The 72089-nt window shown below is 40.1% G+C and overlaps 4 protein-coding genes across 4 annotated transcripts; all 4 read right to left on the reverse strand.

Annotated features, from left to right (window-relative positions):
* Nucleotides 1-8567: 8567 nt before the first annotated feature.
* On the reverse strand, nt 8568-13634 carry LOC117495495 (fetuin-B-like). Its single transcript, XM_034146775.1, has 7 exons — nt 13397-13634; nt 12212-12325; nt 11241-11328; nt 10900-11066; nt 10421-10528; nt 10071-10157; nt 8568-9380 (listed from the first exon to the last, which is right to left on the reverse strand). The coding sequence occupies exons 1-7, from the start codon at nt 13604-13606 to the stop codon at nt 8673-8675; spliced, it is 1482 nt and encodes a 493-aa protein (XP_034002666.1). The 5' UTR covers nt 13607-13634; the 3' UTR covers nt 8568-8672.
* A 6737-nt stretch (nt 13635-20371) lies between these two features.
* LOC117495116 lies at nt 20372-34377 on the reverse strand. Its single transcript, XM_034146200.1, is given in 19 exon segments — nt 20372-21002; nt 21004-21114; nt 21116-22883; nt 22886-23878; nt 23881-24508; nt 24510-24681; nt 24772-26133; nt 26135-26522; nt 26712-27883; nt 27885-28300; nt 29764-29841; nt 29961-30023; nt 30164-30298; nt 30411-30479; nt 30595-30737; nt 31085-31267; nt 31488-31515; nt 33782-33889; nt 34264-34377. Coding segments are annotated over 19 exon segments (8562 nt in total).
* Nucleotides 34378-34396: 19 nt separating this feature from the next.
* LOC117495119 (fetuin-B-like) lies at nt 34397-38515 on the reverse strand. Its single transcript, XM_034146206.1, has 3 exons — nt 38288-38515; nt 35207-35424; nt 34397-34430 (listed from the first exon to the last, which is right to left on the reverse strand). The coding sequence occupies exons 1-3, from the start codon at nt 38495-38497 to the stop codon at nt 34397-34399; spliced, it is 462 nt and encodes a 153-aa protein (XP_034002097.1). The 5' UTR covers nt 38498-38515.
* A 7319-nt stretch (nt 38516-45834) lies between these two features.
* LOC117495485 (antihemorrhagic factor cHLP-B-like) lies at nt 45835-51046 on the reverse strand. Its single transcript, XM_034146765.1, has 7 exons — nt 50807-51046; nt 49620-49733; nt 48649-48736; nt 48308-48474; nt 47826-47933; nt 47476-47562; nt 45835-46785 (listed from the first exon to the last, which is right to left on the reverse strand). The coding sequence occupies exons 1-7, from the start codon at nt 51014-51016 to the stop codon at nt 45943-45945; spliced, it is 1617 nt and encodes a 538-aa protein (XP_034002656.1). The 5' UTR covers nt 51017-51046; the 3' UTR covers nt 45835-45942.
* Between the last annotated feature and the right edge of the window lie 21043 nt (nt 51047-72089).

Consider the following 72089-nt stretch of genomic DNA (forward strand, 5'->3'; position numbering starts at 1 on the left):
ATCATCGACCCGACGCAGTCCCCCATTGTTGTTGTAGTGAAGGCCGTTGGGGAGAAAATCAGCGACGTAAACGGTGACGTCATGACGCAGCAGCGGCAGCACCAGTCGGGCTCTGGGCGGTGGGAACAAAACGGTGGCTGAAAAGAAAAACCGGTTCCGAACCAGAAAAGCTCTAGCACGGAGCTAGAACGGGAACAGCGTTGGTGTGAAATGGGCATGATAGGGATTGAATGAGTTTAAGGACATCCAGCATAAAGCCATCTTATCTCCCATGCTGAGATGAACATGCTGCGTACTATAAAGGCCCCTACAAATTAAATGTATTATCATTATCTTGCAAACAGCTAATCTGGTTAAAAGGAGACAAAACCTATGCAATGAATTAAAGGGATTAATTACTCATTAATCTGTTTTTGCTGGGTTAACTGAGTGATGGAACATGGAGCAGCATGGGACGAGAAGATTAGAAGTGTCGGGAGGAGACTGAAAGAGTAGAGGTGATGTGGTGTGGAAATTGGGGGGAATAGACAGAACTACAATTGCTTTGTCCGTCCTGACAAAGTATGGACCAGGTTACACCTAGCCGCCACAAGCATCTTTTTAACACCAAAACGTCTTGAGTTCACTTATAGTTATATGGCAGTATTGTGGTCTTTTTATGCAATCAGACGAGCGAGACTGGCACTTGCTCTATACTGCAATGATAAAGTAGGCTGTATATGCAATATTATTAGAATTATAATGTAATATATCATGACAGAATTCTATACATTCTAATTTATAAGTCTATAAAATGTCAAGACTAATGAATTTTGAATTAATGCTTGTGATCATTATATGACCAACTTTTCACCGATAGTTAATGTACATTAGGCGTATTGAAATATTTGTTTTGAATGAATCTGCTCATTTTATTGCTGTAACAATCAAATATTTGCTGTTTTTACTAGATTAAAAAGCACACATTATTCTCACCAGCACCTCATGTATTGTTCATTGATCATTAAACAGAGTAATTGTTTCAGCAGTGTGACAAGATACTTTTGCAGTATTTTTCATTAAAGGGCCCATGTCATGGCCATTTCCACTGATCATAATTACATTGTTGAGGTATACTAACATAGATTTATACTGTGCAATTTTCCAAACTCACATTGGTTTCGCATACAGCATCTCTGTAAAGTATGTGTATTCAGCAGTATTCACTCTCTCCACTAAACGACTCGTTGGAGCTCTTGCCCCCCCCTCCCTGTGAGCCTAGTGTGCTCCGATTGGTCAGCTCGGCCACTCTGTTCTGATTAGTCAACCACCAGAGAGGCTCCGCCCATGTCTAACAAAATGAACATAAATATACATATATGTACGGTATATCATCAATTCCTCCCCGTTGTCGGCATCTTGCCTTTCGCAGCCGGGGCTTTTTAGGACGATGCATCAGTGTGGTAGTCCCGTCATGTATTGTCCGGCAGGATCTGGCTGGACGAAATCAAATGCAAATCACAAAATATTAGAGTAACTTAGTTGTTTTAGATTCGTTAGTAGTAGTTGTGGTAGGAGTGTGGATCTATCTAATCCATCTAATGAACACAGTAAGCTTGCCAGCTAATATGCTAACCTAGCTTTGTTTACTTTGGTAGCTAACACGATATGAACGCTAGCTCGGAGGAACGGCAACTATAATGTAGAGTAATAAAACTACTATGAACAAAAGCTAGTGGTTCATATTAGGCTAGCAATAACGTGTTTATAATTGCAATCTCATACGGGTAGTCTGCTACGTTCGGTCATTCATTGTAACTGGCATGAATATACATTGTTTTGGGCTAGCATGTATAGCTAGCCTCGTTAGCTATACATGCAGTATGTACATGTACTGTCACAATGTACGGTAAATCACCCGGAGTATACTGTATGAGTATTCCGTGTTGTGACTGCAGACATTCTCCTGCCATGACAAACATGTAAGGCCATCTGCTGACATTGTAGTTGATATATTTAAATGCTAGCAACGTCGTTAGCCCAGTAAGCTGGGCTTGTTTAGTGTAATAAAACCACTATGAACAAAAGCTAGTGATTCATATTAGGCTAGCAAGAACGTGTTTACAATTGCAATCTTATACGGGTAGTCTGCTACATTCATTGTAGCTGGCATAACACAAAAAAAATTCCCGAGCAAACCCATGTCTAGCTCCGTTGGTTAGCTTGGTAGCATACACGCTACGCCAGCTATAATGTAATTACGTTTCGCGACTGACCGTACGGCAAATCACCCGGAGTATACTGTCAATAGGTATTTCGTGTGTGAATGCAGACATTCTCCTGCTATGAGATGCATGTACTGTATGCAAGGCCATCTGCTGATATTAGAGTTGATATATGGAAATGCTAGCAACTTAGTTAGCACAGTTAGCACTGTGTCAATAGCTTAGCAGTCCGACACAGTTTATACATTTAAACAGTCTTGTTTGATAAATACACAAATAACAATGCAAATTTACAGGTTGTGTACCCGAATCTTCCCCTGCTCCAAACGGTCCAAACAAACTAGGAATAGCATCGTCCTTCAGTTTCAAATGCTGTGCATATCCGGCCTCAAACTGGGCAATGTTTTGGAAGCTTTCGTCTGTGAAATGCCACGCACACAGTAACGTTCTTCGAACCTCTGAAGGAACAGTGTTAAAAAGAAATTTCAACCACTGACTTCGTCGTGGTTCTTCCGTCGGTAGGACAAACAGCTCAGATTTCTCCTCACATTTCAGGAAACGGGTCCTTGGCATTGGCATGACTGGATCGATTGTGAACTGAACCAGAGCTTCCAACAGTAAATGTTAGGCTGGCAGAGGGTGCGGCCAGCGCCGCTGGGTGTGACCATAGCTCTTCCGGATTGGTCCATTTTTTTCCGGGTACCGCATGATGTCATGCGGTACCCGGAACTAAATGGAAGACTCAAATGGGCAGTGACGTATCTCTGAGGTATTTTCTGTGTTAGAGTTTTACTCGCTACAGGGTGTACTTTGAGGGCACACCGTTTACATGCATAAAAACCTTCATAACACACAAGGGGACGGGTAATAACCGGAAAAGCATGACATGGGAGCTTTAAATCATGAATTTAACGGTTTGGCCAAAACACTGACGAAATTCAAAAGAAAATCTACAAACTAGGACTTCATTAATCCATCATGGTAAGTTATCCCTGCTGGGATCCATCAAGTGAGACACCAATATATCCTGTGACAGCTACATTTGATTGCGATAAACGATAATATTGTCGGCACCGTTGTAAGACCATTTTAGACCACTGACATAATGATAATATATAATAATAATTCAAGTACATCCTTTCAAACAGAACTTTTTTATTGAACATTCAACATTGCAAATGAAATTTGAAATAATATTCAAATATATAAATTATATATAATAAATAAACAAATTAATTAAATTATACACAACTATAAACAATAAACATCAATACATTAAATAGACTCAGGCTGGAAAACAGAGCTCTCTCTCTCTCTATATATATATATATTTATTTATATATAAATAAATAAATAAATATATTTATTTATATATTATATATATATATATATATATATATATATATATATATATATATATATATATATATTATATATATATATATATATATATATATATATATATATATATATATATATATATATATATATATATATATATAATATATAATATATATATATATATATATTAGGGCTGTCAAGTTAACGCGTTAACGCAAAAAATAAATAACGCCACTAATTATTTTAACGCGATTAACGCATGTGTATTTTTTGTCCTCGGCCGCCCCGCCCCGTAGTTTCAGAGCGCATCGAGTTTAAAATACCATCTACAAGCTGATGCTGACAGCCCCGCTGATGCTGACAGCCCCGCTCCTGCCGCCCGCTTGTGGCAGACCACACTTACACGCTCACCGGAAGGCCCGGACTGGCCATCGGGAGGACCGGGAGGGTGTGTGTATGTGCAATTAATTTGCGATTAATCGCCATTAACTATGGACAATCATGCGATTAAATAATTTAATCGACTGACAGCCCTAATAATATATATATATATATATATATATTAGGGATGCCAGCGATTATTCGATTATTCGAATATTCGTTACAGTCTCCATAATCGAAGATTATTTTTAAAATTCGATTTTATTTATATATTTTTTTATTAATATTTATGTTTTTCTTTTTTTTCCTGGTTTGGTTTCAACCAAAATATAGACTAATGCTAATAATAGTAATAGTATTAATAATTGTAAATGACCATTGATCACACCACCAGTTTGTTTTACTGTAAACTTGGAGGAAGCCAGCAGCGCAGAGTGCAGACTGCTGCTGCTTGGTTTAAATCCAAAATATTCCCACACCGGAGATGGAGTTAGGTTTTGCAACCAATTGCATTTGACTTCAAATTCCCCTCGAGTAAGTCACACGTTGTCTCCTGTTTGTCTCTATATTATTCATTTGGCTGCTATGCTGTTGCACGCGGAGTGTCCTGACCTGGCTGTGTGTGAGCCCCGCCCCTCACAGCGCGCCTGGCCGGCAGCCACAGCACGCCGGGCTAAAATGCTGGTCACATCCTTATGTAAACAAACACGCACGTAAACGGCAATTTATCGAGGTCAGAAAAGTTATCGAGTTCATTTTTATTTATCGTACGATAAGTCAATTAATTGCTTATCGCGACAGGCCTACACACAGTGCTATATCGACTGTTGCACACGGAGATAGTCACAATATTTATGCTCAAATGTAGCCATGGTTATATTTGATTTAGAACTGTATCATGTCCCAACACCCCCTTGTCATGACTTTCTCTGGAATTTAGGATAGCATCCTTTGTCAATTAACAAGTATGTTTTTATCATATAACCAGTGGTTAATGATGAAAATGAAAGTTAATCGAACAAAGGAGGAAAAAAACAGAAATAAAGAGGAAAAGGAAATAGAAAGATGCTTAATTGATGAAGTGATAATTACATTTGCAGTGTTTTTATTTTGGCAGTTGTCTCACATAAATCAATTTTTTTAATCATCAGTGCTGGGTAAAATGCCTCAGTTTGATTGACGTTAACAAGATCTAGAATCTGTCTAATTAATCCACCTGGATTAAAACAGGTGCGTCTCAGCGGAGATGTCTTGCATTGGGAAAATATAATTAATATTCTGGTTATTTATATTTATACTACTTAGAATACTGTGCTGTCTTTCCTCAGTGATAAATAAGCACAACTCCTTATGATAATTCATTACAGGAAGGATTTAAGGGAGAACTCTGTATGTTTTTTAATGGACAACATTTCTTTATGATGTAATCGTGTGTTGCACAGTATTAACCGAAAGAGACAAATCTCCCTTCAAGAACCAACATTTACTGTGAAAAATACAACTAGTGTGGCCGTAAACCAAATGGGAACACAGCCAATCCCGGTTTTTAAGAGTTTAGCAAATGTGGCTGCCCTTCTCCATACATGCCTGTGCCTTGGCTCACTAAGGCAACAGCGGAGTACCCGCTCTGTCCCGTAAACACCTCTGAGGAACAGACGCATCCAAAAAGATCCTGCAGAATCACCGCTGTCATGTAAAGTCAGAGCAAACGTGCTGCTTCGGTCTGTCACCTGACACACACACACACACACACACACACACACACACACACACACACACACACACACACACACACACACACACACACACACACACACACACACACACACACACAGGAGACATTAGCCTGTGTGTGATATAAATATAAGACTCAGTGTGGGTAAAACATAGAAATAGCACGTAATTAGGAATAACTGGGGAAAGGAGATGTTTCATTAAAGATTAAAAACACATTCGTAAAAATATAAAATTGTTAAAATAATTGTTAATGCTACTAATAACATGAAACATTACGAAACAATGTATAAACAGCAAAATAATGAGATGACTGTAAAATACACACACACACACACACACACACACACACACACACACACACACACACACACACACACACACTAGGGCTGAACGATTAATCGATTTTAAATCGAAATCGCGATTTTAAATGATGTGATATTCAAATCGCAAAGCCTGCGATTTTTTTTAAAGGGCCCATGTCATGCTTTTCCGGTTATTACCCGTCCCCTTGGTTTTTTCCAGACAGGGTTTGGACAGACACTTGGGAGGCGCAGAATGGACTTTCCCCTCTTACCTAATAGATGAGCAAACAGCTGCTATCTGCTGCTCCATAGGCCAATGGCTGGCTCAGACTGACGGAAGGGTCATAGTGCACTGGGGAACAGGCTAAATGAAACCAATGAATGAAAAGCTCCTACACCTAGTTTAATTTCTTTATTGTGATGCTATCATTGTAGACAATTCCAGAGAGCCTAATGAACACCACTGAAAATGTACAGTATGTTTTGGTTTTCAAGTACACAATGAAAGGTTTGTAGCTAGCTTTTTAGTATGGCAGATGCTGTAATCTTGGACTCAGCAAAATAACTTCTAGAAATGGTGAAAAGAAGGATAAAATGTAGACAAAATTTAACTAAGAAACCCCAGTAAATCCTTTTGGTTTCTAGCGCAGTTGGCTCTTTACAGTTGTCGGAATTAGCTCTCACAATAAGGCTAAACCATTGTTCACTTTTACGGGTTATTTTTTTTTTTTTCTCCCTGTGTTTAATTTAGTCAGAAAACATCCACTTAGCATTTAGCTTACAAGCAGCAAAATACTGGAAAATAATAGGGTATAAACTGTACACAATTGGTTTCTTCCATATGTTTTTTTTGTAAGAAGATCATCTTGTTGGCTGTGTCTTTTGACAACGTTTGGCAAAATATAGAATTTGGGATGAGCATATCAGAACAACAATGTACCATACAGTAGGAGGTTTCCAGGGATGTATTGAGACTTCCAGTCTTTGGGGAAATTGTCAAAAAATACAAAACACAAGCTTTTGCTGCTATCTTCTCCGCATAACCTTTAAGTAGTAATGTTTAGTAGACTTGAGAACAGCACACACTCTATAAAATAAATGATGACCACTTATTGGTAGTGAAGTTCAACTTTATTTTCTAAATTGGAAAATTAGGTTTGCATCAATTGTAAGAACAAAGCATAAAATCGCAGAAAACACAAGATTACATTACTTGTTACTTGTTAGACGCTTTTATTCAAAGCGACTTACATACTCAATACTGTGGACAATCCCCACAGGAGCAATTTGGGGTGAAGTGTCTTGCCCAGGGACACGACGACATGCTGACTGCAGTGGGGTTTGAACCTGTGACCCCCTGATCCGAACACCTACGGACAACCCACTACGCCACACGCGTTTGACACCAGTTTTATTGTGAAGTTCAGAAGCAATCATTAATAACGTGCAAAAGCAACATATGAAAAAGTATGAAAAAGTTCAATTGTTTTAAATTATATTTGGAGTTTTTGTCTTTAGCCTATACAATCCTTAACTGGGAATTACAAAATGTGTTATTTGTTAAGCGTGGGTTGTGTTTAAGGTCTAGAGAATACTGATAAGAGCTGTTTGCAGATTGTGTAAAGCTGATTTAGGCAGTACGTACATGTCTGCAGATAACTGAGTGACCTAGTTTAGTTCACCGTTTTACTTAATGTGTTTTGTGAAAGCTACAAAAAGTTAACAAATATTTCTGTCTCTGATGTTGTGTTTTTCTACTAGCAGGATCTCATAGGACTTTAGCATCCAGTCTGCACCCAATATGTATGATCTTTTTGGAATTCCTTAATATTTTAGACAATTTTCATAGAATGGTTTATCAACATCCTCCAAATAGCCTATTCCATGTATACAGCCCTCATTTTCATTTTTTATCTGCAACCAATGACATACAAAATGCAGTATAACAGTATTTAGACATTTAAAAAAAGAGCTGTGAAGGTCTGCACTTTATCACTGCTTATCTAATGTTGCTTGTTCGTATAGATATTGTGCTTCAGCTCAACTTAGTTCAGACTGACAATTCAAACTTTATCTCATACGTTAAACAAAATATCACTGTTAACAGTTCTAAATAGGTGGCATACATGATTTAAGTCACACATATACTTGGTTATTATCAGAATGCCTCCTAAAAAATATATTTTAAATTCATTTTTTTCTTCAGGCCACCAGTGCCTTTATTGAAGAGAAAGAGTTGAAAGGGCGAGACATAGGGGATGAGATGCAGAAAATTGTCCCAGGCCGGATTCAAACCTCAGTCCTCTGCACGGGGAGCAAACTCCAGTAAATAGGCCGCCAGCACGTGAACTATACGGCAGCCCTATTTTCACTTATTTTGATGTACTTCAGTAAATGTGAACAAATTAACAAAATAGCCACCATGGGCAGCTAGTCACATAGCCAAAAACATTTTAGGATTATTTCATGCTGTTTCGTTTGACGCCATTGACAGTGAGAGATCAGTGACAGGAAACACAGCAATGCTGGGGGTTGGTGCACTGAGTCATCACAACATGGATTAACTTGGTCTTAAACAATACAAAAAACAAACACTGGATGGTTATTTGTGGAAGCATTTATTATGTTGTGCAGCCAAACACTGATATCAGTCAAATGTTATGTTTACCGGTTTGGTTAAACAGCGACTAATTATGAATGGGCCGACTTATGCGGATCTCTTGAACTGGGGGTCCTCAGCGAAGAGTTTCTCCGCCAGGGTTGTTCCAGCTGCTGCAGGGACGCACTGAGCCGAGAATGCGGTGGGGTGGGCCTCGATGGTGGGCTCTGATTGTCCGGGGATCTGGGGGTCGGGCTTGAGGTTCAGGGTGACTCCCACCTCACCAGGGGGGACTTCGGGGAAAATAGGCAGGATCATAGGCTGGTCCACTGCGGGAATCATCTTCACCATGCCCTCTGGGTGGTCGTGGGATGCATTCTCGTGCTCGTGTTCGTGGTGATGGTGGTGGTGCTCGTGCTCGTGCAGGTGGGGGTGCTTGTGGTCGTGATCCAGAGCCACCTCGTGGTCGTGCTCGTGGGTGTGCTCGCTGTCGGCGTGCTTGTAGTTGTGGTGCTGGTTGGGCACATCGTCGCTATGGTTGTGAGCCTTGCTGTGGTGAGTGTGCACGTGATCGTGCCCGTGGTCGTGGGAGTGGGCGTGAGCGTGAGCGTGCCTGTGGCCGCCGTGGTCGTGCGTGTGGTGGTGGTCGCTGTTGTCTGCGTGCTGCTTGGTTTTGTTGTGATTGTCGTGGCTCTTGGTGTGGTCGTGAGCGTGGTCGTGTGTGTGTGCGTCGTCGACGGCGTGTGCGTGTTTGTCTGTGTGGCTGTGGTCGGTCTCTCCGCCGAGATGGTGGTGTTTCTTCTCTCTGTCAGCAGCCTTGAGAACACGTAAAAGATAACATTAGTAATATTGGGGACATAGAAAAAGTGGTAAGTAAATTGGTGCAATTTAAGCTATATTCATATATTGTACAGTACATACTGTTTTTTTGCTGTATTTTTCACATTTTATCGGAATTTTCTTCAACTTTGTCTTCTAAAGACCAAACATTAAGTTGATAACGGGAATTCAGAGCTGTATTTTGATTCAAATTGTGAAGCAGAATTTGCATTTCAGTACAACTTACATCTTATTTGTGTAGGTTAAGTCATTGTGTCCATATGATATAATTGTTATCACTAGATAATTGCTATAGTCATAATTTTAAATAATATTATGTTATTATATGATTGAATGCCAAAACTATGAAAATCAGTTGTAATAAATCTCATGCTACTGCTGACTAGTGCTCCAACACATCGGACATGATAGGCTAACAGGTAAGCAGTTGACCCATCATCACAGCGCTGGTCAGTGTACCAATCAGAGCAGACTGGGCTCTGGTTTCAGACAGATATAGAAATAAAGACCCTTTTAAACATTAAATAAGAATATAAACCTGAAAATGAGCATAATAGGTCCCCTTTAAATCAAATAATCCATGCGTGCATTTTCCTTTTGCTACAGAAAGACTTTATAAAATGAAATCAATGTGACACTTTGTATTTGGTCCTGGCTTAATCTTACCTCTGGCTCATAGATCTCACAATCTGCACTTGGCAAAGCTTCCCCAGTGGGAGAATAAAAGAGGCTGGCCTTACAGTGTCCTTTGTGCTGAGGGGAGAAGACCAAGATAAATAAGTTAGAGAATTGTTATACTCTAAAAGATAAGTTGTTACACAAAAGGTACTGATCCAGAGATTTACATGAAAAAAGCAGAATTCATGCTGGAGCGTTTAAAATCTTTCAAATTAATCCTGATTTATTACAGGAATTCCAAAATGAAAACTTTATTTTAATTTAAAACAAAACAAATGAAATAAACAATCCATATGACTAAGATATAGTGTTGAAAAATAAATGTTTTCATGACTCACAGCCAACTCGCAATCCATGAGGGGGCAGTCATCAGATGCTGCAGAGCTCCTGGGGCAGGTGGTCTCCTGGATGGTGTAGTCTGCATTGTAATACATCGACATGGCCATCTGGTGAACACACCCATAACAAAAGAAGTTGGTCAAGTCGCAAGCAAATGCATTACAATAAGATGATTGTTCAAAGCGGCGGTCGGTCATGGGGATAGAGAGGGAATTAGTGTATATAGTCAGATTCTGGAAACCTTGATACTCTGGATGATTAGAGGATAATTTAATAATGGACATTTGAATCAATTGGTGACATAAATCCAAGGTGTCAACAGGATTATGCTTTTAGCCTCCCCCAAGGAGATAATGTCTGTTTCTCAGCAGGATTCATAAACCAAGAAGAAAGGACCCATTACATTTTGGATCATGCATGCATTATTCAACTTTTTGAACATTACAACATAGGACGTTTGGCCTCGTCTTAAACGTACCCCGGCTTTAGCACGGTTGATTTTGAGCAGAGCGAAGCGATTGGACAGCCCGCTCATGTTGTTGAACATCTCCAGCGAAAGAGACACAGTCTTCTTAATCTCAGCATCTTCCATGTCCGTAGGAGTAGGACAGTCAGGACATAGCTCTGTCACGCGAGCTGAAGGAACTGAGCAGAGAGAAAAATCACAAAATGTCAAAAGACTGTTTTGCACTGAACAAAATATCAGGCTCATTTTACCACATTTTGAGGCTTATAGGTTCACTTCTGCTTAGAAATCTGGCAAACTTATTAAGATTCAACTAAATAAAGTAGAACTTAACGGTTGTAAAAAATATTTACCTGGTCTGACGACACACTGGTATTTGTAGAGGCGCATCACCCTGTGCACCTTGCTGATGAAGATGGCAACCTTGCAATGTCCATACACCTGCAGAGACCAATACAACAATAATTGATTATACTGCAAACATTAAATAGACTTGACTCATATTGAGATTTTTTTTGTATTATAGTAATTTAAAGGTTCATAATATAATAACTACTTTTTATGGAGCAACAGGAAAGTATAATGTGAGTCTTGACGTAATAAAAAACTGATAAAACAAGGCTGAACAGTACACACAACTTGCACAAATGTGGAATCTTGTGTTATCCCTTTTCAGTGGTGGAAAGTAAATAAGTACATGTGCTCAAGTATTGTACTTAAGTACTTTTTTTACATATTTGCAATTTACCGAAGTATTTCCATTTATTTATACTTTATACTTTTACTCCACCTAATTTTAGAGGTGAATATCATACTTTTTACTCCATTACATGTATTTTAACACTCACAGTTACTAGTTACTGTGGACATATTAACACTTACTGTATAAGCTGATGCGGTATAATAAATAAATACTGTACTTCTAATGTACACAGTATCTAATTTGGTCCACATGAACCAACAGCAACACTAAAATGCTTTTACATGTAAAATACAAATAATATAATACAGTGAAAAGATACATTCTGCCTAATGAGTGCTTTACTTTTATACTTTAACTACATTTAGCTGATACTTGTTCTGTATTTTATATTATTCTGAAATGGGCCATTGTGCAGACTGAGTACTTTTACTTTTTGTACTTTGAATACATTTTTGTACCTTTACTAAAGTTACATTTTGTAATCACGACATTTGCTTGTATTTGAGAATTTGAAGACCAAAGTATTTGTACGTAAAGGATCAGATTACTTCTTTCAACACTGTCACTGTTTAGGGAGGGGTGTGCATGTAAAAGTGTGTGCGTCAACGAGTGTTTTCTGACCGGTGTGTCCTCGTCGGGGCGAGCCTCACAGGACTTCCAGTCGCTCCTGCTCAGAACACTGCAGTTGGTCTCCACAACATCCAGAGTCAGGTAGAAAACCACGCCGGTCTCTCCCTGTAACACACACACAGACACACACAGAACTCATTATCAGAACGTCATTATGCAAATGATCTTCCAGTGGTTAGAAGGTTGGGTTATTGTGTGATAGTACACGTGGCTGGTGATAAATGAAGACCCTAAAAAAAGTTGTTCTTATCAGGTACCGATGCTTACATGACAAATGTATCCATCCAATGACTTTGGTATCACCTGATGTCTTTAACACAATCAATCTGTCTGCTACTACACCGCAGACACATCATTTATCTCTGGCTTAAATGTCTGATGTCTGAAAAGTAATTGCTCTCATAACTCATTCATAATGAATATAAATACATAAGGAAATTACAGATTCTTATCATCTGAGTCTTTTGTTAAGTGCTACAGGTTATCAGATTCATGGGACCATACAGATGAGCTCTGGCAGACTGATTGATTGTTTTTCAAAAAAATATCCCATTTAGTCATTTTCTTTTAATCATCTCTTGACTTTTCCTTGCCTCAGCATTTCCTTTATTGCCAATTATAATAAGCAATCTCTTAGCACATGTTTGAAGACAGTTTGAGATAAAAACCTTCTTTATTTCAGGGTATATTCATTATTTAATTGTCAACTTAATTGTAGACAGACACTCTATTACCATTGCCATCAGACATGATTGCAACCTTATTTAAAGTATTCATTTCTAAGTTAAAACTACATTTAACATTTATATAGATATAATATATATATATTAATGTCAAATGTTCATATTTTCTAAAGTAAATATTAGGAAGAAAATCTAGATTATTACATTTCAAATCTTTTTGACATCGAAGCACTTTCGTGTTTTTTCGTGGATTCCAATTATGGAATACCAACTTGTACAAACAAAACATCATCCATATCATGTACAACAACATGTACATGTTAATGAGTTGCCTTGTTTTGGTATAAAACCAAATGTAGAGAGGTTGCTTCTGATTGTGTCTCTACATTACAACTAAGAAATGTAGAGTGGTTGATGAATTTTGCCCATTAAAGACAGCCTGATAATATAACCTTCTGTTAACCTCACTTATTATATCTTCATATGGACTCACATGTTTGGTCATATGCACGTTGGACAGGCGGTGCAGAGCGAAGATGTAGCCCTCCTGCCGGTCCTGGTTGATCTTAGTGATGGCGAGTCCTGCAGCCCCCTTCGCAGACGCGTCTTCACACGATCCTTCCTCGATGCCAACAGTCTCCACCGGTGCAGCGCGGACGCATCCCAACGCCAACAGCAGCGACAACAACACACAGTGCTTCATGGTTAAAGGCCTGGTCAAAAAACACACACAGGTTAGTGGGAAAGATGAGAGGAGGCCTTTTATATCCTGCTACTGTTCACTGTAAGAACACCCTCACTCCCACAAACACAAAACCACTGCCCCTTGTGTCATTTCAGGTAAACATAACCCTTGAACCCTTACCTTAAACGGATGGTCATATCTTGGATCCTGCATCAGTTGATGTATATCCATCATATATGGTGTCCAATTGTGGAATTCTCAACAAAAGGATCTAAAGAATTGTATATGTATTTTTCAGTTAAAGAAATTGTATAAATTAAGAAAGATGGGACTATATGAAGCAGAATGTGAATAAGTCTATGTACTCTGGTCCTGCATTGTTGAATATTATTGATGTCTTTGATGTGATGTCTGTTCTTTATTTGCAGGTCCCATTGTTATTGTTATTATTATTATTATTATTATTAGGCGCCGCTTTCCACCTTCTTCTCCAGTAGGACTCAGATGAGGGTGTACTCTTATGTGTGGCTGTGAACATTTTTTTTTTATTATGAAGGGCAGACAATCTATTTGTATTTATTTTGTTTTTTTTAGAAAGGGGCAGGTCATATAAGATTGTATTCTTCTCCCTGCTCCTTTTCGCTCAATGGTGTGTAGAGACATGTTTTGTTGGCAATTATTGTACATTTGGCTATGCGTACCATGAGGGGGACAAATAAAAATGAAATGAAATATCCCAACCAATCAGCTACTGTGGTGACTTGCACAGTGGAGCTTATCATGTTTGTTAGATAATGGGCCCTGCAGTCCCGCCACTTTGGATCAACAGGGACAGTGAGGGGGCTTAAAGTCTCTTGATACAATCTTGGCCCCCATTCCTTGTTCAATAAAGCACTATAAACAAGATTGGATAACACTGTGGTCATCATCTAGAAGTTAATAATGAAAAATAATCAAACTGAGTTCTTAGAAGTCCATTCAAACACATTCGACACTTGTAGTAGAAATTGTATCAGGTCACCATTGTCTTTAAATGCTTTCACACCTCAGGGGCAGATACGCCATGATTGTATCACAATATCATAGCTAATCACATCTCTGTGGTCTTGTATCTCATAGCATCTCTAGCTCTGATGTTTAGATCTAACTTTGAAAAGGGTGATGTTAGTTTCCCCTTTTTATGTTTGCATACAGCACACAAAAACAAACAGGTTTTGGACCAAACTTCTTCACAAAGACAGGAAAAAACATTTATGTACATAGAAGATTTGGATATAAAAAGAGATTCAAGTAGAAACACAACACATATTCTGTAGTACCACCAAGGTACAAGACAGCATACTGTATGATACTTTATGAAGACTCCTGTACTTTTACTTAAGTAGGATTTTGAACACAGGAAATAATTGCTCATATTACTCATTAAAAAAAGTATCTTTGCATTGATGTTTGATACTTTCAATCACAGTAAGTGAAGGATCTGAGTACTATAACTACACAAACCATCGTAATTTAATTATTTATTTACTTTTTGTTCAATGGCAACTTTCTTTGGACATGCAGCTATCTGCAGTATTGTGATGGCTCATTTTTCTCCTTGACCTTTTTGAATATTTGAACACAAGCTTTCCCTACCTTTCCTTAGCAAAGAGTTTTCAATTGTTTAGGATTAAGACTAAAGATTTAAGAAATACTTTATAAATCCACAAGGGGAAATTACATTTGTCCCAACCCTGACCCTTTTCACTCTGTTGTTATTGACATGACATCACACACATACTTTAACCACACTCTATTCATGTTTTGGTAGCCAAGTGCATATACTGGTATGATAATTATATTCTGATTCTGATTCTGATAACTGTTTGTTTTTAAAAAAAAAATCACATGACTGAATGTTAACAAGGGTTTTCAGTCATTAACACTTTGGTTTAAAGCATCATACTCATTCTAAACAACTTTTTAAACTATTTATTGGAAGCTGTGGGGAATTAAAGCAGAAGACATGAGCGGAGAAGTATTTTGCGTTGGCTCTTTCCTGAACTTCAGTTTTTGGTGCTCCCATATCAACTGCTGAACTGGATGGTTAACTTTCTGCTGAGAAACATTTGACCTTTGCACCCCTGTTTATAGCTTGTAGTAACTCACGGGAGGCTTCTTTTATTAGGGTCTGAGACCTAGGTCGGCGAAGACCCTATTGAAATCGGTCGCGCAGCCTGCGAAACACACCTAAAACAGGGAAAACGACCGGCAAAAGCACAGAAAAGGTTCGGAAATCATGACGGCAGATAGTCCGCGCGAGCCCACGTGACTGCAACTCGCATAATTAATATCGTTACGATCAATTTAGTCGCCCAACGGCCGAGTCCAGAAAACTCCTGCGTGACACGTCGACGTGCGGACAACAGCCTGCGGAGCGTCGAAGACCCGCTCAACGCTGCTTGCAGCTTTAATTAGGGTCTGAGACCTAGGTCGGCGAAGACCCTATTGAAATCGGTCGCTGCGCGACCGATAAACCTTTGACCCCCGCAACATATGTGAAAACTCACCAAATTGTGCACGCGCGTCAGAAGTGGTGCAACTTCAGATGTGTAACGGAACGTCTACACAGAAGCGTTAAAAAAATCTTGAAACGCTTCTGCCCATTCACTTTGAATGGGGTGACGTCACTTTCCCTCACTTTTCGCCGAAATGGATTGTGGGCAGGCGAGCGGAGATTTTCAGGATTTTGAGGATTCAAAGTTGAACAATGTTCAACTTTTGAGGCTGAGGTGGAAGCGTCAGCCAATCAAATCCCGTGTACGCAAATCTGACAGTTCAAGCTCTAGCCAATCAAACGGCGTGTATGCTGGGAGAGACACCGCAGGTCATTTCCTCATATTCCAAAAAATGGAGGAGAAATTAGCGGTAGCGAATCAATCACCCGGTGCTTTATGACCAGACCTACCGGGATATAAACCAGAGGAGCCAGGCATGGAGGGAGGTGGCAGAGACAGTGGTATGTTTTCGCCTGTTTTGGGGAGTTTATATCCAGTTTACTTCGGGCTTTTTTGCTTTGTATGTCGCGGGCGGGAGATTCATGTGATTGGTTGCTCGCAAAAAATCCTCAAGCTTCAGATACGCCCACCTCCAAGATTTTTTTAACGCTGCTGTGTAGACGTACCGTAATTGGTTCCGGAACTTTGCGTCAAAAATTGCGTAGGCCACGCCCACTTCCGTTTTTAAAGTAAACTCCCCCACTTTAACTTTCACGTAAACGAACTAAACCTCGCTACGCATATCTAGGGTGCAGAGACAAACCAAAAAGCCTCTTGGAGGGGTGTAAAATAACGTACAGGAAGACAGCCATTTTGAATTTGGCGTCGAAAAAACGCGATTTATCCACCAAACTTCACATGATGGTTAACACTGCGGCCCTGAACAGCTCTACGTCAAATGTGATGTTACTTAATATGGCGTTACCATGGCAACGCATCCCTCGCCATAAAACACGGTGTCGCTGTAACTCCAATGGACACGGTCCCATCGTCCCCCAATCTTCACTTTTATATCACCGGTCTATGCCTCAACAGCTCTACGTGAAATCTGAGATCTCACCATATGCTGTTTCCATGGCAACACATCCCTCGCCGTAAAACACAATGAAGTCAATGGAAAATGGTCCAAACGGCACCAGACTTCAGACTATCATTAATGGTCCGGCCCTCAACAGCACTATGCCAATTATGGGATGTCATCATATGCCGTTTCCATGGCAACGCATCCCTCGCCAAAAAAAAAAATATGTTTCCGTTACTCCTATGAAAATCCTCCAAATGGCACCCGACTTCAGATGACAGTTAATGGTCCGGCCCTCAACAGCTCTACGCCAATTATGGGATGTCATCATATGCCGTTGCCATGGCGACAGATCCCTCGCCATGAAACACAGTGTTGTCATAACTCGATGGAAAATGGTCCAAACTGCACCAGACTTCAGATGACAGTTAATGGTCCGGCCCTCAACACCTCAATATGACAATAGTGAGTTTTCCTCAAAAGCTGTTGCCATGGCAACGTATCCCTCGCCGTTAAGCACGATATTGCTATAACTCCTGTGTAAATGGTAAAAAAGTGTTCAAATTTCCCATGTGTGCTAACCGTCAAGCCCTCGACACATATATGTGTCAGTTTTGAGATTTTGTCAAATGTCGTTGCTATGGTAACAAAATGGTCGCAGTGAAACACGGTTTTCTCATAACTCCAGTTAACATGCTCCAAACGGCCCAAAACTTCACAGGTTTGATAACGATGCAGCCCTCAACACATCTAGGCGTATTATGGGGTGTCATCATATGCCGTTTCCATGGCAACGCATCCCTCGCCATTAAACACGGTGTCGCTGTAAATCCAATGGGCACAGTCCCATCGTCCCCCAATCTTCACTTTTATATCACCGGTCCATGCCTCAACAGCTCTACGCCAATTATGGGATGTCATCATATGCCGTTTCCATAGCAATGCAGATCCCTCGCCATGAAACACGGTGTTGTCCTCACTCAATGGAAAAACGTCCAGACGGCACCACACTTCAGATGACAGTTAATGGTCCGGCCATCAACAGCTCAACACTCAAAAGCTGTTGCCATGGCAACGCATCCCTCACCATTAAGCACGATATTGCTATAACTCCTGTGTAAATTGTCAAAAAGTGTTCAAACTTCACATGTGTGCTAACGGTACAGCCCTCGAGACATATTAGTGTCAGTTTTGAGATTTCCTCAAATGCCGTTGCCATGGCAACACAATGCTCGCCATGAAACACGGTTTTCTCATATCTCAAAGGAAAACAATCCCAATGGCCACATACTTCACATTATGGTAAATACTACCACTGCAACTTCCCAACATTTATTTCCCTATAAGTCCATAACTATTTCATGAGTGCAGTATGGATTAGCTGCTAAATATGCCCTCATGTTTGCCAATAAAACATTTTCTAATTAGAAATGCTGTTGTAATGCAGGAAATACAAACCTTATTTTTGTATTAACAACATATTGAACACAATAAAAATGAACTTCGCCCTCCCCAATGTGCCCTCCCAACTATACCAGCACAAAGTTTCATACTTTTAAGAGCAGACCCAAGACCCAACTTTGTAATATAGCTTATAACTGAATTGCATGTTATTCCTATTTTATACTTATTTTATTGATATTTCTTGACAGTTTTGAGAGTTTTTGGAAGCTTGTGTCAGTTGTATGAGATACTAATTAGTAATACTTTGATAATTATCATTATTATAGTAGTAAATAATATGATCTTTAATGTACATGCCAAAGAAACCAGCAGGACACCGCAGGGAATCGAACCCCATCCCAGTAAACTGGGAGTACCAATTACCAGTGCCTTTTGCTTTTCTAGGCTACATTGAAGGCAAAGCAAAACCTGCATTAGCAACAGCATATGAGTGACATTATTTAATATTGATGCATAATTTTACAAAATGTGTTTCCCTATGTGTGGATAAATGTTATTAGTGCAGTATGGAATATCTGCTAAATATGCCCTAATGTTTGCCAATAATTTTGTTATTAAAAATGCTGTTGAAATGCAGGAAAAAGAAACCTTATTTTTTTATTAACAACATATTGAACACAATAATTATGAACATATTGAACACAATAAAAATGTGTGTGTGTGTGTGTGTGTGTGTGTGTGTGTGTGTGTGTGTGTGTGTGTGTGTGTGTGTGTGTGTGTGTGTGTGTGTGTGTGTGTGTGTGTGTGTGTGTGTGTGTGTGTGTGTGTGTGTGTGTGTGTGTGTGTGTGTGGTGTGTGTGTGTGTGTGTGTGTGTGTGTGTGTGTGTGTGTGTGTGTGTGTGTGTGTGTGTGTGTGTGTGTGTGTGTGTGTGTGTGTGTGTGTGTGTGTGTGTGTGTGTACCAGGTCCGACATAATAAAGAAGAATTTGAATGACAGCTCGCAGGTGGGTGACTCAATAGTCATGTTAAAGTCGAAAAGTAGAGGATAAAGCTAGTTTGAGGAGTTAAGTGAGAGGATTTTAAGAACTGAAGACCTAACTTTGTGTGTGTGTGTGAGAGAGATAAAGCCGCTAAAAATTAACTACCAGGTCCGACATACTAAAGACTAATTAAAAATGAATTACAGAATAAATATATAAATAATTCCTAACTATGAGACTGTTGCAATTTCAGGGAGAGGGTCAGATCTTTGCAGAACTGGTAAAATGTGGTTTTCATTACTTGGCAGATGATAGGATCGAGGGAAAGGGTGGGGCCAAACATTACGCCAAGGTACTGGGAGGTTTTTATAGAACACAAGGTCGAGGATGTGTCTTTTGGCATGGGTCGTGAAGGTGAAGTGTTGGGTGACAGTAAAATTGTCTATTAGAGTAGAGAATTTGAATGACAGCTCGCAGGTGGGTGACTCAATAGTCATGTTAAGGTCGAAAAGTAGGGAGGATGAAACTAGTTTTGAGGAGTTAAGTGAGAGGGATGTGGTTTAGGGGGCCGATAGATGAGGATAACTTTGAATGAGGAAGTGGCTTTGAAGATGATGAACTTGAGGGATGATACCTAAACAAATACCAAATTAAACCAGGGGGGGATGATACCTAAAAACATACCAAATTAAACCAGGGGGGGATGTTTTGATCTGATAAAATATCTCCACAGACTGTAGAAGCGCATAATTTGGCACGATGAAACACAAGGTGAAGAAAAAATCAGGTATAGGTATAAATCAGAATTTATACCTACATTTGCTTGACGTCTGAAGTTACTCTACCTCAACAGTTGTGCAAAAGAACACAGAATCCCCTCATGATCACTGAAATAGGTGGGCAACACAGTTGATTCTACATCATACTGTGTTGTTTTCACATATACATGGTCAATTAATGTGCCCTTTTCGGTAGTGGGTTGTGTGACTTGCTGCACATACCCTTTGTCTGTTACAAATTTGCAAATTGTTGATGTTTTTAAAATGTCATCATTGAAATCACCCATCACAGCAATTGTGTCACCTAATAGATCTAACAAATCTAGTAATTTGCCTAAATGTTCTTTAAACAAAGACATGGGATATGATGGTGGTCTATAAATTACCGCAATTAATATGTTGTGAGACAAACAGTTGTACACTATACATTCTAAATTTACATCTGGCACTTGAACAATACTAAATTCAATACTGTTTGCACTATATATGCCAACACCACCATGTTGTTGGTCTTGCAGAGCAACCAATGCTGGGTTATCGCTGGTGTAAGATGCACTTCGAGAACAACTAGCAAATGTATAACCACTGATGTTAATGTCGTCAAATGATGAGACAGCAGGCAGCCATGTCTCTGTAACAGCAATACAGTTAGGCTGCAAATGCTGTGTACAAAGGGTCAAATCTTCGACATGTCAAACTTTGCACATTTGTCAAAAACACAGCAAAATTGTCCGTGTGCAATTTGGGGTGGATCCTATCTTCACGTAGAAACTGAGGTATGCACTGAATTGCTTGCGTAACATTTACAATAGATGGCATTAGGTTTAAAATCTTGAATGATTAAGCCTGATAAATTTGTAACACGACTTAATGCAACATATGCCTGTCCAGCAGCAAATCTTTTTTTAAGTGACACCACAGCTCTATCAACAGTTATCCCTTGCACCTTATGTACTGTACAAGCCCAAGCCAGTTTAAGGGGAAATTGGCGACGCAACCCACCTTTAACGGTGACTCTATCCTCTTCTGGAAAAATTGGTGTACAGTTCACTAATTCACTTGATGCATTTGCAGAGTCTTTCCTGCGCTGTGCCCCAACTCTGTCATCGTCAAAATGGACGTACACAGTTTGTGGAAATCTTTCACCTTGTGAAATCACTATGTGTCTCACCGTGCCGCATACCCCGTTCACAAGCCCATCCGTCACATCTATATTTTTTGTCAACATTACAGGAGCATTTTCCCCAAGAACCAAACGTTCCGCTAAACATGTTTGATAGATGTTGGTGTGATGTCCATGTTTTAACTCAAGTTTTCCAGTTTTGCTGTTATGGCCAGTATCCTGAGCTTCTATTTCTACATGTTCCGGGCATGTTTTCAACAGTTGCACAAGATTATGATCATTAACCTGAGCGTTTGTGGGGAAAATGTGTAATGCTGAACTTTCTTCCCCTGTTTCACAGCTCTTCAACAAATCAATGTCACTAGCTGACAATGCTGTTTCTTTTGAGCGTGTTCTCAACCTATTTAGCAGTTCCGCAAAAACAATATCTTTCTGCCTGACTATTGTTTTAAGCTCTACAATGCTAAATAGGTTGTGCCACAGGTTAAATCCTACTTTCTCTACATACAAGGCATTTCCTTTCACTGGTGGCAGCTGGAAAAAATCTCCAACAACTACCACACTAACTCTACCAAATGGGGAATAATCACTACATTGTTTAATTTGACGTAATCTGCCATGAATATATGCCATGAGTTTGTGATCGACCATGGATATTTCATCGACAATTAAAATGTGCACGTTTCTATATTTGGCACGCAGACTATTTATTTTTTCCTCGCCTAAAGGTGTGTAGGGTAATTTTGCATTAACGCCAATGCTAAATGTGTTATGGATAGTTGCTGCGTCTAAATTGTATGCAGCAATTCCAGTTGGGGCAGTCAACAACACACACACAGAATCAGGGTTTTCACAGAGTGTTGAGAGCAACCTGGTTGTCTCATACTGCAGAGCCTTGATCAAATGGCTCTTTCCTGTCCCAGCACCGCCTGTTATAAATACGTGAAACGGGTCCGGATTTTTACCCGAGATTTTGTCTAAACACCATTGTCGTATTTGATAGAAAATAGACATTTGTGTTTCGTTTAGAGACCGAACTAATTTCAGCCCTTCGCTTCTGCTCAAAATATTCTTTGTCTTTTCCAAATGGCCAATTTGCCGATTACTAACGGCAAGATCAGGAATAGCGTCTATTTGCTCCCCGTCTACGGTTTCAATTTGTTCCCGCTCTTCTTTGCATTGAAGATTTTCCAATTCCTGTTCGGGGCACAGGTCACACTGTTCGACAATTTTGGGTGCATTCTCAATCCAAAACAAGCAATGCACATGAGGTGAGCCACGCTGCTGAAATTCCATGCGATATAAATAATCTACAATCTTGCCAATTGGGTGTGAAGGGGACATAAGAACTTCTTTCAAAAAACAATTCCATCTATAGTCAAACATCCTGGCCGCTGTCACAGGATTACGACGCAAGAGTTCACATCTGTCTGCCCAATCTAAATCTTCAGTGTTCTACCTTCCTGTTTTAAAATAGCGTTGAGTAAATTTGCCCACCTAAGATCAGCCGAAGAGAATGAACAAAACCAGGTAGGCACACCAAGTTGACGCACACAAGCTAGGAGGTCACTCTGTGCGCGCTGCCAAAATGCTGGAGTACCTCTAATAGGTGAGAGAAAACGAAAGCCATCATCAAATTGCAACGGTTTTCTTATGGTTTCCTGATTCAACAAATTATCTTCTATCGGTTTGGATGGAAAGCCTGCTTTGCCTTTTCGCAATGCAATAGACACACTGGACAATACCTGTTGCACCTCAGACAAATACTGAGCATAAAAAATGTATTCTATATTTTGTGCAAGCCTAACATCAGCATTTAAAACACGCGTATTCAAATAGCGTGCTAATGTTATTTTGCGGGGCCTCGAATGATGGTAGGTGTTAATGCCCAGTGGGAACAATACAGGAAAGCATTTTGCTTCGTTGGAAATGTCTGCTAACAGCCTCACAGGACTATTACCCTCTGCTGGAGCGACATTTAATGTACTATCAAAATACTGATCCAACACTTCCTGTCCAATATCAACAGGCATCAGACATGTGTCCTGAAACATGCAATGCTGTTGCCTGTTGTATAAAAGCTCATCATCAGCATTAGCATCAGACGTTTTGTTAGTTGGCAAATCCATCAAGGTCGAATTGTCTACAAAGTCATCATCCCGTTCCCTCCAAAACTCATTAAGCAGAGCGTCATCAAGTTCCTCAAACTCGGGAACCCGTACAGGAATGCATGAACTTTCTTTTGCAGGACTATTGCCTTCTGCTGGGGCCATGTTGAGTTCTCTATCTGAAAACTGATCCGCAATTTCCAGATCAGTATCCACAGCCATCAAATCCATGTCCTGAAACAAACATGGCTGTTCCTCAGCAGCCTCTGATGATGTTTCCTTGGTGTGGGTTTGTTTATTCTCTTCCTCCTCCCTACGAAACTCGTTATACCATACTCGTGCTTATTCCTTCTTTTTAAATATTTTAATGAACGCTTTATGTGCATTGGGTCTGCAAATTGATATTTAAAATGACCTTTGAAGGTCAATTTACGCTTTAACTTTATTCGTAAGATGGAACATTCCATCCTTGAGCGGGGGAGCACATTTGTAGTTTGGACGATATTGGCTGGAACACACGTAACCGGTCCGTGTACTCCATTTTGCCCACCTTTGGGCAATGCCACCATCTTCATAAATGGTATATTTTTGGCAATTAAATGCTGCTCTATGCTGTTCAAACAAGCCAATTCTGGGGGAATGGGTTCTACTGCCAAATTATTTAGAACACATTCAGGTGGCATCACACCTCTCTTAAGTTTTTTATCACAGTTGCTGCAGATCCAAGACTGCCCTCTCCCAATTTCAATCCAAACACAGGGTACTTCACAGTCATCAGTATATGTGTGTAAATATGTGTCTCTGATGCATTTATTAGCTAGTTCTTGATCCTTATATTTCTCTTTTTTACAGTGCAAGGCCTGCGATTCAAATAACAACCTCTCGCAGCAGCTACATACAAAAACGGGTCCATTCTTAACTTTGGCCAAAAACTGCTGCATTACAATATCAAATACCTCTCTATTTTTTTTGCATTTGTTGCCTCTTCAATTTGTTGCTAGCTGTTACTCGCTTCTTATAATCTGGATTACCATGATACCTTTTTGAAGTCATGGATTTTACCTTCTTTCTATGCAATTTATTTTGCCTATATTTACGTTTGTTAAATGCTATAACTTTCTCTCTATGTAAAACTTTTAGTCTATAGTTCTGTTTGCTTAATGCTATAACCCTTTCTCTATGCAGATCATCGTCATGATATTTTTTTAACCTATATTCTTTTACTTTCAACGGATTACATCTATATATTCTTTTACTTGAATCCTTTATCATCTGATTATGCAATGGGTCTTCATGGTATCTAACCTGAGTGTGTCCAATTGCTCTGTGTTTGAAATCATCATCCTCACAATACCTTTTTCTACGACCGACTCTTACTCTCTCTTGATAATCTGCATCACTATACTTTTTCATGGACGCATCCCTAATCGTTTGCTGGTACACTGTGTTACTTTTATAATACAGTTTCTTTGTTGAGCTGTATCTCTTTTTTAAATATGTTGAACGACAGTGCCTACGACTCCAGCTGTTTGCAACACTCTCTGCATTGTCTTTAACTCCACCCTTCCCAGTACAGATATCAACACTGCTACGCATAGACCGTGTCTCTGACAAACCCCCCACTTTACACAATTCAAAGCACCTTTGTTCATCGTAAGGTTTGATACAAACCACTGGCTCAAAATGATTTTTATCACAATGTTTCAAGTATATTTTTTCTTTTGAAAGCATTGCACAATTACAAGTGTATTTGAGCCATTTTTCCCCACTGCAGATAAAAATGTCCACTCCAAGAGCATTTGCTGTCCCTTGGATTTCTACATCTGTGGCACAATGTCCTACATACTTCATCTGAGACTTCTCAATGTAGTCTGAAATTGAAGCAGATCCCCCAACTACTTTAGTTTGTTCTGCGTGATTCATCATATGCTTTACAACAGTCATTCTAATCTTTCGATAGCTCTTCTGAGAACCACTGAGAACATGAGCTACCGCTCCGAAGAAACTATTAGCGCCCTCTTTTATTTTTTCGGTCTTACAGACCACACCTAGGGACCCAGTTACTGTAGGTCCCTGTACATCCTGCTTTTTAAAGTCTATATTAAACTTTTTGCAAAGGGTTTTTGCCACTTCATTGCACAAAGGATTAAATTCAAGAGTGATTTTACTTACATCACTCTTTTCCACACAATCTGTGTCCCCAGCAGACGATGTACCATGCGTTTGTTCCGTAACCCTCCTTTTGCCTCTAGTTGTCCGTCTGACATTGTACAGTCTTGGACAAGAAGTGTCCACTTTGCAATACCCATAACAACTCTGCAAATTAGGTTGTTTTACACACACAACAGTCTCATAATGGTTACCATTGCGGTTTTCCAAATAAACCCCCTGATTAGACAACTGCCCGTTCTCGCAACTATATTTTAGCCAGCGTGGATCACAATATGTGAATATATTAACTCCAAAACAATCTGCTGCTGCTTGAATTTCTAATTCTGTTGCCCAACTGCCAACCTCACGAATTTTGGATGTGCTGAGGTATTCTGACATGGAAGAGGTCAAAATACGCTCATAAGGCTCAGCATTGCTCTGCACGCCTAATTATTGTGTGATGCCTTTGTGTACCACACACAGCTTGACTCACTGCTCTAAAGAAACAGTTTCCGTCACCCTCTATTTTTTCATTGAGACATGGAGCCCCTATCAAACCAATTTGTGTAGACACAACATCTACTTTCTCTGACTGCACATGTAACTGTTCACAAAGAGCTTGTGCAACTTGATTACTAAGAGGATTAAACTGCAGTCGTCCACTTCTTACTTCTTTGACAAAAGCAACGTCTGAATTAACTGCGGTAACATCACTCTTTTTTAATTTTTTGCAAGCAGAAGATCCCTTACGAATCTTACGCTTTGCACCCATCTGAATGTTGGTGCAGCCAAGTGTGGACTGAATAGCTGAACTACAACCCAAATCAGTCTCTGTCATTTTGGGAGTCACTCTTGGACCCAAAGACAGATTACTGCTTTCAATTGGGCCTATTTGAGTGACTCGAACACCAGCGATCTCAAACTGTTTTTGAGACTCAGAAGATCCCTTTGGAATGTTATGCTTTGCACCCATCTGAATGTTGGTGGAGCCAAGTGTGGACTGAATAGCTGAACTACAACCCAAATCAGTCTCTGTCGTTTTGGGAGTCACTCTTGGACCCAAAGACAGATTACTGCTTTCAATTGGGCCTATGTGAGTGACTCGGACACCAGCTATCTCAAACTGTTTTTGAGACTTCTTGAGGAACGCTGCAAATGTCCATATGTATTCAAACACGTGTTCAAGGCCTCTGAAATACAGAATAACACTACGCCCCTCGCCATCGCTCATCCCAGACGCACTGCGTGCATGGGAGTCGACCACTGCGTAGTGTCCACCTTGACCAATGATGGCACATGTACCGCCATTCATTGTCAGAAAGCATGTGTCATAGTTACTACACATCCTTTCCAGTCCGTATTTTAAAGTGGTGTGCACACCCTCATCAATGAGATCACCCTCAACCACATCCACATCTCCAGACACAAAGTCACTGTATTGAAACAGAAATCTTTGTCCGTCGATAATGGTCTCCTTGGGCAGATCTGGAACCGAAAGTAGTCTGTATCCTCCACTGATACCTTGTTGGTCACGCAGGGAGGTGTACAGATTGTCACCAAGTACAACAACTTTATCCAGGTTGTCGGTCTGCCATGTAAACACGCTGTCAATTGTGTGTTTTGCTATGCCTACCAAACTTACAGCCATGCACTGAAGTCCTGCATATTTAAACCGTTGATCACCCTGACTAAATGTTCCCCTGACACACCCCATATCCCCATCAATGACTCTAGCCGTCTCCGAATTCACTTGAGCTGCTTTCACAGAAAGGCTTGTAATGCTAAACTTCTGTGCATTCAATGAATTATTGAGATTCCTGATGTAAAACATCAGGTCATTAGGGCATGTGTTGAACACGGCTACAGATGTGCCAAAACTGGATGCTAACCCAGATGCACCACGTGTGCCACAATCAACGACCACAATACAGTCATTGTGTTTAATAATGGCACTGGCTGCGGAATTTAGGTTAAACAGACACATGCCATCCCTGGATAAGTGTTCAAGCAGCTTCTCCGACAATACCTTTTCCCCTTCAGACAAATTCAATTCGCCGTACACTGGCAGACCCATATTGACGTTCCACTTACGTCCAAACACACTGGTCTGCTCAACCAACCTGCACAAGTTCTTTGGCTTTACATTCATTTTATGGGCTTCCCCTAAGACAAACGAGTTAACCTTTGACCCGTATGGCATCGATATCTGTACTGCTCCACGAACACACAGGCGCAATCAAATGTTTGATCGCAGCCGCTATAGAACATGCAACAGATATTGTATTGTCAGAAACGGATGCATACCTCACATCAGTCCCTGCGACAACAGCCAACTGCACTTTTTCTGAACACATGCAAGCATAGCCCTTACCTGTTCTCCATCTGTTGTCATCATCAACATCCACTATCACGCTGGGTGATGGCTCCTTGCTGGATGATGGCTCCAAGCTCAGTGATGGCTCTACGCGGGGCAATGGCTCCACCCCTGGCAATGGCTCCACTCCTGGCAATGGCTCTACTCCTGGCAATGGCTCCACCCCTGGCAATGGCTCTACTCCTGGCAATGGCTCCACCCCTGGCAATGGCTCCACCCCTGGCAATGGCTCCTCCTAGAAGAAAATTAATATATAAAAAAACTGCTAAAAACACTATGTGTCTTAAATTGTTTCACAAACGTTTAACTAAATAATAGAAAGATATACAATTACTAATACAAAATGATTATTGTTATATATTAACTTTTGTTTTTCTACTTACCCACACACATATTGAATGGAACTCAAAAGAGAGGTTTCTTGTCATTGATTGTGTACACTTGAAACAACGTTGACTGCATGCAGGCTAACAACTGAAACTATTTTATTTTAACAATGAGCAAAAGTAACTATGTCAATAAATTAGCATGGTTCAATAAAATGTGACTCTTACCCCATTCACACCAACGGTGTTTCGGGGCCGGTTCGGTGCTGGTGCTTGAAAAGCACCGGGTTTTCCTGTTCACACCGCAGCGGAGCAGCCTCTAAGCTCCGGAATCCGGTTCGTTTCGAGCACCAAAAAGTTGTCCGTCTAGAAGCAAGAACCGCATACGTCACGCTTACGTCGGAGGGGGGCGAGATTAACCTGAGCTAACAGTTAAGGCGAGTACGGCAAATAAAAGTTGTAACAAGCAGTAGTGCTGAGCAAAGTGACTAGAACGCAACCACACACTTGTTAAAAAAAAACACACTTTATAAAGTCAGGCAACACTAACCAGGCTTCGTGTGATTCTGTTTATTTGTACCTTACTTTGACCATCCGTTCGCTGTTATTGATCATTGTGGAGAGCAGGCAGACGTTTTGTTTGTTATTATAGCAGCTATCGGATGGAATCAATACATGGGCTGCACAGGTTGTCATGTCCGACTATCACAAGTAGAATCATAATGAAAAATACGTCGGTAAAAAGTGCCTGGAGAAAACGGCTTAGCAAGTAGTCAGTTTAGCTTCGGTTGCTATGCTAACATCACCCATGTTATACCAGAGAAACTTTCATAACAGCGTTGTGATGCCAAACAGCGTCAATTCAGACTGACACACATTCACTTAAAGGGAACTGGGGATATGTATCAGCTGCTTGTGTGACAGTCAGACAGTGAATACTTTAGAGCCGTGTGAGCTAACCCGGAGCTAACGGGAGAATACACTCGTGGAAGAGCAGCAGCACTGCAGCGGTCGGTAAATGCCGCTGAAACACATTAATAAACAATGAACCACGGCACTCTGGAGAAAAGTATAAGGTTGGAGAAGTCGTTATTTAATTTAATCTGGCTTCGTATGATTAAAAGCAACGCAGTCCCCGGCCCGTTGTTGTTGTGAGGTGAGCTCCGTTGGGGAGAAAATCAGCGACGTAAACTGTGACGTCATGACGCAGCAGCGGCAGCACCAGTCGGGCTCTGAGCGGTGTGAAAAGAGCCGGAGCTAAACCGAAGTACCGGTTCTGAACCTGAAAAGCTCTAGCACGGAGCTTGAACCGGAGTTGCGTTGGTGTGAAAGGGGTATCTGAAAGCACATCCTTCACACAAAGAGCACAGACCTGCTGCTCCACAGCAACTGTCCCTCTACTGGTAGGTGGCCGTAAAATCACCTCCACAACCATGGGAGCTGCCTCCCCCTAAAAAAACAAAACAATTTAGTAAACTTGAGAATAAATAACACCACCAATATTTGTGTAACTTCTTAGTTTTAAACAAGTCCTATATTGCCTTTAAAAAAGAAGAAAACAAGAACAACCTGTCGCTTTGCCAGGGTCCTCTTGGAGGCAGGAGCCCTCTGCTTCAGCTCCATCTTTGCTTTCTAACGTAAGGAAAACAAAATGATTAATCCTCCACTAATAACTCCTTATGGACAGTATAAGTAATACATTTAAAGTTTGTCAGGAAGGATACATTTTATAATAGGGCATCAACCAACATACAAAGCAACAAACAAATTACCTTTTGTAGTTTTGGAACCGGTGGTGTGCACTCATCAGGGCCAGGAAGATGGGATGGACTAATCTTGTCCATCTCAACCAACATTGCACTGCTGAACCACACAGGTGTCAGTGGAAGATAACTCTCCTCCAATTCCTGTGAAATAAAAATGAAGAAACACTGTTTTAGAAAAAGGAAAATAAATGCACATATAAACTGCAATAAACATACCCCAATGATTTCAAAGCATACTACAAAGTTGACCTACCTCCTGCTGAACAGTCCCTGCTTGTTTAAGTGCATCAATGGACTGCTCAGGTTCATCGTGTTGGCTCCTCTGTAAAGATAAATAGCATAGCTTGTGTTAATCAAATGGGTACTCTTCCACCATTATCAAGGCAAACTGCTCAGGGAATATCACTCTTATTGAAAGATGTCAACCACACAATTACCTTCCTGCCCTGACCGAAAACGGTCCACTTGGAAGGATCCAGTTGCGGTGATTTGGCAACCTCTCCTTTGACAATCACCCTTGGAGTGACTCTCCTCGCAGGCGGTGATCTTCTGTGGACAACAGGAGATGGCTTCGGCTCGGCTGGAACAAGTTGCAAACACATTTTTCAATGATACAACCAAAATGGACACCCTAAACATATACAAAATTGAATGACAAAATCCTCGACTACTTACGTGCGAAACTGGCATTGCCAGGCTGCTGATGTCCCACACGTCTCCCAGCCACGCGTAGCTTTGCAGCCTGGGAACGGCGGGACGATTTACCACGTGGCATCTGAAAGTATGTAGGCATTGTTCTAATTAATAAAGACATTAGCAGACCCCTTAAATAGTACAAATAATTACACAATTACTTCTTTCAACTGCAACAAAAGCGTACAAGTCCATTAATAGTTGATGCATCCTGTTCAACAAAAATGTACTTACTGTAACTGCTCATGAGATAAAGCTGGGTGTTGAAGGTAGATGAGTAGCCGGTGAAGTTAAATGAGTAGTTGGTGAAGAAGGTAGATGAGTAGGTGGTGAAGATAGATGAGTAGGTGGTGAAGAAGGTAGATGAGTAGGTGGTGAAGGTAGATGGGTAGCTGGTCAAGCCGGTAGGTTGTTTAACTAGAACAGAGAAGAAACTAATCAGCATCACAGACATGGAAATATAATTACTTAACACAATGTACAATACAATCGCATAGCTTAGCATACAATACAGTTATAAACAAAAAAATTATCAATTGTATTAGAAGCTGCTAATCACTTAGATTTACACTAATAAAGGGCCTATCTGTTTTCATTATACTTTATGCTACTGACAGTGTCTTGGACCACAACTCACCGGTAGAGAATTGCTCAAAGCTGTCAATCTGTGAGGAAAACACAGCATTAAACCCTGCAAAGAAAAGACTGGAAAGTTCCACATATTGTCATGGTATATGTTACGACAAACACTGTCTTTGACCAACACTCACCAGTAATGAACTGCTCAATAGTCGTCACTCTGTGAAATTAAAATCAAAATTAAACCTTGCAAACACAATGCTTGCACACATGGTGATTAAACATTTGGTCCACGTTGTAAATGCTTAAATGCTCTTGCATTTACAGTATAAAAACAGGATAATACAATTACCATAATATCATTCTGTGAAAATATGAATTCTGCATAAAGAGTACTTTTACTTTTGATATTTGGAGTACATTTAGCTATCAATTGTGCTAATGAGTTGTACTAAAGTAGAGGATCTGATTACTTCTTCCAACGTTGAATATAGTATACCTTGAAATATATTTAATTGTTCATAGTTGAATGACTTAAAAAATTACTTTATTTAAGCTATGGAATCATTTAACCAGCTTTCCTTTGTTCATAAATGACAAAAATAAGCTCCTTATTTTAGACATTCTGCTTTAACCAGCTTCACAATGAATTCACAAGAGGAATGATCACTCACCCCAGACAAGATAAGATGAAAGAGAGGACAGGCTCTGGTTTAACCAAACTATATATCGAATTTAAAAAAATGAGCGACCAACCACAGCTGTCCTTCTTTCAAATATGTTTGTAATTGCCCTCCAATCGAAATATATAATATTAACATTTGAATGTCAACTGCTTGCTATGCAGACATGTTATGAATATATCACACATGAAAGGGCCAGGTGCAGAGGTCCCTGAAACAAAGAATGGATTATGGCTGTTGTAGTCTTTACCACCATTGCCATATTTGTAGTCAATTCAATCATAGTTACTTCAGTGTTCAATAGTTTTTTGATTAAAAATATAACTGAGCTATAGTGTGTCTGTGTGTGTCTTAACTGTCATCCATGTTGTCATCATCAATGATAGCAAATACTAACTATATGAATAAATATATAGTATACCTTGAAATATATTTAATTGTTCATAGTTGAATGACTTAAAAATGTACTTTATTTAAGCTATGGAATCATTTAACCAGCTTTCCTTTGTTCATAAATGACAAAAATAAGCTCCTTATTTTAGACATTCTGCTTTAACCAGCTTCACAATGAACTCACGGGAGGCTTCTTTTATTTTATTTGTATTCATAATAATTTTTATTTTTCGTCAAAATGTATTATGGTGCATTATTTACCAATTTTTGTTCTCAAAAAACAGTGCATTGTGTGTTTATTAAATTAGTTAGTTTTTAAGGAAGGCCAGAGCTTCAGCTGTGTCAAATAGATTGTTCCCTTTAGTTAACGTTATTTCAAAGATAATTATATTCCTATTTGATGTCCCATTTATTGTATTACGGACCCAAAGAGCAATGTGAGCGTCCATTCCCATTGGATAATGGAGGATTTTACACCCGGAAGTAAGTATTCTCCTTACTGTCGATTGATTTTATTTACAGTGATATCTGCACTACTCATCAACTCAAAAACACCAGATTATCCTTGTTAATTACACAACATTGATTGGTTTAAATTATGTACAATGCTTTTGTATTTTCCCCTTTCGATTCGGAGAAACAAATATTTTTTCGGAGTGTTTGGATGGCAGAGGACACTACACTACCCAGAATCCTCAGCTATGGGACTACACCATGTGCTTTGAACGTGTCCTACCCCCCCCCCCCCCCCCTTAGGTCACAGGCTCCTCCAACAGTGCAACACAATAAAAGAGATACACAGAAAAAATAGTGCAAGTAAATACAAAAAGAAAAATAGTAAAAAAGTGAAATAGTGCAATAAGAGTCTATATACAAGTGATTGGAATATGATATATTAGATAAATAATTTCTAAGTAGCAGCCAGATGAATGTTATGGATGTTGTTTCTAAGTTCAGGTGTTTAATAGTCTTATGGCCTGTGGGATGAAACTGTCCCTGTCTCTGGTGGTTTTAGTCCGGATGCTGCGGTACCACCTGCCAGACGGCAGCAGACAGAACAGTTTGTGGCTGGGGTGATGGGGGTATTTTATCCTCAGAGATTTACATGAAAAAAGCAGAATTCATGCTGGAGCGTTTAAAATCTTTCCAATTAATCCTGATTTATTACAGGAATGCCAAAATGAAAACTTTATTTTAATTTAAAACAAAACAAATGAAATAAACAATCCATATGACTAAGATATAGTGTTGAAAAATAAATGTTTTCATGACTCACAGCGAACTCGCAATCCATGAGGGGGCATTCATCAGATGCTGCAGAGCTCCTGGGGCAGGTGGTCTCCTGGATGGTGTAGTCTGCATTGTAATACATCGACATGGCCATCTGGTGACAAACACACCCATAACAAAAGAAATTGGTCAAGTCGCAAGCGAATGCATTACAATAAGATGATTGTTCAAAGCGGCGGTCGGTCATGGAGATAGAGAGGGAATTAGTGTATATAGTCAGACTCTGGAAACCTTGATACTCTGGATGATTAGAGGATAATTTAATAATGGAAATTTGAATCAATTGGTGACATAAATCCAAGGTGTCAACAGGATTATGCTTTTAGCCTCCCCCAAGGAGATAATGTCTGTTTCTCAGCAGGATTCATAAACCAAGAAGAAAGGACCCATTACATTTTGGATCATGCATGCATTATTCAACTTTTTGAACATTACAACATAGGACGTTTGGCCTCGTCTTAAACGTACCCCGGCATTAGCACGGTTGATTTTGAGCAGAGCGAAGCGATTGGACAGCCCGCTCATGTTGTTGAACTTCTCCAGCGAAAGAGACACAGTCTTCTTAATCTCAGCATCTTCCATGTCCGTAGGAGTAGGACAGTCAGGACATAGCTCTGTCACGCGAGCTGAAGGAACTGAGCAGAGAGAAAAATCACGATCATGTTCTGGGAATGTCATTTTCGAGCCTGAGACCTGAAAAACAGGCTCAGGGCTTAACAGATTAAAGGTTCATAATATAATAACTACTTTTTATGGAGCAACAGGAAAGTATAATGTGAGTCTTGACGTAATAAAAAACTGATAAAACAAGGCTGAACAGTACACACAACTTGCACAAATGTGGAATTTTGTGTTATCCCTTTTCAGTGGTGGAAAGTAAATAAGTACATGTGCTCAAGTATTGTACTTAAGTACTTTTTTTACATATTTGCAATTTACCTAAGTATTTCCATTTATTTCTACTTTATACTTTTACTCCACCTAATTTTAGAGGTGAATATCATACTTTTTACTCCATTACATGTATTTTAACACTCACAGTTACTAGTTACTGTGGACATATTAACACTTACTGTATAAGCTGATGCGGTATAATAAATAAATACTGTACTTCTAATGTACACAGTATCTAATTTGGTCCACATGAACCAACAGCAACACTAAAATGCTTTTACATGTAAAATACAAATAATATAATACAGTGAAAAGATACATTCTGCCTAATGAGTGCTTTACTTTTATACTTTAACTACATTTAGCTGATACTTGTTCTGTACTTTATATTATTCTGAAATGGGCCATTGTGCAGACTGAGTACTTTTACTTTTTGTACTTTGAATACATTTTTGTACCTTTACTAAAGTTACATTTTGTAATCACGACATTTGCTTGTATTTGAGAATTTGAAGACCAAAGTATTTGTACGTAAAGGATCAGATTACTTCTTTCAACACTGTCACTGTTTAGGGAGGGGTGTGCATGTAAAAGTGTGTGCGTCAACGAGTGTTTTCTGACCGGTGTGTCCTCGTCGGGGCGAGCCTCACAGGACTTCCAGTCGCTCCTGCTCAGAACACTGCAGTTGGTCTCCACAACATCCAGAGTCAGGTAGAAAACCACGCCGGTCTCTCCCTGTAACACACACACAGACACACACAGAACTCATTATCAGAACGTCATTATGCAAATGATCTTCCAGTGGTTAGAAGGTTGGGTTATTGTGTGATAGTACACGTGGCTGGTGATAAATGAAGACCCTAAAAAAAGTTGTTCTTATCAGGTACCGATGCTTACATGACAAATGTATCCATCCAATGACTTTGGTATCACCTGATGTCTTTAACACAATCAATCTGTCTGCTACTACACCGCAGACACATCATTTATCTCTGGCTTAAATGTCTGATGTCTGAAAAGTAATTGCTCTCATAACTCATTCATAATGAATATAAATACATAAGGAAATTACAGATTCTTATCATCTGAGTCTTTTGTTAAGTGCTAGAGGTTATCAGATTTATGGGACCATACAGATGAGCTCTGGCAGACTGATTGATTGTTTTTCAAAGAAATATCCCATTTAGTCATTTTCTTTTAATCATCCTTTTCCTTGCCTCAGCATTTCCTTTATTGCCAATTATAATAAGCAATCTCTTAGCACATGTTTGAAGACAGTTTGAGATAAAAACCTTCTTTATTTCAGGGTATATTCATTATTTAATTGTCAACTTAATTGTAGACAGACACTCTATTACCATTGCCATCAGACATGATTGCAACCTTATTTAAAGTATTCATTTCTAAGTTAAAACTACATTTAACATTTATATAGATATAATATATATATATTAATGTCAAATGTTCATATTTTCTAAAGTAAATATTAGGAAGAAAATCTAGATTATTTCATTTCAAATCTTTTTGACATCGAAGCACTTTCGTGTTTTTTCGTGGATTCCAATTATGGAATACCAACTTGTACAAACAAAACATCATCCATATCATGTACAACAACATGTACATGTTAATGAGTTGCCTTGTTTTGGTATAAAACCAAATGTAGAGAGGTTGCTTCTGATTGTGTCTCTACCATGGGCGTCGCAGCCATTATATGAGGGTGGGACAAGTCCCCCCCACTTTTTCAAATGATTAGTTTAGACCCCCCCACGTTTACTATGCGGAAAGTCCGTGAATCGGTCTATCCACTCGCCACACTTTGTAGAGCGCTGTGTCAGTGCTTCACTATCAAATTAAATCCATTCCACTTGCTTATTGAGAGAATGCCCAAATCAATGAAACTCCGTACCATGTTTTCACTGCTACTTTGTACCAAGGCAGATTCTCACATAGCGCGCGCATGTTCAAGGAGTGTTGTCATAGTTGGACAGCTCAGATCTGTTGTATGAAGCGATGCCGGTAGCGGAGGTAAGGCACACACACCAAATGTTCAGGAAATGGTTAATACAGCGAAAATCAAAGCTGACGATCTCTTGGTTTGATATGTTTTCTCCCCCAGACAACATGGACATAAGAAAAAAAAATTCAAAGAAGAGGAAAGTAAGTCATCAGCTGGTAGCAGTTAATCAGTTAACAGTGATGGCGGCGTCTCACTTCTGGAGAGGAGTTTCGTCTTTATGTCATGATAGAGAGATACAAATACTGAATAGTTTAGATGAGAAAAGGCATCGAAATGCCAGGTTACTAGTATTTATCATGTAAACAGGGAACATGAATAACCCGATCTCTCTGTGCTCATGTAAACACCATATCCCCAATATGATCATAACCGGGATAATACTCATAAACGGCTTACTGATGTCAGACGCAGTCAGTGTGTTTTACTGGAGCCTCAGTTCGATAAGAGATTCTTTTCTGGGTTCTTTAACTTAGGTACTCTCTCTCAAAATGGTAATGTGCATTATGTTTTTATTATACTTCTTATCATTCAGAAGCTTTTTGTGTGTGTTTATGTTTTACTGAGTGCTTATAGGCTATTTCCATCCCAGTATTCAGTTAACTATTTATTTTCTGTGCACATTACATAGACTAGCTAATATTCTACCTACTGCTTGGGACTTTGAGTCTTCAAAATGTCCAATGTCACAGACTGGGACTTACTTTAGAGTCAGTTGTATTTACATTCATTATGACTTGTTGTGATTCAATGTGAAAGAGTATACTGCTCAATAAATAATTATCACTTCACCACCTCTCTTGACATCTAGGCACTTGAGAGTGAGTCAGAGGCAGAATGCAGGGACAGTGGAGAGAGGTCCATTGCTGAGGTGAGTGATGAAAGGGAAATGACAGTTGAGAGTAAATTGTGATGTGGACTCTCATCCCAGGATTTTAAGGAAATCAGTGGGGATATTGAACAGGAAACATTTCAGTCAAGGGGCATCATCTGACCAATATAGACAGAAGAGCAACATTTATTTGAACATTTAAGTCAATGATACCATTCCTAGGTGAACTTAACATCCGTATGGAGTCAGATCAGTCTCAATATTAATAAATGCTCACAGAAGGATTCACAAATGTATTTTGCGATTTATATATAAATGACTCTCCACAACAATTTCTCTCAATGCACTCACAAATATTTATTGTTGTATATAAATGTACAAAAAATGGGCATTTAAACTGCTTTTTATTCATTCAAAGACAGCTCTGAATTCATAATCAAATATGTTTCCTTTCTTTACTACTGGATGAAATTACAAAATGTACCCATCATTTTCCTCATGCTAGTATAGCCACATAAAAGTATCAAACCACCTGTTAAAATGCACCAGAATACAGGAAATCTATATTTTTTTTCGCCCCCACACCCCAGTTAAAAATGTCCCCCCCACATTCAGGATGCTTCCTACGCCCATGGTCTCTACATTACAACTAAGAAATGTAGAGTGGTTGATGAATTTTGCCCATTAAAGACAGCCTGATAATATAACCTTCTGTTAACCTCGCTTATTATATCTTCATATGGACTCACATGTTTGGTCATATGCACGTTGGACAGGCGGTGCAGAGCGACGATGTAGCCCTCCTGCCGGTCCTGGTTGATCTTAGTGATGGTGAGTCCTGCAGCCCCCTTCGCAGACGCGTCTTCACACGATCCTTCCTCGATGCCAACAGTCTCCACCGGTGCAGCGCGGACGCATCCCAACGCCAACAGCAGCGACAACAACACACAGTGCTTCATGGTTAAAGGCCTGGTCAAAAAACACGCACAGGTTAGTGGGAAAGATGAGAGGAGGCCTTTTATATCCTGCTACTGTTCACTGTAAGAACACCCTCACTCCCACAAACACAAAACCACTGCCCCTTGTGTCATTTCAGGTAAACATAACCATTGAACCCTTACCTTAAACGGATGGTCATATCTTGGATCCTGCATCAGTTGATGTATATCCATCATATATGGTGTACAATTGTGGAATTCTCAACAAAAGGATCTAAAGAATTGTATATGTATTTTTCAGTTAAAGAAATTGTATAAATTAAGAAAGATGGGACTATATGAAGCAGAATGTGAATAAGTCTATGTACTCTGGTCCTGCATTGTTGAATATTTTTGATGTCTTTGATGTGATGTCTGTTCTTTATTTGCAGGTCCCATTGTTATTGTTATTGTTATTATTATTATTATTATTATTATTATTATTATTAGGCGCCGCTTTCCACCTTCTTCTCCAGTAGGACTCTGATGAGGGTGTACTCTTATGTGTGGCTGTGAAAAAAAAAATTATTATGAAGGGCAGACCATCTATTTGTATTTATTTTGTTTTTTTTAGAAAGGGGCAGGTCATATAAGATTTTATTCTTCTCCCTGCTCCTTTTCGCTCAATGGTGTGTAGAGACATGTTTTGTTGGCAATTATTGTACATTTGGCTATGCGTACCATGAGCAGGACAAATAAAAATGAAATGAAATGAAATGAAATGAAATGAAATATCCCAACCAATCAGCTACTGTGGTGACTTGCACAGTGGAGCTTATCATGTTTGTTAGATAATGGGCCCTGCAGTCCCGCCACTTTGGATCAACAGGGACAGTGAGGGGGCTTAAAGTCTCTTGATACAATCTTGGCCCCCATTCCTTGTTCAATAAAGAACTATAAACAAGATTGGATAACACTGTGGTCATCATCTAGAAGTTAATAATGAAAAATAATCAAACTGTGAAACTTACTTACAGAACTTTGTGTTCCAAACCAGAAGTCATCATGCCAATGGCAATGATCTTGTTTTTGACTGATTCAACATGATGTTTTGTGTCAGAGAACAACAAACATGACATGGTTCTGTTACACGTTGGTAGCTAGAAAGAGCCACCTCTACACTGTACAGGTTTGTGTAACCTTTAGGGTTAGGGTTCAACTTCAGCCACGTTGGGGATTGACCAAAAGTTTGGTCTATTGGTCCAAAGTGAAGTGTCAAGCAATAATGAACAGTAGCTGAGCACATTTACTCACAGAGTGGGCTTAAGAACAATTCTGAATACTTTAAACTGCTTCTACGCCGCAAGATTTCAGAGAGAAATTAGACTTACACCATTTACTTGACAATTCTATTTATGGGACAGATGTAGTAGTAGTAGTAGTAGTAGAACCTTTATTTAGCCAGGAAATTCAATTAAGAACACATTCTTATTTTCAATGATGACCTGACAGGAGGCAAAAGGCTTCCTGAGGGGATGGGGGTTGGGAGGAAGAAAATAAAAAGACAGACTCTGGGCACTACAGAACCCAGGAGACAACACAATGACACAGAGCAGAGATGACAGGCTTAGCAGTTAAACATATAACATCTCTAAAACAATACTGCTAGAGTTCAATCAGTCATTAAAATAATATAGAACATTCATCCATTCAAACATTCATTCATTCATCCATTCATTCCTTCATGGCAATGCATACTAGGAGAGGTCAAGACATTGGTAGTGAGCATCAGGCAAAGCAGTTGCATGTGTGTACCAGGGTGTTTGTAATAGTGTCCCTGAAGGTGCGGGGGGAGATAAAGGTCTCCATCTTCAAGGTTTTTTGTATGATATTCCAGCTATCAGCTGCTGCAAACTGAAAGGCGGAGCGGCCAAAGGATGTATGGGCTTTGGGGATCTTTAGCAGGATGTTTTTAGCTGACCGGGTGTTGTGCGTCGGGGGTTGCAGTAATTGTGTGAGGTAGAAGGGGGTGAGGCCTAGGAGTGTTTTATAAACAAACATCAGCCAGTGGATGTTGCGCCTGGTCTCAAGAGATTGCCAGTTTGCCAGAGAGTACAGATCACAGTGATGTGTCCTGTAGGGGGCATTGGTGGCGAAGCGGATGGCGGAGTGATACAGAACGGCTAAATGATCGAGAGCCCCTTTACACGCCGAGCGGTAGATTTGTATCACCGTAGTCGAACAGAGGAAGGACAGTCATCTGGACCAGAGAGAGTTTAGGAGATGAAGTGAATGAGGAGCGATTCCTATATAGAAAGCCGAGTCTAGCTTTAACCTTGGTCTGAATTTTGGAGAGATGTTCTGAGAATGACAGATTACTGTCAATCCAAAATACCAGTTTTTATAAGATTTAAAGGTAGGGTAGGTACGTTTGAGAAACCGGCTCGAGATCGCTAGAATTTGAAAATACACAACCGGAGAAAATCTGCCACTTCCTTATAGAGCCCCTCCTCCAACACACACGAACGCGCACATGACCAATGAGGGCACGAGATAAGTTTGTGCCCCGATGGAAGGCTGACAGGCAGGTAGGCCATCCAGTTATTTTAGCCGGGCCGGCTAAAATGATTGGTCGTAATATTTACAGTATTACGGCTTCCACAGATTACATTTTTTTATGGATTTTTTGTCAAAGCACTTAAGATATTCATTGCTATCGGGATGTTAAGAGCATTCCATGGAATATAACAAAAAGTGTATCTCGAGCCGGTTTCTCAAACTTACCTACCCTACCTTTAACTATTTCGAGGTCCCGGCCATTGGCGGTCACAATAGTGCCAGTTTGGGAGGCACCACTGCGGCCAAGCCACATGATCTTGGTTTTAGTGGTGTTCAGGACCAGGCCAAGGGCAGAGAGATGTGACTGGATTCTCTGAAAACTATCCTGAAGAGTTTTCAGGACAGTATCTGGGGAAGGGCCAGCAGTGTACAGAATCGTGTCATCGGCATATAGGTGGATAGAGGAGTTGCCCACTGATTTCTCCATGTAATTTATATATATTGAGAATAAGATGGGTGCTAGGATAGAGCCTTGTGGTACTCCCTTAGAGATGGATAGGGGCTGTGTTATCAGATTGTCAGATTTTACACACTGGGTGCGCATGGACAGGTAGCTTTCAAACCAGGCTATCAATTGGTTAGTGACACCAATGCATCTAAGCTTTCCCAGAAGCAGTTGGTGATCTACAGTGTCAAAGGCTTTGGCAAGATCGATGAAAATGGCAGCACAGTATTGTCTGGAGTCAAGGGCATTGATGATATCATTAATCGATTTTAAATCGAAATCGCGATTTTAAATTATGTGATTCTCAAATCACAAAGCCTGCGGGCCCATGTCATGCTTTTCAGGTTATTACCCGTCCCCTTGTGTGTTATGAAGGTTTGTATGTGAACGGTCTGCAGAGTCAAAAACCCTCAAAGTACACCCTGTAGCGAGTAAAACTCTAACACAGTCTATGTTGCCCCAAAACGCAACGTTGGAGTTTTCTCATTTTCCATTGTTTGCTTCCTGGGTAATGTGACGTGTGAATACCCATATCAACAACAAATGACCAGACAGACACACACACACACACACACACACACACACACACACACACACACACACACACACACACACACACACACACACACACACACACACACACACACACACACACACACACACACACACACACACACACACACACACACAACCACCCACCCACCCAGTGTGGGGTGCCAGGAGGGTGCTGAGAGCAGGTAGGGTACATGCTGGGGCAGAGGGTGGGCGATATCAGCCAGCGACTGTCAGTGTACAGCTATTTGCCAGTTTAATGTTTACGATAAGTAGGTCAAATTGTTTGGGGACAGATTTACTAGTGGCGATAGAACACTGGAGGTGTTCCTTTGTGAATATAACTACTCCACCAGCTTTAGATGATCTATCCTGCCTAAACACATTATAACCAGCGATGCCGATGTCAGAGTCTGGGATATTCTTCTTCAGCCAAGACTCAGTGATGACAAGTACCTCCGGATTTGAGCTGTGAACGAGTACTTTTATCTGGTAAATGTTTGGCAGTAAGCTTCTAGCATTTACATGTAGAAAACCTAAAGCTTTACGAGAGCAGAAGTCAGGGAAACTCAGATCATTGTGACAAAGATTGACATCAGGGCACAGGTCAGAACTAGGGCTACATACAATAGAAGGTCCAGGATGAACATGCACATTGCCCGATATCATCAGTAGTAATACAATCAGAGCATGGCCAAGAGCTAGCAGTGCCTAGTTTGTTTTGTGCGCACATTGACAGTGGAATGTAGCGTAATCATCTTGTGTAGAGACCTCATAATCACACATGATAGTAGTGGCATGGTGTCAGAGTTTATGTTTGGCGTTAGCCCAAGAGACCTGAATATCAACAACGAGTCATAGTCTCTGCCTACTGTATGGATACAGATAAGGAAAAGCCCCTGCTGCTTACTGAATACTTTAAACACTTGAATACTTTTCATATCACCACTTATCAACAACCTTTGTATGGTTTTTTAAATGTTGTATTTAGTTTCACAACATTTTAAACAATTCCACTTGTCCTGCACTTCAGTTCATGACAGGATACCAGTTAAAGGTAATCATTAAATTCCCTTCAGGCTTGAAGTAAAATGTTATATTGCAGAGGTCCTAGCATGATACCATGTTATTGTTTTGAATGTTAAAGATACAAACCACCAATTATCCACCAAATTTTAAAAAAAGTCCCAGGAATTGCTGTTTCGCCTGTACAGGCAGTTCTGTAATATCCCCTGTAGTAACAAGTTCATTCAACATCTACAGGAAGAGGAATAGATGTCACCATATTTAATGAGATAGTAACTCAGGCGACAACCTTTAAGGATCTTTGCCTCTCTGATTTGTTAGCCTGCATAGCATGAACAAAACATGCTAAACACTCCTACATGTACTTCCAACGTTAAGATGTTATAAAATGTAACAGCATGTAATTTAGCTTTTTGCCCACAAAGCAGTAAGTTCTTAAGGATAGCAAAGCAGTTGGGCTTACTAAGTGTTGCTCAAAGACAAGTCCTGGTGGAAAATATGTTAGAAAAGGACTTTGACACTTAGAGTTATTATGACAGAGGCGTTTGTGGTAATCTTTTCAAGATAAAGAAAGAAGTAAGCATTATGTCTTTGTGTTGAAACCAAGAAAGCATATTGCTTGGCCATTGAGTGCACCATCAACTGATCAGCAGATATATTTACGAATACATGACATAAATATAACAATGACAAGTACATGAAAATAAAGATAATAAACCAGGTGAAATACTGATTGAGGGATTTCCTTTTGGTACACTTTCATACTTAAAACACAAGGGGGTGCTACAGTATATTTTATCAGACCAACAACTTGCTTCACTCACACTGACATTTTGAATATGTTCTTTTCAAGTCTGATGTAATGCTACAATGGAAGTTGCCTCAGCACAGGATTATTTCAGTCTCACTTGTTATGATTTACATAGTGCCAAAGACTGGTCAATTATCCAAAGATGAAAGAAGAATACACAAACTGTTCGTATTTGGTTAATCATCATTTACTCTCCTGCCCAGTTTGGCTATGATCAATAAGTGTGTGATCTTTAAATATTATTTGACTTGGCTCAAAATGTAAATGAGGTAATAGACTGATAAAAGTAGAAAGAAACATGTGACTAATATTAGGAAATTCTACTTGTTTTTGTTCCTATTCATTTAAGTACTTTAATTACATTGTATACATTTTAATACCCAAAACAGGTGTATTGCTCATCTGTTTCTATATATTTTGATGCTAATACTTTTGTACTTTTACTTGAGTAACATTTTGAGTGCAGGACTTTGACTTGTAGTATAAGATCTGAGTACTTCTTACACCTCTGTAGTTAACTAGCATCAGCAGACTGCCATTACTACAGTAGGTAAATGATGACACATGATGAGGTGCAGACATTAACGGACAAAATGGAGGTATAGTAAAAAATCTGTTCTTTTTCTTTCTACGTTAAGAACACTTAAAGTACACAGTTACAAATATATGACATACCAACAAAATTGCAAAGTAATCTTTATTTTATAGGTTTAGATTGTTAGTGATGAATAAAGTGTCTGATAGACACCTACCCACGATTTGTGATAGAAAATAGACATGGGTAATAGTGGGTTAATGTTGGTTTATTTTTTAATAAACTGAGCTTTACATTAGATTACACGCTGATGTTTCCCATCGCCGCTCTGTGCTGCTGACCCTCTGGGATCAAGTGTTCATCAACTGTGCTGGTGGGCTAATCCTCCCTCGAGGACATACAGCACTGTTCACTCTATACAGTATGTCAAAACCTGAGTCTGAGTGACCTAGTTTAGTTTACCATTTTACTTAATGTGTTTTGTGAAAGCTACAAAAAGTTAACAAATATTTCTGTCTCTGATGTTGTGTTTTTCTACTAGCAGGATCTCAGAGGACTTTAGCATCCAGTCTGCACCCAATATGTATGATCTTTTTGGAATTCCTTAATATTTTAGACAATTTTCATAGAATGGTTTATCAACATCCTCCAAATAGCCTATTCCATGTATACAGCCCTCATTTTCATTTGTTATCTGCAACCAATGACATACAAAATGCAGTATAACAGTATTTAGACATTTAAAAAAAGAGCACTGTTGACTGAAGGTCTGCACTTTATCACTGCTTATCTAATGTTGCTTGTTCTTATAGATGTTGTGCTTCAGCTCAACTTAGTTCAGACTGACAATTCAAACTTTATCTCATACGTTAAACAAAATATCACTGTTAACAGTTCTAAATATGTGGCATACTGTACATGATTTAAGTCACACATATACTTGGTTATTATCAGAATGCCTCCTAAAAAATATATTTTAATGCATTTTTTTCTTCAGGCCACCAGTGCCTTTATTGAAGAGAAAGAGTTGAAAGGGCGAGACATAGGGGATGACATGCAGAAAATTGTCCCAGGCCGGATTCAAACCTCAGTCCTCTGCACGGGGAGCAAACTTCAGTAAATAGGCCGCCAGCACGTGAACTATACGGCAGCCCTATTTTTCACTTATTTTGATGTACTTCAGTAAATTTGAGCAAATTAACAAAATAGCCACCATGGGCAGCTAGTCACATAGCCAAAAACATTTTAGGATTATTTCATGCTGTTTCGTTTGACGCCATTGACAGTGAGAGATCAGTGACAGGAAATACAGCAATGCTTGGGGTTGGTGCACTGAGTCATCACAACATGGATTAACTTGGTCTTAAACAATACAAAAAACAAACACTGGATGGTTATTTGTGGAAGCATTTATTATGTTGTGCAGCCAAACACTGATATCAGTATAATGTTATGTTTACCGGTTTGGTTAAACAGCGACTAATTATGAATGGGCCGACTTATGCGGATCTCTTGAACTGGGGGTCCTCAGCGAAGAGTTTCTCCGCCAGGGTTGTTCCAGCTGCTGCAGGGACGCACTGAGCCGAGAATGCGGTGGGGTGGGCCTCGATGGTGGGCTCTGATTGTCCGGGGATCTGGGGGTCGGGCTTGAGGTTCAGGGTGACTCCCACCTCACCAGGGGGGACTTCGGGGAAAATAGGCAGGATCATGGGCTGGTCCACTGCGGGAATCATCTTCACCATGCCCTCTGGGTGGTCGTGGGATGCATTCTCGTGCTCGTGTTCGTGGTGATGGTGGTGGTGCTCGTGCTCGTGCAGGTGGGGGTGCTTGTGGTCGTGATCCAGAGCCACCTCGTGGTCGTGCTCGTGGGTGTGCTCGCTGTCGGCGTGCTTGTAGTTGTGGTGCTGGTTGGGCACATCGTCACTATGGTTGTGCGCCTTGCTGTGGTGAGTGTGCACGTGATCGTGGCCGTGCCCGTGGTCGTGGGAGTGGGCGTGAGCGTGCCTGTGGCCGCCGTGGTCGTGTTCGTGGTCGTGCGTGTGGTGGTGGTCGCTGTTGTCTGCGTGCTGCTTGGTTTTGTTTTGATTGTCGTGGCTCTTGGTGTGGTCGTGGTCGTGCTCGTGGGTGTGTTCGTGGTCGTGGTCGTGGTCGCTGTTGTCTGTGTGCTGCTTGGTTTTGTTGTGATTGTCGTGGCTCTTGGTGTGGTCGTGAGCGTGGTCGTGTGTGTGTGCGTCGTCGACGGCGTGTGCGTGGTCATGGTCGTGGCTGTGTGGGTGTTTGTCTGTGTGGCTGTGGTCGGTCTCTCCGCCCAGATGGTGGTGTTTCTTCTCTCTGTCAGCAGCCTTGAGAACACGTAAAAGATAAAATGAGTAATATTAGGGACATAGAAAAAGTGGTAAGTCAATTGGTGCAATTTAAGCTATATTCATATATTGTACAGTACATACTGTTTTTTTGCTGTATTTTTCACATTTTATCTGAATTTTCTTCAACTTTGTCTTCTAAAGACCAAACATTAAGTTCATAACGGGAATTCAGAGCTGTATTTTGATTCAAATTGTGAAGCATAATTTGCATTTCAGTACAACTTACATCTTATTTGTGTAGGTTAAGTCATTGTGTCCATATGATATAATTGTTATCACTAGATAATTGCTATAGTCATAATTTTAAATAATATGATGTTATTATATAATTGAATGCCAAAACTATGAAAATCAGTTGTAATAAATCTCATGCTACTGCTGACTAGTGCTCCAACACATCGGACATGATAGGCTAACAGGTAAGCAGTTGACCCATCATCACAGCGCTGGTCAGTGTACCAATCAGAGCAGACTGGGCTCTGGTTTCAGACAGATATAGAAATAAAGACCCTTTTAAACATTAAATAAGAATATAAACCTGAAAATGAGCATAATAGGTCCCCTTTAAATCAAATAATCCATGCGTGCATTTTCCTTTTGCTACAGAAAGACTTTATAAAATGAAATCAATGTGACACTTTGTATTTGGTCCTGGCTTAATCTTACCTCTGGCTCATAGATCTCACAATCTGCACTTGGCAAAGCTTCCCCAGTGGGAGAATAAAAGAGGCTGGCCTTACAGTGTCCTTTGTGCTGAGGGGAGAAGACCAAGATAAATAAGTTAGAGAATTGTTATACTTTAAAAGATAAGTTGTTACACAAAAGGTACTGATCCAGAGATTTACATGAAAAAAGCAGAATTCATGCTGGAGCGTTTAAAATCTTTCAAATTAATCCTGACTTATTACAGGAATGCCAAAATGAAAACTTTATTTTAATTTAAAACAAAACAAATGAAATTAACAATCCATATGACTAAGATATAGTGTTGAAAAATAAATGTTTTCATGACTCACAGCGAACTCGCAATCCATGAGGGGGCAGTCATCAGATGCTGCAGAGCTCCTGGGGCAGGTGGTCTCCTGGATGGTGTAGTCTGCATTGTAATACATCGACATGGCCATCTGGTGACAAACACACCCATAACAAAAGAAATTGGTCAAGTCGCAAGCGAATGCATTACAATAAGATGATTGTTCAAAGCGGCGGTCGGTCATGGGGATAGAGAGGGAATTAGTGTATATAGTCAGACTCTGGAAACCTTGATACTCTGGATGATTAGAGGATAATTTAATAATGGACATTTGAATCAATTGGTGACATAAATCCAAGGTGTCAACAGGATTATGCTTTTAGCCTCCCCCAAGGAGATAATGTCTGTTTCTCAGCAGGATTCATAAACCAAGAAGAAAGGACCCATTACATTTTGGATCATGCATGCATTATTCAACTTTTTGAACATTACAACATAGGATGTTTGGCCTCGTCTTAAACGTACCCCGGCATTAGCACGGTTGATTTTGAGCAGAGCGAAGCGATTGGACAGCCCGCTCATGTTGTTGAACTTCTCCAGCGAAAGAGACACAGTCTTCTTAATCTCAGCATCTTCCATGTCCGTAGGAGTAGGACAGTCAGGACATAGCTCTGTCACGCGAGCTGAAGGAACTGAGCAGAGAGAAAAATCACGAAATGTCAAAAGACTGTTTTGCACTGAACAAAATATCAGGCTCATTTTACCACATTTTGAGGCTTATAGGTTCACTTCTGCTTAGAAATCTGGCAAACTTATTAAGATTCAACTAAATAAAGTAGAACTTAACGGTTGTAAAAAATATTTACCTGGTCTGATGACACACTGGTATTTGTAGAGGCGCACCACCCTGTGCACCTTACTGATGAAGATGGCAACCTTGCAATGTCCATACACCTGCAGAGACCAATACAACAATAATTGATTATACTGCAAACATTAAATAGACTTGACTCATATTGAGATTTTTTTTGTATTACAGTAATTTAAAGGTTCATAATATAATAACTACTTTTTATGGAGCAACAGGAAAGTATAATGTGAGTCTTGACGTAATAAAAAACTGATAAAACAAGGCTGAACAGTACACACAACTTGCACAAATGTGGAATCTTGTGTTATCCCTTTTCAGTGGTGGAAAGTAAATAAGTACATGTGCTCAAGTATTGTACTTAAGTACTTTTTTTACATATTTGCAATTTACCTAAGTATTTCCATTTATTTATACTTTATACTTTTACTCCACCTAATTTTAGAGGTGAATATCATACTTTTTACTCCATTACATGTATTTTAACACTCACAGTTACTAGTTACTGTGGACATATTAACACTTACTGTATAAGCTGATGCGGTATAATAAATAAATACTGTACTTCTAATGTACACAGTATCTAATTTGGTCCACATGAACCAACAGCAACACTAAAATGCTTTTACATGTAAAATACAAATAATATAATACAGTGAAAAGATACATTCTGCCTAATGAGTGCTTTACTTTTATACTTTAACTACATTTAGCTGATACTTGTTCTGTACTTTATATTATTCTGAAATGGGCCATTGTGCAGAATGAGTACTTTTACTTTTTGTACTTTGAATACATTTTTGTACCTTTACTAAAGTTACATTTTGTAATCACGACATTTGCTTGTATTTGAGAATTTGAAGACCAAAGTATTTGTACGTAAAGGATCAGATTACTTCTTTCAACACTGTCACTGTTTAGGGAGGGGTGTGCATGTAAAAGTGTGTGCGTCAACGAGTGTTTTCTGACCGGTGTGTCCTCGTCGGGGCGAGCCTCACAGGACTTCCAGTCGCTCCTGCTCAGAACACTGCAGTTGGTCTCCACAACATCCAGAGTCAGGTAGAAAACCACGCCGGTCTCTCCCTGTAACACACACACAGACACACACAGAACTCATTATCAGAACGTCATTATGCAAATGATCTTCCAGTGGTTAGAAGGTTGGGTTATTGTGTGATAGTACACGTGGCTGGTGATAAATGAAGACCCTAAAAAAGTTGTTCTTATCAGGTACCGATGCTTACATGACAAATGTATCCATTCAATGACTTTGGTATCACCTGATGTCTTTAACACAATCAATCTGTCTGCTACTACACCGCAGACACATCATTTATCTCTGGCTTAAATGTCTGATGTCTGAAAAGTAATTGCTCTCATAACTCATTCATAATGAATATAAATACATAAGGAAAATTACAGATTCTTATCATCTGAGTCTTTTGTTCAGTGCTACAGGTTATCAGATTCATGGGACCATACAGATGAGCTCCGGCAGACTGATTGATTGTTTTTCAAAGAAATATCCCATTTAGTCATTTTCTTTTAATCATCTCTTTTGACTTTTCCTTGCCTCAGCATTTCCTTTATTGCCAATTATAATAAGCAATCTCTTAGCACATGTTTGAAGACAGTTTGAGATAAAAACCTTCTTTATTTCAGGGTATATTCATTATTTAATTGTCAACTTAATTGTAGACAGACACTCTATTACCATTGCCATCAGACATGATTGCAACCTTATTTAAAGTATTCATTTCTAAGTTAAAACTACATTTAACATTTATATAGATATAATATATATATATTAATGTCAAATGTTCATATTTTCTAAAGTAAATATTAGGAAGAAAATCTAGATTATTACATTTCAAATCTTTTTGACATCGAAGCACTTTCGTGTTTTTTCGTGGATTCCAATTATGGAATACCAACTTGTACAAACAAAACATCATCCATATCATGTACAACAACATGTACATGTTAATGAGTTGCCTTGTTTTGGTATAAAACCAAATGTAGAGAGGTTGCTTCTGATTGTGTCTCTACATTACAACTAAGAAATGTAGAGTGGTTGATGAATTTTGCCCATTAAAGACAGCCTGATAATATAACCTTCTGTTAACCTCACTTATTATATCTTCATATGGACTCACATGTTTGGTCATATGCACGTTGGACAGGCGGTGCAGAGCGAAGATGTAGCCCTCCTGCCGGTCCTGGTTGATCTTAGTGATGGCGAGTCCTGCAGCCCCCTTCGCAGACGCGTCTTCACACGATCCTTCCTCGATGCCAACAGTCTCCACCGGTGCAGCGCGGACGCATCCCAATGCCAACAGCAGCGACAACAACACACAGTGCTTCATGGTTAAAGGCCTGGTCAAAAAACACACACAGGTTAGTGGGAAAGATGAGAGGAGGCCTTTTATATCCTGCTACTGTTCACTGTAAGAACACCCTCACTCCCACAAACACAAAACCACTGCCCCTTGTGTCATTTCAGGTAAACATAACCATTGAACCCTTACCTTAAACGGATGGTCATATCTTGGATCCTGCATCAGTTGATGTATATCCATCATATATGGTGTACAATTGTGGAATTCTCAACAAAAGGATCTAAAGAATTGTATATGTATTTTTCAGTTAAAGAAATTGTATAAATTAAGAAAGATGGGACTATATGAAGCAGAATGTGAATAAGTCTATGTACTCTGGTCCTGCATTGTTGAATATTATTGATGTCTTTGATGTGATGTCTGTTCTTTATTTGCAGGTCCCATTGTTATTGTTATTGTTATTATTAGGCGCCGCTTTCCACCTTCTTCTCCAGTAGGACTCAGATGAGGGTGTACTCTTATGTGTGGCTGTGAACATTTTTTTTTATTATGAAGGGCAGACCATCTATTTGTATTTATTTATTTTTTTTTTTTAGAAAGAGGTAGGTCATATAAGATTGTATTCTTCTCCCTGCTCCTTTTCGCTCAATGGTGTGTAGAGACATGTTTTGTTGGCAATTATTGTACATTTGGCTATGCGTACCATGAGGGGGACAAATAAAAATGAAATGAAATATCCCAACCAATCAGCTACTGTGGTGACTTGCACAGTGGAGCTTATTATGTTTGTTAGATAATGGGCCCTGCAGTCCCGCCACTTTGGATCAACAGGGACAGTGAGGGGGCTTAAAGTCTCTTGATACAATCTTGGCCCCCATTCCCTGTTCAATAAAGCACTATAAACAATATTGGATAACACTGTGGTCATCATCTAGAAGTTAATAATGAAAAATAATCAAACTGAGTTCTTAGAAGTCCATTCAAACACATTCGACAGCTGTAGTAGATACTGTATCAGGTCACCATTGTCTTTAAATGCTTTCACACCTCAGGGGCAGATACGCCATGATTGTATCACAATATCATAGCTAATCACATCTCTGTGGTCTTGTATCTCATAGCATCTCTAGCTCTGATGTTTAGATCTAACTTTGAAAAGGGTGATGTTAGTTTCCCCTTTTTATGTTTGCATACAGCACACAAAAACAAACAGGTTTTGGACCAAACTTCTTCACAAAGACAGAAAAAAACATTTATGTACATAGAAGATTTGGATATAAAAAGAGATTCAAGTAGAAACACAACACATATTCTGTAGTACCACCAAGGTACAAGACAGCATACTGTATGATACTTTATGAAGACTCCTGTACTTTTACTTAAGTAGGATTTTGAACACAGGAAATAATTGCTCATATTACTCATTAAAAAAAGTATCTTTGCATTGATGTTTGATACTTTCAATCACAGTAAGTCAAGGATCTGAGTACTATAACTACACAAACCATCGTAATTTAATTATTTATTTACTTTTTGTTCAATGGCAACTTTCTTTGGACATGCAGCTATCTGCAGTATTGTGATGGCTCATTTTTCTCCTTGACCTTTTTGAATATTTGAACACAAGCTTTCCCTACCTTTCCTTAGCAAAGAGTTTTCAATTGTTTAGGATTAAGACTAAAGATTTAAGAAATACTTTATAAATCCACAAGGGGAAATTACATTTGTCCCAACCCTGACCCTTTTCACTCTGTTGTTATTGACATGACATCACACACATACTTTAACCACACTCTATTCATGTTTTGGTAGCCAAGTGCATATACTGGTATGATAATTATATTCTGATTCTGATTCTGATTCTGATAACTGTTTTTTTTTTTTTTTAAATCACATGACTGAATGTTAACCAGGGTTTTCAGTCATTAAAACTTTGGTTTAAAGCATCATACTCATTCTAAACAACTTTTTAAACTATTTATTGGAAGCTGTGGGGAATTAAAGCAGAAGACATGAGCGGAGAAGTATTTTGCGTTGGCTCTTTCCTGAACTTCAGTTTTTGGTGCTCCCATATCAACTGCTGAACTGGATGGTTAACTTTCTGCTGAGAAACATTTGACCTTTGATATAACAAAATAAACAATCCATGGAATCACACGGCTAAAAATCGATAGTTCTCTTGCAGCTGCTGTGTTGCAATAATCAGATACACTTACACAAGATACATAATTGTTGGGACACTAACACCCATACCATACATGTCAATCTGAATTAAAAGCTTGAAATAACACAAGATAAAGATTACACAAGATGATAAGTGAAAAACAAGTTAAGGTTTAGCAGCCGAAAGAAGTGAAACTTACTTACAGAACTTTGTGTTCCAAACCAGAAGTCATCATGCCAATGGCAATGATCTTGTTTTTGACTGATTCAACATGATGTTTTGTGTCAGAGAACAACAAACATGACATGGTTCTGTTACACGTTGGTAGCTTAAATACAAATACAAAATATTTGAGATTATGCAAGGGAAGGCCATGTGGCAAGACTGTCTACAGTAGGGCGAGGTGACACTGACAACCGCAGTCATATTTAAAATGATTTGATCTATTATTCAAAGTTAGGATCTTCACATATTAATTGCCAAAAGGACATTAAAGTTACTTTACAATACTTTCAAGATGGAAAAATCGGCATGCATTGGGTTCATTTCGTTGATGATTAGCGTAACATTGTTAGAGCCTGGTGTATTTAGTTGTATTTGTGAGGCTCTGCTTAGTCAGTCAGTAATGACTTCGAGGGTATTGACCCAGATCACTGGAACTCAGCTAAAACTCAGTACACAGCTAAAGATAAGAACTAAGACGTGTGGATCTACAGTAAGAACCTTCATTGTTCTGGTTCTGAAGTATATAAATGTATATATTTTGCATGGTAATTGCCTGTGATAAAGCAAACAGAGAACACAAAGGCAGACTACTACAATAGTGTGCTTACAGGCTTTATTGGGGCAAGGGTGAAAATGTAGAAAGAGCCACCTCTACACTGTACAGGTTTGTGTAACCTTTAGGGTTAGGGTTCAACTTCAGCCACGTTGGGGATTGTTGGTCAATCTGTTGGCTTAAAAGTTTGGTCTATTGGTCCAAAGTGAAGTGTCAAGCAATAATGAACAGTAGCTGAGCACATTTACTCACAGACTGGGCTTAAGAACAATTCTGAATACTTTAAACTGCTTCTACGCCGCAAGATTTCAGAGAGAAATTAGACTTACACCATTTACTTGACAATTCTATTTATGGGACAGATGTAGTAGTAGTAGTAGTCGTAGAACCTTTATTTAGCCAGGAAATTCAATTAAGAACACATTCTTATTTTCAATGATGACCTGACAGGAGGCAAAAGGCTTCCTGAGGGGATGGGGTTTGGGAGGAAAAAAATAAAAAGACAGACTCTGGGCACTACAGAACCCAGGAGACAACACAATGACACAGAGCAGAGATGACAGGCTTAGCAGTTAAACATATAACATCTCTAAAACAATACTGCTGGAGTTCAATCAGTCATTAAAATAATATAGAACATTCATCCATTCAAACATTCATTCATTCATTCATCCATTAATTCCTTCATGGCAATGCATACTAGGAGAGGTCAAGACATTGGTAGTGAGCATCAGGCAAAGCAGTTGCATGTGTGTACCAGGGTGTTTGTAATAGTGTCCCTGAAGGTGCGGGGGGAGATAAAGGTCTCCATCTTCAAGGTTTTTTGTATGATATTCCAGCTATCAGCTGCTGCAAACTGAAAGGCGGAGCGGCCAAAGGATGTATGGGCTTTGGGGATCTTTAGCAGGATGTTTTTAGCTGACCGGGTGTTGTGCGTCGGGGGTTGCAGTAATTGTGTGAGGTAGAAGGGGGTGAGGCCTAGGAGTGTTTTATAAACAAACATCAGCCAGTGGATGTTGCGCCTGGTCTCAAGAGATTGCCAGTTTGCCAGAGAATACAGATCACAGTGATGTGTCCTGTAGGGGGCATTGGTGGCGAAGCGGATGGCGGAGTGATACAGAACGTCTAAATGATCGAGAGCTCCTTTACACGCCGAGCGGTAGATGGTATCACCGTAGTCGAACAGAGGAAGGACAGTCATCTGGACCAGAGAGAGTTTAGGAGATGAAGTGAATGAGGAGCGATTCCTATATAGAAAGCCGAGTCTAGCTTTAACCTTGGTCTGAATTTTGGAGAGATTTTCTGAGAATGACAGATTACTGTCAATCCAAAATCCCAGTTTTTATAAGATTTAAAGGTAGGGTAGGTAAGTTTGAGAAACCGGCTCGAGATCGCTAGAATTTGAAAATACACAACCGGAGAAAATCTGCCACTTCCTTATAGAGCCCCTCCTCCAACACACACGAACGTGCACATGACCAATGAGGGCACGAGATAAGTTTGTGCACCTACCCTACCTTTAACCATTTCGAGGTCCCGGCCATCGGCGGTCACAATAGTGCCAGTTTGGGAGGCACCACTGCGGCCAAGCCACATGATCTTGGTTTTAGTGGTGTTCAGGACCAGGCCAAGGGCAGAGAGATGTGACTGGATTCTCTGAAAACTATCCTGAAGAGTTTTCAGGACAGTATCTGGGGAAGGGCCAGCAGTGTACAGAATCGTGTCATCGGCATATAGGTGGATAGAGGAGTTGCCCACTGATTTCTCCATGTCATTTATATATATTGAGAATAAGATGGGTGCTAGGATAGAGCCTTGTGGTACTCCCTTAGAGATGGATAGGGGCTGTGTCATCAGATTGTCAGATTTTACACACTGGGTGCGCATGGACAGGTAGCTTTCAAACCAGGCTATCGATTGGTTAGTGACACCAATGCATCTAAGCTTTCCCAGAAGCAGTTGGTGATCTACAGTGTCGAAGGCTTTGGCAAGATCGATGAAAATGGCAGCACAGTATTGTCTGGAGTCAAGGGCATTGATGATATCATTAATCGATTTTAAATCGAAATCGCGATTTTAAATGATGTGATTCTCAAATCGCAAAGCCTGCGATTTTTTTTAAAGGGCCCATGTCATGCTTTTCCGGTTATTACCCGTCCCCTTGTGTGTTATGAAGGTTTTTATGCATGTGAACGGTCTGCAGAGTCAAAAACCCTCAAAGTACACCCTGTAGCGAGTAAAACTCTAACACAGTCTATGTTGCCCCAAAACGCAACGTTGGAGTTTTCTCATTTTCCATTGCTTGCTTCCTGGGTAATGTGACGTGTGAATACCCAAATCAACAACAAATGACCAGACACACACACACACACACACACACACACACACACACACACACACACACACACACACACACACACACACACACACACACACACACACACACACACACACACACACACACACACACACACACACACACACACACACACACACACACATATATGGAACTACAACCTAGTTCATGCAAACCTTTTCACCCATTTTTAGTCCCTGCTAGAGAGGTGGTACTTTCCTGGGAAGGAAAAGGTTCCATTTTCTGATTGGCTGGGCGAATTGCAAACCACGCCCCGTAAAACTCCGAAAAGTTTTGTGAAGCCGCCATTTTATTTGCTGGCATTAACATTATTAGCATTAGCCCAGCGCACCAACGGAGAGAGACTAACTTATGGCAACACAAAATAAAACGTGGGAGCGGTGGAGTGATGAGGAGGTGTTGGCGCTTCTGGCGATTTACCCGGGACTTCGGGTGGCGATTTACTGCCACCTGAAGTCCCAGAGGGCAGTATATGCCGTGAAGTTGTTTGCGGCCTGCCAGTAAACCCAAAGCAGAAGAAGAAGAGGTGACGTCAGCGGCTTCATTTGCGTAATCCTCCCTCAGGGACTTATTCCGGTGTAAACGCGATCTACTCCTTAGTTCCAGGAACTCATTTTTAGTAAAAAGGATTGCAGGGTTGTCTTTAAAAATGCTTTTTTTGTCCAATCTTAAACCAGAAGATATACATTTTACATTGACAAGATATAATATATACAAGATATACATGTATATCAGTGTTTCCCCTACCATTGTCTTGGAGGGGCGCTGCGCCCCGCCAACGGAGCCCCGCCAACGGAGCCCCGCCAACGGAGCCCCCCCCTGAAATTCAAGGTGTTTAACCTGTTAAGCTCTGAGCCTGTTTTTCAGGTCTCAGGCTCGAAAATGCCATTCCCAGAACAAATTACCATATCTTCCCTTCTAAAAGGGTTAAATTAATAATCTTTTTTCTCAAAGTAATGATAAACCTGTGAGTTGGATGTAGAAAAGTCAGAATCAATATAGATGTTTTTTATTTTAAAGAAAATTCAGATTTTACATAGTAAAAAACTGTAAATTATAGTGTCCGTCCAAAGATTATTTTTTACTTATAGTGAAAACTACCCTTGGATGATGGGTTAGTAGACTAAAAGCTTTAGGAATCCAAAGTACAACATAGAATAAGTACCCTGTATCAAGATTGATGCAAAACAAGTGACATTTGACCTTTTTAGAGAGGTTTAGCCAAAACCACTCTACCTCTGAGGTGATTTGGGTGAAAAAAGCAGTTCTTATGGATTATCAGAAATCATTTCAAAGAGGACACAGACACATTGGATTAACCTATGGATTAACTGCAGCATCGTTTTCTTATCGTTTTAATGCCATTGAAGACCAGTTTTGACCAAGGTAAGCCATGTTAGCATTTGTAGCTACCTAGCGCCACATGTTTTGATGTACGTTTTCTTTTATAGTGTCGCAAATGTTTATCACTGAGTGTTGAGGTGGGCACCCCCAGATTCTGTGTCTCCAGGAGATGCTAATCGAGGGGTTGGCTGTGCATCTAGGATAAGTAATAAGGGAGTTATGAGTGAGTTTAGGTGCAGTGATAGGTTACATTTTTTCGCACGTGGCTAATTCAGAGGCATTGTGTTTTTTTTTTGGATTTAAAAAAAAAAAATATCAGTTAGCTGAGTTTCTTCCCGTTACATGGATATAAAACATTCATAGTTTATTAAATATTAAGATTCCTTAGACGTTGTTTCCTGCAAATGACGCGTTTATCCGCCCGGTACCGAGGGGGCGGTGCGTAACAGGTTAAAAAATGTAATTACAATTCTTTTTTTTTTTAAATATTTTTTTTTTGTTATATATATATAGCACCAAATTGCAACTAATCTATATCTACTGTCACTTTTCACATTGAACATGTGCTCTTTTATTAAATAAACTAAATGCTTTCATTTTAAGTTGTGAGTTTAGTGTTTTTGACCCTAAGAAACACTTATGCATTAATCAATAACAATAATCCACAGCTCCTCTCTCTGCTCCAGAGGATTTCAAAAATATATATCCCAATCCCCCCCCCCCCCCCCCCCCCCGCTCAGGCAGCACCCCCCCAAAGCAGTAAACCTAGGGGAAACACTGTATATACAAAGGGCTCTTATCTAGACCTGCTCACTTGTTAATGGGATAATAGTATTCTGGCAGTTAATTAAATGTGATATCAGTTGAGTATTTAGTTTGTTATTGTTGAGGATCCTCTAATGGAGTATCAGGAGCATCATGTAACAATACAGCTATTCAAATAAAGTTGTACACATGACATGTTTTGGCAGCTGTTAAAGGCAGGCCGGGGCAGGTACATGTGATATTTCCTCACATGGAACATATTGACTGACTCCAGACAGACATAAACCCAGCACTAGGCAACTTGAAAAGGCACTAAGGATTGAGACCTTTTCACACATTATCTTCCGTCCAATGCGAATCACTGTAGTTGTAGCAGGTATTTTATGTCTGGCAGCTGATTAAAAACTCTGTGATTTTCCTCTGAAGCTGACCTTTCCTCTACTTCTGAAAGAGTTCCTCTCCGCCCGGCGCAGCATCATTCTCACCGCATCATCCCTTGTTGATGCTGCGGGGCAACTATGTCAAAGTTTGCAACCGACTCAACATCAACCTCTGAAAATCTCCTAGATCACCGCCGTCTCGCCGCTTTGCTCAGAGCAAAACCCCCTACTCATTCCCCTCATTTAGTGCTGACATTTAGAGGAGGGGGTGCCGAGTCAGGTGATGTTCTAGACTCTGTGTGGGGTTGGGTGTGGGGAAAAAAAAGGTTTCTAAATAAAAACGCTGGGAGGGAATCCAACAGCATCTGTGTGTTATTACATTACATTATCTTGTCGGAGAAAGAGAACGAACAAGCAAAGCGATGGGTTGTGAACGGCGGTATCGAAGCGTTCGAGAAGTACAAGGGAAAAATGAAAAGATGGAGGGAGGGATCAGGGGAGGTAAAGATGTAATTGGAGTGCAGTTAATAGTGCTGACAACTCAGTTTGAGGCTGTTTGCCTAGTTTGTCATTGCCAGCCTGGAGGCTATGAGGGTGGTGTGTGAGTTTTACTGAAACAGGAGGATATCTTCATCATGCGCAAACATTCAAAAACAGCGTGTCAGGATTCATTCCCTCTATAAACCAGCAGGAACTACACTGTAGGCTGTATACAAAGATATGAGATATTCTATAAAGCCCTGTTTTAAAAGTTAAAACTTAAAAGTTTTATGAGATATACCGACGTTTATTTGTTGCTTATAGTCACATGGTTGAAATAAATAAGTCTCCTTTTTTAAATTTATGACGGCGACAGTATTAGCTGCACAATTCTCGAACAACCAGGAGCAAATGTTAGGACCTGGTTCTTGGATATCCATCACCAGGTTATTTAATGTTCCCCTGGATTAAAAAGTTAATAAAAAATCTGCGGCATGAGATATGTTTCTGTGGCACGGCGGACGTTAATTATGAGAAGGGAGGGATCAAATGAAGGCGCTGTCTCCATTAGTTACAGCAGGGAGTGACAAAGCTCCCCTCCAGTTTCTCAGAAAAAGAAGCCGTGAATCAGCCAAAGTTTCTCTCGGCCTCTGATGAAGGGCAGGGCGATGTGAAGGGCTTAACGGATTGTTTCCGAGGAAAAAGGACTGCGTGGGGGGCATGGAAAGGGGGCCGGCCAGTGATGAAAAGGTGGGATTGGAGAGAAAAAAGATAGGGGACAAGATGAAGAGACTTTGCAAAGATAAAAATATAGAGTGTTGGTAGAGAGAAATAGATCAGTTAAAAGCTAAATGTATTTCTGTTTGATTTACAGCCCTTAGCATCACTAGGGAAACCACGCAGGAAGTGTAAGTAAACAGTAAATGTGGTTAAATTACGAACATTTCACACACATTTTTAGTAAAACATAAGATTAGCCTGATATTCAGACTGAGCTGCCTATTTGTCTGTCATTTTTTATTTTTTATTGGACATTGTTTTTAAGTCTACCCTGATGCTTTGTTCGCCAGCGCATTAACATACACGCTGTTATTATAGTGATAAAGAAAGCGAGTCTAAAGGTGAATTCACATGCCAATCTACATGCAAACCCTCATCTATCGTCATGATGTAAAATGAAAAAAGAAAAAAGGAATCACAGATACAAGCTTCCACATCCCATGGTGCTTGACCTTTAGAAGGCTCAAACCTCCAGAGAGAGCTTGGAGTACAAAAAACAATCATTCATCGTAAAGGGGTTTGGTGGAGGTAGATGGGTTTCTAGAAATCTCCCTCTGGAGGTATTCCAAGCAGGTACAACAGGGAAGACACCCCAGGGCAGACTAAGAATACAGCGGAGGAATTATTCATATCTAATTAAGTCTGAGAAGACTTTGGTATGCCCCAGAGAAGCTAAAAGAGGTGGCTGGGGACAAAGGTTGGAAGGCTCCCGGGCTTAGCCTACTTTTCAAAGCAACCAGGACCCACTGAAATAATGGAAGGGTTGATTTGAGATATCGATTTGTGGGCAGGCAATTGGTTACCACCAAACAAACACATGGTCAGGTTACTTTTTCCATATAAACGGAAGGCCAACAAACCACATGCAGTTTTATTGTGACAGTTGATATTCTCCTCTCAGCTATTGGATCTTTTTAAGCATTTTTGGGGTAGTTTTCAGTCGGTAGGAGATAAGTTGCAAAAGATTAAAACAAATAATTGTCTCCTGAACTATTCCTGGGCTATAAAAGGCAATCATATATCAAAATATGTTTGACCTCCATATTGATATTGTGACAATTTTGTTGAGTTGACTATTGAGGCTTTAATATAATGAGAATATATCACATTATGGATAGGTATGCTCCGATCGCCAATTTTGGGGCCGATCGCCGATCGCCGGTATCAGTATCGGCCGATACCGATCGCCGATCCGATCGTGTGGGTGGGGGCTATGGGGATCTTCCATTTAAAGTGATGTTTAAAACTCAGTTAATGGGGCTCATTCACTGGCGCTTCCACAAACAACAACCAACATAATTATTACATTCAAATGAAGTACATTATTCAAGTTTACATTAACTTTGGATAATAACACAGGAGAAATGAGCGGAAGCTACTACTACAAAGTTTTGTGAAGCCGCCATTTTATTTGCTGGCATTAGCATTATTAGCATTAGCATTAGCCCAGCGCACCAACGGAGAGAGACTAACTTATGGCAACACAAAAAAAAACATGGGAGCGGTAGAGTGATGAGGAGGTGTCGGCGTTCTGGCGATTTACTCGGAAGCAGCTTCTACTGAAGCCAGTCCCCAACTCCGGGGGCTTCCGGCCGGGGACTTTGGGTGGCAGTATACGCTGTGAAGTTGTTTGCAGCCTGCCAGTAAACCCAAAGCAGAAGAAGAAGAAGTGACGTCAGCGGCTTCATTTGCCTAATCCTCCTTCAGAATACCTTAAATTATTAGTCCCACAGAGGGGAAATTTGCATTTCAGGGACTTATTCTGGTGTGAACGCGATCTGCTCTTTAGTTCATCAGAACTAAAGAGTTCTGATGAACTAAGTACTGGGAACTAAGAATGGCAAAGTACTTGGTGTGAAAGCGCCTAAAGCTTCGTGGCAATCAATCTTAGACCATCGGAAAGCATGTTCATTTACCTTCCAAATGGTGCCACATTTGTGAGGAACATGCATAGGAAAGAGCAGCAGAGCTGAGTATGTGGGTTTCGCCCATGAAAAATGTGACAAATCTCCTCTGCCAATGCCAAACAGCTTTTTTTTGCTGTTGACTTTTGTTTGATTGAGTTTGGTGGATAGGATGATTGAAGTCTGATGAAACAAGACCTCTTGTCAACAATTTATTTATTAACAATTTATTCATTTAACAAGCACCCTCGGTATCTTGTGGAAGAACCTCTGCTCCAGCCTGCTCACACACTGCTGTGGAATGGCATCCCATTCTTCAAATCAAATCAAATCAAATCAAGGTTTATTTATAAAGCACATTTAAAAGCGATTTTTGGTCGGGCCATAGTGCTGTACATGTAATAACTACAATCACATAAAAACACATTTCTATAATCACAATAAAAGACAATAAATTACAACAGATATTTAAAAAAAAAACACAGGGAGAAGTCAGGAGTCGTGCTCCGCTCTGACTAAAAGGCCAGGGAGAAGAAGTGTGTCTTAAGAGTAGATTTAAAAAACCCTAGGGTCTGGGCCGACCTCACATGGAGGGGCAGAGTGTTCCAGAGCCTCGGGCCAGCTGCTGCGAAGGCTCGGTGCCCTCGGGTTTTGAGCCTGGTCTTGGGCACTATCAGCAACAGCTGGTCAGCAGACCTTAAAGCTCTTGTTGGGGTGTAGCGCTGGAGGAGTTCAGCTATATAGGCCAGAGCCAGCCCATTTAGTGCTTTAAAAACAAATAAAAGGAGTTTAAAATCAATTCGGAACCGAATTGGAAGCCAGTGCAGTGAGGCCAGAATTGGGGTGATGTGGTCACGCTTTTTGTGGCCAGTGAGTAGACGTGCAGCTGCGTTCTGGACTAGCTGCAGGCGTTTAATTGACGCCTGGTCCATACCCATGTACAGACCGTTGCAGTAGTCCAACCTCGAGGTAACAAAGGCATTAATAACCCTTTCCAGGTCCTCAAACGATAAAAACGACTTGGTCTTGGCCAATAGTCGTATTTTAAAAAAGCAGGTTTTGACTACGCTGCTGACCTGCTTATCGAATTTAAAAGCGCTATTGAAGGTCACTCCAAGGTTCGTGACAGAGGGGAGGATATTATTTTTGAGGGAGCCCAGAATATCAACCTGGGAGGCTAGAGGTTGGGGTCCAAAAAAGATAACCTCAGTCTTGCTCTCATTGAGGTTGAGGACATTTTGGCTCAGCCAGGATTTGATCTCTGCTAAGCAGTCCATCAATAGCTGTAATGAGTTTACATTTGAATTGAGTGGCAGATAGATCTGTACATCGTCGGCGTAGCAGTGGAAGGGGATGTTGTGTTTTGTGAGAATTGAACCCAGGGGCAGTATGTACAGTAGAAAAAGGATGGGGCCCAAAATCGAGCCTTGGGGAACCCCACAGGTAAGAGGGGCTATGGCTGAGGAGAAGGCACCTAGCTGCACTGAGAAGCTACGGTCTGTCAGGTAGGACCTGAACCAAGCAAGGGCAGAGCCTGTGATGCCAGCGGACTGTTCAAGCCGTGACAACAGGATGCTATGGTCCACAGTGTCGAAGGCAGCTGTCAGGTCTAACAGCACCAAGACAGCTGGGCTACCTGAGTCGGCGGCTAGGAGCAGATCATTAAAAACTCTTAAAAGGGCTGTTTCAGTACTGTGCATGGGTTTGAAGCCAGACTGAAACTTTTCATGGATGCCATGCATGGTTAAAAAAGACTGCAGCTGGGCGTAGACTACTCGCTCCAGGGCTTTTGATAAAAAAGGTAGCTGGGAGATGGGCCTAAAATTTGCGAGAATGGAAGGGTCGAGATTTTTCTTTTTAAGTAGTGGCTTAACCACGGCATGTTTGAAGGCAGCTGGGACACATCCTGAGCTAAGAGAGGTATTTATAAGTAATAAAATACTTGCTCCAACTGATCCTAAAACATCTCTGAGAAGGCGAGAGGGAATGCTGTCTGAGGTGCAGTTTGTCGGCCGCAGGTGCTTGACTACATCCGAGAGAGAAGAGAGGGATACAGGCTCAAAGTGGTCGAGGACAGCAGGGCACAGAAAAGGAGCAGGATCTGGAGTAGCACTAGTGTGGGCTAGCCTAAGAGCAGATACTTTTCCAATAAAAAATTTAAGAAACTTATCACAGAGAGTAGTCGATGGCACAATTGGAGGAACATCACAGGGATTAATGATCGAGTTGAGGACATTAAAAAGAACTTGAGGTTTATGGCTGTTTTTGGAGATTAACAGAGAAATGTGCTCTGTTTTGGCTGCTTTGACTGCCGTCTGGTAGTCGGAAAGGCAAGCACGAAGGATTTCTAAGGAGACATGGAGTTTATCCTTTTTCCATTTTCTCTCTGCACGCCTGCAGGTGCTTCTAAGAGCGCGAGTACAGTCATTGAGCCACGGCTCTGAGAGAACTTTGGTGCGTCTAAGCCTAAAAGGAGCAACAGAATCCAGTATTAGTGTACATGTCGAGTCAAACATGGAGATAAGCTCATCAGCACTAAAAAACACAGTTCACCTTGTTATATCAATCTTGGACCTAGTCATAGTAACTAGGTATGTTATTAAGTTACAGTTTCCATAGAATCGTCTCTTTGCTAATTATTACGTTAAGTGAGCTGACGCCAAGCTCAGAGGAAATGCAAAGGGGCTACATTTAGATATAATAGAGTTAAGTGTTAGTTAATGGAAGAAATGTATGTGCGTTCATGTGCAGACTTATATATAGTTTGTTAATTGGATAATTCATATCCTGCAAGACTCCTAAAGAAGTCATGAGATGATGACCTTTCGACATCTGGAACATGTCCAAGTTTAGGAGACCTGACAATGTGTGTGCGTTAAACATGTTTAGGGAACATGTTCGTGTGTCATTTAGGAAACCTATATTAGCCCTGTTTTTTCTTGTGTTCGTGGGGGCATTTCTGCGATTGGTTGCTGTTGAAGCAAGGTAATGTTTCCCCATTGTTGTTTGGTGGTGCGCAACTAAATAATAATGATTAATCTCAACTATTTCTGTGTTTGTGTTTCATTGATTCCTCTCTGTTTCATTCTTTCCTGTTTCTGGATCGCCACAACATTTTGGAGGTCCTACCGAGATGCCGATGCTGGAGGTTGCTGTGTTCCTTCTCTGGGGGTCTCAACTCCCTTGGCCAGGCAGCCCTGAGACGGCTGTGGTAAAATCTCAAGGAATTGAGAAACCAGACTTGAGACTTCCACAGAAGAAATACCAACTCACAGTAAGCAAAACGTATTTGGAATTAAATGACTTTTGAAGTTGTATTGGTTAAAAAGAAAAAGCAGAGGAGAGTGGATTTGGGATTTAAGGCATAGTTATGGTTGAGATCTGTTGATTGTCGTTTGTTGGTTGTTTGTTTTGTTTGTTGGTCTTGTTTTATGTTGATAAATGTTTATACTGGAGAGATCACTGTATTCTGCTCGTAGTCTGCCTGAGAAGCTTAAGGTTGACTGAGGGGATATGATCTTTGCTAGCCGTAAGGACATGTTATGCTGGAGGAATCACTGTATTTGCTCGTAGTCTTGAATTCTGCCTGAGAAGATCCTAATGATTTGTCTTAAGGTCCAGAGATTTATTGGCTGAGGAATACAAATTTGCTTTGCAAGCCAAGTGCACAAAAACAGGGTGGAGGGTCATGCCTGTTCTGGTCCGTTCGGTAATTAAGAGACTAATAAGCCCGATCTGAGTCGAGGGGGTTAAAAATATAAAAAGCTCTGCTCGCGACTCTGTGAATTCACTAAATACAAAAGTGGAGGAAACCATGTTTTGTCAGGCCGTAATGAGTTAGAGACTCAGTATAAAGCGCTAAATGTTTTGGTATACCATAGTTTGTTGTTTTAATTTCTTATTGGTCAAAGAAGCTGCAGTTTGAAATATGTCCCCCCTTCTCCTGAAAAGGCTGAGAGCTCCAGCCGGGGTGTGTCTGTATTTGTCTGTGAAAGTATCTCCCCCCTTCTCCCGATTCTGTAAAAGAGGAGATGCTCTAATTGTCGGCTGTGAGAGCAGCAGCCCGGAGTTTTGTCTGCCTGCTCTTTTCTCTAATGCCTGAAAGAAGGCTGCATTGTGTTTCTCTGTTTAAAACAAGGAGTGAAAGATCAACGAGTGATCTGAAGTTGGAGTGAATACATTGAAAATTAATAGATCAATGTGTGATTTGAAGTAGTAGATATATTGAAATAAATAAGAAACAATGATTTGTCGCTATTTAAACATAGTCTTTGAGAACTGATTGTTACCATTGAATTGCATTGTGAATTTCATGGTATTTGTCATTTGACTAAGAATTGTACTTAATTATATTTCAAAGGAACTTAATTACATACAGTAACGTTAAGGCAAAGTAAAAAGAGGTTTACTGAGTATATGAAGTACATTAAGGTAAAGGTTTTATTCAAATTAAATATAATAGTGGATTTTTCCACCTAGTACAAGACATAGAAAGAGGAGAATTGTTAAACATGAAATAACAAACACACTGTAAGAAATATATATTGTAATGTTATTTAGGAGTTGTATTTATCATACAATAGTGACTCTCATTTGATTGTTGTTAAAAGTAGATAGGAAACTGAAAACACAAACGATTCACCACAATTGTATTTTTAAGTTTATGAAGAAAGAGTAGTAAGTAAGTAAGTTTGTCAGTCAGAAGGAAGCTGTTAATGTTTAAGCATGACAGAGGTGCTGTACGATGCTTGCTCAAGCCCTCTCACACTGTTGGATAACATAAGAGGTCAAGTGTGATTGATGAGAGAAGCTTGTGGACAGGAGCAGCTGCAGGGCACAGTGAGGAAAGAGAGAGACAGGAGAATTAAGATGTTTTGAAGAGTCTAGAGAGAGTAAATGTTATATAAAGTTAACTACTATTCTGGAAAATGTTCCTATGGTTTACTGTTTTATGAGTAACATAAAATATAAATATATTTATATTACTAGATATAAGAAAAACGTGCTTATCTAGGTTAACAGAAAATTGCTATTAACCAGTTTCAGCTGCAACTATCCTATCTTTGTTCTAAAGAGAACATACGTTGAATTTACAATTAATGTTAAGAAAGTTCACAATTGATACCACTAAAGACCGTTTTGGATTAATGGATTGTTCTTTAGGGCCCAGACATATTTGTTCTTGGAATATATGGCGTGTCTGTCATAAACATTCATGCTTAGATGGAATAAAGTGTTGAGATGTTCTCAAGAGTGGGAGTTTTCACAATGCCTTCTTTGTTTTTATTGAAACAATTAAGTGATAAGGAAAGAAAACTGTTCCGTGATGATTTCTTTAGGTTTCAGTTTTAGTAATGAAGATTACATTTTATGAGGAAACCACCAATAATTCCTTTAAGTGTTCCAAAAATATATTCATTAACTGTAATCAGATTACTTGGGGTTTCAAATATAGCGAGGATTGAATACAGTTACTTGATGTTTTGTATTATTACAACCTAACCATGCTTGTAACACAACTTAGATAAATAATTTGAAAAAGAATAGAATAAGCAAGTAGATAAAAGATGAATCTATAGTGGTTAAGGAGGGTTTCCTTTTTTTTTTGCTCATCTGACTTAGAACTGAAGTAAAGGAGAATAGTGTTTCTCATAGTTTTAAAGATAAATCATCAGTTTGTATGGACTTTGATGTTGAAATGGTGGAGAAGGAATACCTTTTTGGTTTCGAATTTAAGAAGATTTTAAAGCTTATGTGTATGTTCTTTTCCTGACTAGAATTTAAAAGCAGGACCTCAACTAGACAAAAGAGATTTTACAATGTAGTTTTACTACTTTTGATGAAGTAAAGAATCTGGGTAAACTACCACCATTAGTTTGTTTTAACATTCACATGTTTCAGCATTCCTGAGCATATGGACACTCAGCCATTTTATAACCCGTTGGGGGAGAGATTTAAATTGAGTTTTTCTCTAGTAGCTGATTGGCTGTGATTACAGCAACATTGGATAGTTATGCGCCACCTTTGGGTTGTACTCTGAATCAGTGTGTTGGTGAAATGTTGCTCACTACAGAAACAGAAGAAGTGTGCAAAGAACGCATCTCTGAGGAGGTTTTGACATTTTGCTTGTGATGGACATGAACCCTTGTTGTCAAGGCAACAGTGGTGTGAAGAGGAACTGCAGTTTTTGGGGATTTCTACTGTCCAGAGGACAACGTGTGTCTGCTGATTGTACCACATTGATCCAAGAGTTTCCTTCCCTTCAGATGCCAGAGAGAGTTTCCTTGAGCCCAATGACCAGGGCCATTTCTAGCTTTTTGGGGGCCCTGCCACTGACTACAGCTGCAGAGGACAACGAATCACTGACTGTTCTCATTATGACAAGATCTTGAGACAGGCTTGTCTCAGACTGTTCAGACTCTGAAGAAATTATGCAATGATTTTACAGCATAACTGTGCAAGAGGGGCAGTACATTAATGAAGTGTATTGATAATTTGTTTGTTTAACATCTGAAACAAATTGTGCTGCGAACACGGGGAAAACTTTGTTGCATTGTTTGACATCAACACAATGATGTCACTGATTAAAAACTCCAGCTGGTAGAATATCAAAGTGCACTACTATAGGACATGAGATCTCGAGACTGACTTAGACTTTGCAAAGACTGAATGAATGTGAATTGATTTGTCAATTCCTGACTGTTACAGTAACACTTACCCACCGACAAAGTGATTTTATTTTGGGATGCACACAATGCTTTTGGCAATGGATTTCTGACTATGCCATATTAGTTGAACCATTGTGAGACATGACGCATGAGCTTTGTCTGACTATGCATGATCCCTGCATGACTTGATGACTATGTAACTCGATTTTTAACATTGCTGATTCTTTTTGACAGGAGAAAGTTTTCCTGATGATGAGTCATAGGACTTTGAAATAACATTGTATGAGCAGATGGGTACTCTGAGGTATCTTACTTGGGGAAACATGGTCTCTATGGTTTGGAGGACAATGTTTCCAGGAGGGGTATAATGGGTTTATTGTTCTTGTTCACGTGAATTTTTTAACCCTCACATGATCCAGAGGGCAAATGAAACAACTTTTTGCCTAAACAACTTTTTGCCTAATGTTCGAAGTTGAGATTGATTGGCTTCAGCACCGTGGCTGAACAACTTTGCAGAATATTTTTGTTGTGTGCTTAGGAAATTGTGGGTAAGTAAAAACACAACACAAACAACATTTCATGGTTTCAAGAAGTTTACAAATTATAGGTAAGACTCTAAGGCCTAGTGGTTGACTGTATAGGCTGTTAACCCAGAATGCAAGTGCTATTTTCTACCCAGGTCAAAGCTGTCTTTCCCTTGCAATCTTGAGGAGGGAAGATGGATCATTCTGAGGCAGACGGGGTTTAAGGAGCTGCGTCTGGAGGCAAACTGGAGTGTCAATGAAGGCAGCTGGATGACTTCCGGCTATTCTTCCACTGCTATTGTCTTATGGGTTTGGGTCAACACGAAGAACAAAACCCAAAACTTCTGAGATGATTTACAGCCAAGTATATTAGTAATCTCAAACTCCAGAGAAGAAGATCTACCGTAAACTGTTCTTTTACAGAAGTCTCAGTTTTTCTAACTACAGTTCCGTCCAATTCAAATGGTAATGATGTTGCTTCAGATGTCATCAAGGGATTTTGCTATGAGATGGGACATCACAGCATGAAGGCTAAGATAGATATTCCATCTAAAGGCTACGCATGGAGATCGGAACGTGCACACCCTGAAGAAGTGTTTACTGGACAATATAACAGAAGCAGAACGAGTGTACGCCAGTTACATCTTGCTATAAGTGTTTTATAAAGTTCCAAAGTGTTTTGGAGGATTTATGTTAAACTTGAATGGGACAAATTGATTTTTTCCTCTTAAGCATACTGAGGTTTTTAAATGATTTTCCATTTAAGTAGAGTAGATTAGCGCAAATTGTCTTTTCTTCCACTTTTTGTGTTATAATCAAAAAGGTGTTTTTTTGGCTATTTGTGAGTAAAGAGAGGTAACCCTGTGACTTCTGCCTTGAGTAAAATGATTATTCATTGATAAATATTTTTTAGAAAGTCATTTTGGACTTTCCAGGGCGGATCTCAAAAGGTTATTTGTAAGAGTATTTATTGGATGATCTGGAAACTTAAATTAATAAAAAGAGGGAATGTTATATCAATCTTGGACCTAGTCATAGTAACTAGGTATGTTATTAAGTTACAGTTTCCATAGAATCGTCTCTTTGCTAATTATTACGTTAAGTGAGCTGACGCCAAGCTCAGAGGAAATGCAAAGGGGCTACATTTAGATATAATAGAGTTAAGTGTTAGTTAATGGAAGAAATGTATGTGCGTTCATGTGCAGACTTATATATAGTTTGTTAATTGGATAATTCATATCCTGCAAGACTCCTAAAGAAGTCATGAGATGATGACCTTTCGACATCTGGAACATGTCCAAGTTTAAGAGACCTGACAATGTGTGTGCGTTACACATGTTTAGGGAACATGTTCGTGTGTCATTTAGGAAACCTATATTAGCCCTGTGTTTTCTTGTGTTCGTGGGGGCATTTCTGCAATTGGTTGCTGTTGAAGCAAGGTAATGTTTCCCCATTGTTGTTTGGTGGTGCGCAACTAAATAATAATGATTAATCTCAACAACCTCTAATTTACAGATAGGAGAAGCATTAAAAACATCAGAAAACTGTGAGGCAGTCAAGGGGTTAATCGAACGCAGACGACGCGCAGGGGCACGTGATTCGACTCCTGCGGAAGGGATCGATGTTGTAAACAGAACCGGTAAATGGTCTGAGATACGCGTTGCTGCACATATTTCATCCACAGATACAGACAGTCCAAACGATAATACTAAGTCCAAGGTGTGTCCTTTTTTGTGTGTTGGGCCAGCCACGGACTGAACGAGACCAAAAGAATCAAGGAGATTTAAAAAGTCCCTAACCAGAGGTTTGGACTCGCAACACACATGGACATTGAAGTCTCCGGAGATCAAAACACGATCATATTTCACCATGATCCCGGACAGAAAGTCAGAAAGTCATTTATAAAATCCTTATTGCACTTTGGCGGACGATACACAACTGCGCAGAGCATAGGCGAGGCCGGGTTCAGTTCAAAAAGCTGCAACTCAAAGCTAGCATAGCTAGTTACAGGGTGAAGCAATCGGCATTGGAGGCTAGCTCTAAACACTGATGCTATGCCCCCACCATGGCCGGTGGCACGGGGGGAGCTGAAGAATGTACAGTCAGGAGGAAGAAGTTCAGAGAACGGTGTATACTCGCCAGCGTGGACCCAGGTCTCCGTCAGAAACATAAAATCCAGTTCACGAGAGGTGAAGAAGTCATTTAGCAGGAACGTTTTGTTTGCTATCGACCTAGCATTTAGCAAAGCCATGCAAAGTTTTCGCTCCGGGCTTGCCGAAGGTGTAGTGCGTCTCAGCTGACGAAGATGTGCGTGTTGAACGCCGCGCGGGCCGGGAGCAGTCAGTCGGGCAGGAGGAGCTCCTGAAAAACAGGTCGAATCCACCGATCCCTCACATGGCGTGCAGCGGGAGGGCCATGACATCCGAGGCGTGGATAAGTCCCAGAAGAAGCCGTCAGGTATGCCTTAAGATGGACCAGTGCACCACCACGCTTTCCCCGTCGTCTAAAGCGCTTTCGGCGAGGCAGGATGCAGGGCAATCGGCGCAGGTAGGTGGGTATATTCGACAGTAGAGGGGGGGGGGGGACGATTTATGGTTGCCAGATGTAGGTTTGGGCAGCAATATCAACTCCAGTGAGGGTCTGAGGTGGAGGAGAGCTTGGCGATCGTAAACGAGCAGAGCAGAGACATTCTGACAAACATAAAACAAAAACAGGATAGCTAAAGGTAGAGAGCTGAGGGAGCGGCGTGCCGACACAGGCGCCATCTTGAATCACCAGCATTTGTCCCAAGTCAGCCAACCAGTGGCGTTTTTATATGTACAAAAGTGGTGGGGCACAAAAAACTTAGATGTCTATATATAAGCTTCTGCAGTGACGTGCAGTGAGGTTCATGGCTGGTGAGGCACTGGCACTGACTCTTCAGGTTTACAAATATT

This window comes from Trematomus bernacchii, unplaced genomic scaffold (assembly GCF_902827165.1).
Source record: "Trematomus bernacchii unplaced genomic scaffold, fTreBer1.1, whole genome shotgun sequence".
NCBI classification, from domain to species: Eukaryota; Metazoa; Chordata; class Actinopteri; order Perciformes; family Nototheniidae; genus Trematomus; species Trematomus bernacchii.

What these genes read in the sequence shown, in the direction of transcription:
- LOC117495495 (XM_034146775.1), bottom strand. Translation starts at nt 13,606, where the DNA reads ATGAAGCACTGTGTGTTGTTGTCGCTGCTGTTGGCGTTGGGATGCGTC. An exon ending in TCAACCGTGCTAAAGCCGGG is followed by an intron (nt 10,529 to 10,899) that starts GTACGTTTAAGA and finishes TGTGTTCACCAG; the next exon opens with ATGGCCATGTCGATGTATTA. An exon ending in GTGAGATCTATGAGCCAGAG is followed by an intron (nt 9,381 to 10,070) that starts GTAAGATTAAGC and finishes CGTGTTCTCAAG; the next exon opens with GCTGCTGACAGAGAGAAGAA.
- LOC117495485 (XM_034146765.1), bottom strand. Translation starts at nt 51,016, where the DNA reads ATGAAGCACTGTGTGTTGTTGTCGCTGCTGTTGGCATTGGGATGCGTC. An exon ending in GCCCCGACGAGGACACACCG is followed by an intron (nt 48,737 to 49,619) that starts GTCAGAAAACAC and finishes TGGTCTCTGCAG; the next exon opens with GTGTATGGACATTGCAAGGT. An exon ending in GTGAGATCTATGAGCCAGAG is followed by an intron (nt 46,786 to 47,475) that starts GTAAGATTAAGC and finishes CGTGTTCTCAAG; the next exon opens with GCTGCTGACAGAGAGAAGAA.
- LOC117495119 (XM_034146206.1), bottom strand. Translation starts at nt 38,497, where the DNA reads ATGAAGCACTGTGTGTTGTTGTCGCTGCTGTTGGCGTTGGGATGCGTC. An exon ending in ACGTGCATATGACCAAACAT is followed by an intron (nt 35,425 to 38,287) that starts GTGAGTCCATAT and finishes TGTGTGTTACAG; the next exon opens with GGAGAGACCGGCGTGGTTTT. An exon ending in CTTTACGTACAAATACTTTG is followed by an intron (nt 34,431 to 35,206) that starts GTCTTCAAATTC and finishes CTCTCTGCTCAG; the next exon opens with TTCCTTCAGCTCGCGTGACA.